Below are 72,089 nucleotides of genomic sequence, written 5' to 3' on the forward strand. Positions count from 1 at the left end.
CGACTCGAGTCCACTTAGTAAATGAGTCGCGCCCCTGCGTTTTCCTCTTTTTTATGGGGAAGGCGCGAGCCGCCTCTTTACTATGATGTGACGCATGAGGGCAGCAACCGCCCCACGCATGACCCCCACGTCACCCACGACCCCCACGTCGTGCATTCAACGCGGGTCGTGCGGAAGCGCAGCGAGCGAGGGAGTTACTACGATAAAAACCCACCGCACGCGCGCCCGCGCACCGTTCTGGGCCTGGCCCAATAACGCCCCGCGCTTATATGTGGCCCAGGCCCGGGGGCTCCTGCAGGTGTACAAAAGTAGGGGTCCCTTTTTGCACCCCTTTACTTGTGCGCGGGTAGTCGCAGCCCCACGCCCCTGGCCACGCTTGGCGGGGCAGAGGAAGGAAAGGCACAAGACGACCAGACCAATGCCAAGCCGGAAACACAAAGAGCAGAAGGGTGAGATGGACTCCCCCGGCAAGGCCAGCCCCGGCAAGAACCTTGCCGGGGCGGCCTCCACAGCCCCGGCAAGAACCTTGCCCGGGCAACTTGCCCAACGCTAGCAGGGCTGCCACCCTTGAGCCTGAGAGTTCCGACGCCCTCAACCACACTGGAACCAAAGCTCGGGAGGCGCCTCTGTGGTGGCATGCAGATCTTTCTGAAGACCAAGAGAATACATGACTAGATAAATAACCAGAAGACGAAGATCCTCGGCAAGATCCTTGCCAAGGATACCCACGAGACCCCCGGCAAGCCCCTTGCCGGGGACGACCACGACGCCACGGCAAGACCCTTGCCGGGGCCCCAGCAAGACTCTTGCCGAAGACATCCGCGGGGCCGCAGCTAGGCCCACATCTGCCAAAGCTCCGCCGCCGTTCCCATGCAGCTGCCAGCCCACCAACTAGGCGAACACCTGCGTGGCGACGTGCGACCTCTAGACCAACTCACCAAGCACATGCGTGGTGGCATGCAGATCTTCGTGAAGGCTCTGCCACCGCACCAACTCAGCAGCCAGCCAGCCAGCGTGGCACTACCTGCCTAGTCAGTTCGGACACCGTCGAAGCCAGGCGAGGCGGCGATAGCTGGGACGAGCTTCCTTGCCGTCCCCGATGAAGCAAGAAGGGCACGTCGGCAGCGCATTAAATGCATTTGTCCTACGGTGTGAGAGGATAGACTCGACCACTGTATAGCTTTCCACCTCCTGTGTGCCACTTGGCAGCCCCTTTGTCTATAAAAGGAGGCCCGCGGCGTACTGGGAGAGGATTCAGAATTTTTGGACCCTGCACGCCTTGTACCTAGTCCAAGAACACCAGATAAATAGAAACCAGCAGGAGTAGGGTATTACGCGTCCTCGCGGCCCGAACCTAGATAATCCCCCCCCCCCCGTGTTGATCTCTCAGTCCCGCTCTTTCCACAGCCCCGTGCCCACCAACCGTAGCAAAAGGGATTCCTCGTGATCCCGTAGGTGTCGTTTCCCCCGACACAAGGGGAGGGGAGTCCTTCCCCCCTTTGTGGCGCCCCATCCTCTCCCCTAAACCTATATATACTAGAGGATTTCCACCCTATGTAACACAAGTTTTTGAGCCTCCTCTAATTGATCTAGTTCTAGTTCTAGTTGGTCCTACTTGAGTAATTAGAGCTAGCCATAAACACCTGTAATCCTCATAATTAGAAGCCCTGTGTGGTTCTATAATCCTTCCTCTAATTCTCGGGTGGCGATTAGCTCTGGACGATGAAGTGCTGCCGGATCGTGAAGATCGTACGCTTGCAACCAAGTAGAGAGGCCGTGCTTTCGGTCTTCCGTTCGAGGGATCGTTCGAGGGTGGTTCGTGGGATCATCGTTGACATTTGAGGGACTCCAAGTATGATCTACACTGACTCGTCTACTTCCGCTGCGCTTCCGGAGTCGGTAACGATCGTTGATCCAAACCCTACACTACAAAAAAATGCACTTCCGTGATGATACGTGTTTGTCACAGTAGGTCACATTTTCTGTCATGCATGTACATCCATGACGATTTTATAACAGAATCAAGATAGTCATACCTGTGCTGTCGTAGAAGTGTTCCATGACATTACCGAAATTATCATCACGGAAGTGTCCACTGCCATGACAATAAATCGCGTGTCATAGAAGTGCTTTCGTCAAGGGTAACCCACATGTGGCATCCATCATAACGGGTCGCCGTTAAGCTATTGGGTTCTGGTTTGGATCCGATAACCCGTTAATAGCTGGGACCAATGAGGATTTTCCACATGTAAAATTATCATTGGCTATGGCAACCACGTGTCAGCACCGTGAAAAGGACAGATGTCAACCGCCCAATGGACAGGAGGCGCCTATGATACGTCGACACGTGGAGTGGCCCAACAGCAGCCCATTTAGGTTAAAAAGGTTGGCCCAGTCAAAATTAGCAGGCTGGCCCAATAACGGCCTGCTTGCAGACGACCCGTTCGCAGTTAAGGCCCCGTACGGCTAGTGTCAAATCGGCCCGTCAATGGCCCGTTCTAAACTTGTCATCATCGCGGCCCATGGTCACTTCTGGCCCGGTAACAGTCCGCTAAGTATTTGGGCCGAATTATGACTCGATGTGTTTCTGGCCTGTTAAAGGTCCTGCTTCATTTGGGCCCATTTATTGGCCATTGAAACTTTCAGCCCATAAATGACCGTGAAGGATTTGGGTCATATTCGACCATGTCTGACATTCGGCCTATTACAGGCCCACTGTAGATTTGGGTCACTTCCAGACTGTTGTGATTTTCTGCCTGTTAACGCCAGGCGAAATCCATGGGCCATCTGTGGCCCAACGTCACATCATGCCTATTAACGACCCATATAAAACTGATACTAATCAAGCCCAACCGAACTTTCGGCCTAATAAAGGCCCGTGTAGTAGGTCGCTGTATTTACGGCCCGTCTGAATTTTGGCCTGTGAACGATCCGCATTGTAAATGGGCAACCACGAGTGATAACCCACAAGTATAGGGGATCGCAATAGTTTTCGAGGGTAGAGTATTCAACCCAAATTTATAGATTCGACACAAGGGGAGCCAAAGAATATTTGAAGGTATTAGCAGCTGAGTTGTCAATTCAACCACACCTAGAGATTAATTATCCGCAACAAAGTGATCAGTAGCAAAGTAGTATGATAGTTTCGATAATATTAGTACACTACAAAAAAAGACACATCCGTGACATTTTGGGCCGAACGAATTTTTTTTCTTTCATACTTATGACACTTCTATGACGATAATTGTGACAAAACCCGGTATCATCATAGATGTGGTGGGCTCCTACTTCTATGACAAAAACTCATGACAGAAAATGGGCTTTTCGTCCTGGGCGGGCCGGAGACGCGGCTGCATGACATTCTTTGGGCCGTCCATGACGGAAAAAACCGTGGTAGAAGCGAGGGCGAGGAAAATATCGGGGTGTTCCCAGTTACGGTGGGTGGTCAGGGCCGAGCGATGCACTGAGGTTTGCGCATTTCTCTCGTACACGCACGCGCGTGGGTGCGAGGCGTTGGGCTCTAACAGAACCCGAGCGAGGTGTTCGCCTACTGAACCCGAGCGATTGCACTGCAGGCTACGCGTTACTGAACCCGAGCGATCGATGGCTGTTAACTGAACCCGATCGAGCGATTCCTTCGCTACTGCTGCTAACTGAAGCCGATCGATGCTGCCTCTGGATGAACAGTGAGCGTTGCTGGGGGGTTTGGATGAACAGTTCCCGGTGGGGGTGGATGAACAGGACCCCGTGGTGTTGCCTCTGGATGAACAGGACCCCGATCGATCGAGCCGGTTGGGGCTGGATGAACAGGACCCCGTGGAGGGCTGGATGAACAGTAGATGGTGGAGGGCTGGATGAACAGTAGCCTGTGGAGGAGTGGTTGAACAGGAGCCCGTGGAGAGGGCTAGTTGAACAGTAGCCGGTGGAGTAGCGCGCAGTGGAGGCTCGATGAACAGGAGCCCGTGGATGAACAGTCGCAGGTGGAGGCTGGAGGAGGTCGACGGTGGATGAATAGTAGCCCGTGGAGGCTGGAGGGGGTCGACGGTGGAGATGAACAGTATCCCATGGAGTCCCATTTTGTGGTACGCCACACACCTCCCGATGAACAGGACCCCCGTTTCGACCGTAGCGCTCCAACACAAGTCCGTTTCCTCTGTTTTGCGGTACGCCACACCCCTCCCGATCAACAGGACCCCGTTTCGACCGTAGGAGGTCCAACACAAGTCCGTTTCCTCCATTTTGCGGTACGCCAGACCCCTCCTGATGAACAGGGTCCCGTTTCGACCATGGCCGGTCGAACACAAGGCCGTTTCCTCCGTTCTGCGGTACGCCATGCCTCGTTGCCATCGGCTGTTCCTTCCAAGTCGGTTGGCTCCCACGCGTTCCGTTGCCTCCCAATGAACACGACGCATTCCGTTGCCTCCCCATGAACACAATGACGACGCAGTTTCTCTGTTCCGACCCCAGCCATGTACACGAGCCCTGGCCGTACGTATGCGCGAGTAGGCGTTCGAGACCCCTCCCGTATGTATGTACATGGCCGTATTTACTTTCTTGCACCCTGGCCGTTGTACGTACGTGTACATGCTACGTGCGTGCCTCTACTATGACACGCGCGCGCCTCAACATCGACCAGTATGTACGTACACGTTCACGACTAGAATGACAACGCTACGTACGCTTTGACCAGGTGGGTCCCGACTGTCAGGCACTTCCTTGCGTGCGAAGATGTAGCTGGTGGGTCCCAACAGTTAGGGGGGCGAATCGTTTTATTTTTGCCCGGACGCACTTCCTTGCGTGCGAAGATGTAGCTGGTGGGTCCCAGCAGTCAGGGGGAACGTTTTTTACGTGAAATACGGTTGTCCGTCCGGTGGGTCCCTGCTGTCAGGTGGAGGAATAATTATTTTGCGCGTAATAAGGAGTCAATTCCTTGCGGCTGCCGTGGACCCAGCTGTCAGCCTATCAACGTACAGTACCCTTCCGATGGAAGTCGTTCCTTGACCACGTTGACCATGCCACGCCGAGAGCACCAGGGCGGTGGAAGACGGTGAGGCCTAGGAAGGGGACGACGCGGAGCCGGGGAAGACGCGGCAGTGGATACCCATGCATAGAGGAGTATGAGGGTTCACTGTTTTGGCTGTGGTGCGAGGCTGCCGTCGCCGCAGAATAACAGGTGGTGTGGGTGACTAGAGGGATGGCCTGGCCAGCAGTGGGAGTAGTAGGGGCGGTGAGGCCTCCGCGGCATCACAGCTGGCCACGAGAGGCAGGAGCACGCGGCACGACCGGCGCTGGTTTGGGCGGCTGGAGCAAGAAGACCAGAGGTTGAAGAAGCACTACGGCCGTTGGATGGACATCGTACGGTCACTTGAGCTAGAATCGTTCATATTGACTAAGTTGACGAAGCCCTCCGTCCCCGTCAACTTAGTAGTTCCACAAGTCAGCCTCCCGCCAAGGTGGGTCCCAGCTAGCAGGGGGAGTATTCATTTTTTTTCTACGTAATAAGGAGGCACTTCCGGTGGGTCCGAGCTGACAGCGGGGGGAACGTTTTTTCACAAAATACGATGGCCCGTCCGGTGGGTCCCAGCAGTCAAGGGGGAAATGTTTTTTTGCAAAATACGGTGGCCCGTCCGGTGGGTCCCTGCTGTCACATGGAGGAATCATTATTTTCCGCGTAATAAGGAGGCACTTCCTTGCTGCGGCCGTGGACCCAACTGTCAGCCTCTCCACGTACAGTACACTTCTGATGGAAGTCGTTCCTTAACCACGTTGACCACGTCGTGTTCCGTTGCATGCATGCGTCCATGGGCGTGGTGCGTCCCCACTGTCAGCCTCTCACGTACAGTCATCTTCTGATGACTCTCGGTTGTTGACAACGTTAACCACACCGTGCCGAGCGCACCAAGGCCGGTGGACGACGGCAAGGCCCCAGACTGGAACGACCCGGAGATGGGTAAGACGGGGCAGTGGAGTCACAAATGGAGAGGAGTGGGAAACTCGACTGGTTCGGGTGCGCGGCAGCACAGCCGCAATGCCGCCCACGGGAGACAGGAGCAAGAACAGAGGTTGAAGAAGGAGCACGGCTGTTGGATTAACATCCAACGGTCTAGCTGCTAGAATCATTTGTTGATTAAGTTGACAAAGCCCTGCGTACACGTCCGCTTAGTAGGCCCACAAGTCAGCCACCAAATCTGACGGGTCCCAACTGTCAACGGGAGGAATAATTTTTTTCGCATAACAAGGAGGCACTTCCTTCCGTGCGGAGATACAGCCGGTGGGTCCCAGCTGTCAGGTGGAGGAAACATTTTTTCAGCTTAATAAGGAGGAACTTTCCATGCGTGCGACCATGGACCTCGTGGGTCCCAGCCGTCAGGCTCTCCACGTACAGTCCTCTTCCGATGAATCTTGTTTGTTGACCACGCCGCACCGAGCGCAGCGAGGCGGTGGACGACGGCGAGGCCCCGGACGGGAACGACTCGGAGATGGGAAGACATGGCAGTGGAGTCACAGATTGAGAGGAGGAGAAGGGTTATAACTGGTTCTGGTGCGGCGTGGGGCTGCAGTCGGTGGAGATAACAGGAGGTGTGGAGGGGTGGAGGGATAGCCTGGCCGGCGGTGGGGTAGCGCTTCGCAGCGATGTGTGCTAAGCAGAGCTGCTAGCCGCCGGAGGCCGGACCAGGCGGACCCGGCGACGCTGGAGGTAGAAGACGAGAGATTGAAGGTGCATGCCGGCCGTTGGATATAAATCCAATGGCTGTGGATGTCATAATCATTTGTTGACCAAGTTGACAGCGCCCTGCGTAGGCTTCGACCTATTGGCCCACATGTCAGCCTGCAAAAATGTGGCATATATTTAACCCATGTTTTCTAGAATGTACAGTCCATTTGCTAGGCTGGGTGAACAAATAATTTCGCGTCAATGCGGCCCATTTATATTTTCTAAGAAATCCCAACCCATTTGCACTTCCTTCAAATACACGAATTAGCTGGGCTCGTTATATATATAATGTTATGTTAGAAGGAGCAATTAATATCAAAAAATAAACTGGAGAGGCACATTTTTTATATACATAATTAACAAATTAGCGAGTTATTGCTCAAAATAAAAATGAGCGCGTTATTATTACATTGGTCCTTAAAATCTTCGCAAGCTTTTGTACGCAATCACCAGGATTTTCCTTGCCTGTGAGTCAAAAACAACTAGGATTTTCCTTGCCAACTTCTGTTAAACATTTACTTTTATAAGTTAATAACACGTGGTATGTTTTTATAATGTATATATAACTCTCTATAAAATATACAATAATAGTAATAATATAAATATATATAATGTGGTTAAAAAAATACATTGGGCTGCCGATCTTTAAGAAAAAGCCCATAGGCTGGTATGGACCTCAAAAAATAAGTTGAAACCACTGTCACCGTATGTCATGGGCTACGCATGTTAAAATACAAAACCTAGGCCTAGCTGATACTTGTTTGCCCTCTGGAAAAAAATGATACCAGATACCCGAGCGAACTAGATTAAAGAGGGGGCCGGCGGCACGACTGAAGAAGCACATCAGGAGCGATTTTTTTCTTCAGTGGATGGCTCTCGATGGCGTTTTTTTTACTTGTCTCTGCACCATACAACTTGTATTTTTAGCCTCCCAGTCCGTGGTGGACCAGTAGCCCATTTGCTGGGCGGGCCAACCTACAGAAACCAGCACTCGATTTTTCATCAAGCCCCAAAAACAACGCAGTACTATGTTTGTTTTGAGGCCGAAAACATTACGGCAGGGGTTGAGCGGGGGAGGGGGCAAGACAGAGCAAAAATATTAAAAAGAGCTAATGCGCCGTTGCTACCCTAACAAAGCAGGTGCAATTCTTCTCGGGAAGAAGGTGTGCCGTTGACACCCACACGTCACATACCCCACAGTAGGCATACTAACAAGTTCACACACAAGTACAACAGAAAAGGTAAACATTCGTATCAAACTCAGGTTCACAGGACACGTTCATATTCATAGCCAACATTCACAATCAACAACTCAAAAGATTCATATATACAGAAGTTCAGCATGTCTATGCATCCAAATGATTGATAGATCACACAACAATATTCATAGATAATTCACAAAAAGATTTAGATATACACATGTTCAGTATGTTTATGCATCCAAATGATTGAGATCATAGCCAATATGATCCATGGACGAACTGGTAAATGGTGTTCAGTCGGAGGTACTTCTTGCTAAAATTAATGCTTGTACGAGTAAACTTTCGAGTACATAAGAGGCAGCACAGACAATCTGAACTTTGCTTGTAGGTTTATCCTCAAATAGTGGCCTCGTGCCGAGGGAGGTTTGAGCAACTTGGCCACTACTTTCATCCAACTAGTTTACTGGCTCATCTTGGTCCTGTAGCTCGCCAAAATTCTACATTGCAGACGAGAAAGGAGGCGGTTGAGAAAATGAACCACCCAAATTTTTTGTGCAGTTCAACTGAAATGGAGCATCCCTGGCGTGCAGACTGATTAAGTGCCAGATGAATATACGTGTCAACCAACTTGTCTGGAATCTTTAGACTCCATGCCATACAGTTCGCTACCATATCTATCGATAACCAAAAGGCACAAGTTGGGACCAAAGACTGGACTACGTTTTTCTAGGCTATGCGCCAAGCAATATTTTTAGTGTTCACTCTCCTAATACTTGGAGTTTGACAACTGGTTGACGCCGGTTGATACTCGAATGAATATAGGCACTTCTTGTCAACATTGATGCTTGTCTGAGTGAATTTTGGAGTACATAGCAGCAGCATAACTATCTGTCCATCTGATCTTTTTGTGCAGTTCTACTGAAATCACCCAATGCAATGATTTGCCTGCGAGTTCAGGCTCCAAGTTACTCCTTTATAAAATCGGCAAACAGTAGCACAATACCAAATTACCAATACATGACAAGCACAATAATCAGGATAAAGACCAGTACCAACCTGTGTGAGGTAGCATATCAATTACTATTTCCTTTGACTGGAAGCCGAGATAAGCGAAGCGACTGACAGCAAAGGAAGAAAGCAGGCCCAGATTAGCGACTGACAGGAAAGGACGGAAGCTGTCGAGGCAATGAAGCACCCAAAGTTTTTGTGCAGTTCCACCAAAATCGAGCATCCCTGTTGGCACATATATTGAGAGAGTGAGATTACTGTAATAGTGGGACTAGTTGATGAAACATACACTAACAAATAGAAGCACCCTCATTATCTTAATGGGTAAAGTTAGCAACATAGTAGTCTTGCTTAAAGAGAGGTATTAGTTTATTTAATCAGTGCCAATTAGCTCAACACTCAAAGCATTGCCATGTATCATAGGTTGCAAAACTTTAACGTGCAAAGATAAAGGAGTTTCTCATGACAGTAGCACGATACAAATAGAGATGACAGCAAACTAATATGGATGAAGGCCTTAGGCCCGTACCAACCTGAGGAAAAAAGCTTATTCATGTAGTCCCATAAGAGATGATAAAGCACTCACTGGAATCACTCAATAGTATATATTTTTGTGCACTTCAAATGTATGGTTGAAATCACTCTTGTTTACCAGTGCTGAGATTATATCGAAAGATTATCAAGAACTTCCAGCAGAGTTAAAGCACTGGCTGGGATACAGTTCATTGTATTGTCTTGTGTAGTTCCACTAAAATGTATGATTGGCACAACATGATCCCTGTTTGCACAAGTAGGAACAAGGTGAAACCTTCATTAGCTTAGTGAGAAAGGATAGAAAGACATTAGCATATTACTCTAACAGTAGCATCAAATTCATGATGGACAATACGCAAAACATTGCCTCATTGAACCAATGGCAATAAATTGACATGCAAAACAATAGCACTATTATGTCATGACACTAATAATATTCCCTCCCTGCTCCACCACATGATTCACCTCCATAGACAAACATACACACGTACATGATTCAGCATAGGGTGCTACTAAAGATTTGTTTAACTCCGACAGGAAAATTAGGCAGCAATAAATTAGTGGTACTTAAGTACTCCTAATTAATTAAGTGAGATAGCAGAAGTGGAAGGGCTCCCTGGAGGATCGTCTCACATGTAAGGTAGTCGTTGCCGGAGCCCTTGAATGGCCTCGACTGAGGCCTCTGGCTTCAGCAAGATCGCCTTGGCACTGTTTATTCTTCTTCTTCTTCCTCTTCATGCTCTGTTTCTCATTCTCCTCACCAGTTGGTGAAACCAAGTACATGATTGGCCTTCTATTTCAGAATTGGTTTTGTCAGTGAGGGAGTACAAGTGTACTAGTAAAAAATAGCATTATTTTCTCATGGCAGTCGCAAAATAGAGATGAACACATGCATTAAATATCATTCTTACCTAAAGGAAGGTTATGGTGCCAATATGGATGATGAGGATTGGAACACAGATCTCCCTTTGTGCAGTTCCACCGAAATGAACCAACTGTTCCATTCTGACATTCCAGTTAAACAACACAAAAGTCACTTCTTTTAAGAAGAGTTTTGTCCAGTGAACCAAAAGGTCACAACAAGAACCAGGTGAAATGGATATCTCCGTTTGCACAAAAAGCTACAGAGGAAACAGTCAGAGTCTCAAACAATTACAGGCAAAAACATTTGGCTAAACTTGTCATGGCTTATAACAGTGGCATGGCTTCATTTTTACCAGGGGCATTAGATTAAGAACAGCTAAATATTTGGTATAAGGGCATGGGACAGTGGGTGCACCAGCAGTCCAGCACCATGTACCTAAACAGGGGCATAAAGTGGTGATTCATAGTTTGTTGCCCCAAGAAACATATCTGGGTTGGTCCCATTTTTTTCACTCTAGTCACCTACTCCTATGTGTGGATAGCAAATCTAGTCCTGGTCATACCACTGTGTACAGCGTTACCCCTATATTTCCCTTTTTGACCAAGAGACCGGTTGGATGACCAGTCTGTACTACTTTCACCCCCTTTCATTCATGTTTGTACCGAGTCCGATGTACATACTAAATTCCCCAACCCCCACTTTATTTCTTGTTTGAACCAAGTACAAGATTCGACTCCATGAAGTAGCTTTACCTCTAACAATAGAAAAAAAGGTGACATTGGACCATCCGATCGAAAGGGGCTGAGAGGTAGAAAATGATGCACATGCAACGACGTAGCGAGCTGGGGAAGTAGAGCTAAGGCGGTTTCGAAGGAAGATACCTGAAGGTCGTCGGGATGTGGATAGGTGGGCGGCGGGAGGCCGGATCCGCCCACACTAGGGCAATGACGAAGGGATCGGAGGACCTCCCGCACCGGCGCTCGGCCAGAGATAACGGTGCGGCCGGCAGTGGGTCTCCTCCCTTGCTATCGACGACGGCCTAAGCGCTACCCCTCCTCCCCTTCACCGGCGGAGGGGGATACGTTCGGATCTGTAACCAGCGGTGAGGATAGAAAGACAGTGTTTTTTGAAGGGAGAAAGACAGTGTTACCACCCCTATCTTGTTTAGATCTGGAGAGGATGAGAGTGTGTGAATAGAGCAACCCTAGCAAGCAAGCGCGGAGGCTCCGGCCTATATATACGTAGTGGGGTAGTTTTCCTTTTTCACTCCATCAAAACAATCGTTTAAAATTGTGTACTACGTGCCAGGTCGCCGTTTTTTTAGTTGTTGATTGTTTTTTGAGATAGCTACCCGCTTGTTCCAAGTGGTGTTACGGTGTGCCAGCTCGCACATTGTATCGTTCAAGTCTGGTACAAGTCCCTCCATTAAATGAACAACCACCCCCTCGTAAAAATTGTGAACAAGCCCACGGCTAAAATTATCAGAAACGTGGGTTGCCCCAACATGCATTATTATTTATATTTTCTACTCCCTCCGTTCCTAAATATAAGTCTTTTTTATTAGCCACACCTAAGACAAGAATTTTTTATTAGCAGTGAACCACATATGTCATAGACACAAAAAGTGTGGCAAGATTCCCTTAGGCAAGCCAAAGTGTGTCTAAAAATTTGGGCAACTCAAGTTAGGCAAGTGTGGCAAGTGTGGGAAAAATAATGTGGCAACATAAGACAAACATAGTCACAATCCAAACAGCCCCGTATTTTTTTGTGACATGCATGAAAATTTGGTTAGTTAAATTTATAGTCAAAATTTGGCAAGGTGCATCAAATCAACACATGCAAGTATCAAAAGGGAAGTCACGGCATGCATGCATGCATGCGTTGTACTCCCTCTGTTTCCAAGTATACGTCTTTTTAGAGCTTGCAACAAGTGACTACATACGAAGCAAAATATGTCTACATACATCCGTATGTTGTAGTCCATTTGAAATGTGTAAAAAGACTTATATCGAGTGCAGTGCTTTGATGTGTCGCGTCCACTCGTACAAGACCGAGAAGTTTGATTACTACAATGCCCTCTCCCTCGTGGACTGAGCTCCGGTGCCTTAACTGCACCTGCCTTTGGCTGCATGACAGGTGGGCCAACCACCTGTTGGGCCCACCTGTCATAGACGCAAAGGCAGGAGCAATAAGTCAATGAAGCTGCGTCCTCGCGCATGAGCGTGGTGGCTGGCAGGACTAGTAGGAGCTTTCGCTACACGCTATCCCTCCCGCACGAGGTGGACGGATATGCAGCAGTGGATTCGATACTGTAGAAGTAGGAGTAACATCATTGTTCGTCTTCTTGAAGAGGCGAAGAGCCAAGCGCAACCCGAACGTGGCAGTTGCGAACGCTCACGTGGTGCGGTGCCTTGGAGCAAGCATATAGCCAGGCTCTTGCATGAGACAAAATTGCTATTTGAGCCCACTATTGTAGTACTAGTACTTGCTAGTATAGCCCTGTAAACCGGAAAGGAGTATTTGCCTTTCTAGAGGTTTCAACAAGTGACTAGACTACACCGCGTCCAGTACTCCCTCCCTTCCGGTTTATAGGGCTCAAATATCAAATCTCATCAACCAAGGCATTTTTCGTACTTTACAAAACTACCCTAATTAAACTCATGCATTAATTACGTAGTTCTCTCGTTTTCCTCTCCGCCTTGGTCGCGGTGCACAATATTGAGCACTCCTATATGACTAGCCGCTCTACATGCGGGACATCAAAGCATGCGGGCCCGCGTGCCATCCACCAAATCACAGCGAGGTGCTATAGTCGAAACTCACCGGTCACCCCGGTGTGTCCGTCATGACCCGTCATATCAGAAAACCCACACCTTTACCAGCAGTGGTAAAGTGGCCTCGAAGTTGGACTGGATGAAGCAACCATCATTTCACTGGAACGCTCGTTGAAGCCCTTTCTCCCCTTTCTTGAAGAAAACCTCACTCCAGGCTACTCACTTCTGCCATTTTTCTTCTGTACCGACGAAGGAAAGGTGGGCGAATCAGTGATGCTGCTATATTTTCATTCCAAGAATCTTCTTTTTGCGAAGCACCGACCGATTCTCACAACCTATTCTTTTCCCGTTTTCATTGCGATTGTGGTTTCCTTTCGATTGCTTTTTATTTGTCAGTTCATTGATGGATCCTGGAGCACTAGGCAAAGAGTTACCGGCGGACAACCCACTGGAGACAGCGATCTCCAGGAAGCGAGCACCGACCAACGAGTTGACCATGTTGGCGGGCCAACCCATGGAGACGAAGAACTCCAAGAAACAAGCACTGGCCAAAGAGTTGACGACGTTGGCGGACGAACTCCTCAAAGAAAGTTGGAAGAACAGCAAGGGCCCCACCATGCCTACCCCAGAAACTCTGATGGCCACCTATGCGAGGCTCAAGGCCGAGTTTGAGGAGATAGTCGCTGTTGAGAAGCAGTATTCCCCTAGCAAGGTGATGGCCCCCATCGAGGACGAGGAGATGGCCCCCGGAGGGATGGGATCCCCCAGTGAGCCGCACAGGTAAAAAATAATGGCTTATTACCATAGTTGTGGTTTTTGATTATTTGCAATGTGCTTGCTAATATGTTAGGGTTGTGCAGGTGCCGGTGGACGTCCTTGATGATTCCGATGTCGCGGCCCGTCCTGTGGACAACGCCCCAGAGATCGTTTTCGATGTCGCGGTCCGTCCTGTTGGCATCGCCCCGGAGATCGATTCCGATGCCGCTATCCATCCTGTTGACATCGCCTCAGGGATCGATTCCGGCGTCGCAGTCAGTCATGTGGACATCGCCCCAGAGATTGATTCCCATGCCGCTGTCCGTGCTGTGGTCATTGCCCGAGAGATCGATGACAAGAAATAGTTGGTCGCGCTAATCCTTCAGGGTAGTTTGCATTGCCATGTGTTTAATTACCAGAACGATGCGTGTTATCAAACCATCTTAGGGCTAGTGCACTGTCTTGTGTGGGCGGTACTTGCTACTTTTGTTATGGAAACAGATGTATCCTCACCAGCTTTTGATGTAATATATGGCATGCTTAGATGTAAGTTTGAACTATTTATCATATCAGCAGGGCTTGTTTGATGATTCTTGGTGTTACTAGGCTAGCTACTGTGCGAGCTATAGTACTTGCAAAACACTCACCGAAGAGAAACATTGGGGCTGATGAGCTCGTGGTACGCTTATACTTATCCTTCGTCGACCGGCCAATAGCCCAAGCTCCTAAAATTGTAGGCTTAGTCGACATGGATACATTCAGGCCTCATTTGGTTCATAGGGTAGGAAAACCATAGCAAAAGTACAGAGACGTACAACAGAAAATCATAGCAGTACAGAGACGTACTCCCTCCGTTCCAAAATAGATGACCTATAGGCGGGCTAGTTTGACCTAGTGGTTTTTTTTAGGATGGCCTAGTGGGTTTCAGTGATATGACGTGGTACAGTGCCGTCCAGTCTTCGCGTGTGGTAGCAGTATTGCGGGTACAGTAAGTTTTCTTGAAGAAGCGGAATTCAACGAAGTCATGATGTGTAACGCCCCGAGACCGACGCTTCAGAAGACTTCCATATTTTTGTGATCGCTGTGTGTTTCTTTTGCTTGCTCTATTTATTTTTGCTTTGCATCATGTCATCATGCCATCATGTCATTAATTTTCAAAAAAACTCAACCAAGTAAATTGCATGGATCTTCGATCCATTTAAATCGAGGGAAATGCACATGGTGATTTCTCTTTATAACATATATCCTCCCAATATTATTAGGGAGATATATTAAAATATTCCATTAATTGGAGTTCACCATAACACACTTGCAAATATCCCAATGCCTTTGTTATCTTAATTCTTGGTCTCCAACCTCACCATATATTTTTTTTCATCATATTCCGGAGCTCCACCAAAAATCCGAACATTTTTGGATTTTCCCAACCCTCACTTCCTATTCAAATCATTTGAATTTATATTTTTCAATCTGGCCTTTTCTATTTTCTCGGAACAAGCACATTTTTATGAGCCCGGGAAAATTGTCCGCATGCGCAAATTCTTTCTCTAACCCTCTCTTTCTTTTCCTTTTCTCTAATTCTTTTCTGCCACAGAAATAAGAGAGTATGAGAAATAAGTGAGAGAGAAGAGAGAGACCCCCAGCCCCCCAGCCGGCCATCTAGGCCCATCCGCAGCCAGCTCCTCCATGGCCCAAGGCCCAGCTCGCCCCAACTCTTAACCCTAGCGAGCATCTCCCCTCTCCCTCTCGTTCCCTCTGCCCGCCGCCACACACACACGCACGCATCAAGCCAGAGCCTCCTGCTCGATCCCCATCTCTCCCTCCTCTCGCTCTCTTCCTCGTGCCGATCCCATGGCCCCGACGACCGCTCCTTCCTCTCCTCGGCGTCCGCCCCCGCTCAAACATCTCCGCCGGAGCACGCCCGCAGAGCTCCGTCGCGCCCTCTCGTCGGCCCTCCTCCGCGCCGTTGCCTCGCCAGGACGCCGCGCCTGGCCTCCCGCGCCGCCACTGGAGGCCAACTCCGGCGCCTCCTGCCTCGCGTCTCCTTCTGCTCCCTTCTCCGTCGCGACGCCTCCCCTTCTCCTGCTCCTACACCGCCCTGCTGCCGGCCAAGTCCCGGCCTCCGACGACAGCATCAGCCCCGAGCTGCCGCGCCTCCATGCCGTCATCCGCATCCCCAGTCTCCTCGCCGGTGGCATGCAGTTCCAGCAGACCCCGCGCGCCCTCTCCTTCCCTTCCTGCCTCGCCCTCGGTGCTTCGTCCCCGCGCCCGACGCTGTCCCGTCTCCTCGCGCCGGCCCCGCCACCGAGTCTCGCCGCTGGAGCTCGCCTTCGTTCCAACTCCGGCCGGATCAGGTCCCGTCGGATCCGCCGCTGTCGCTCATCCATGGCGCCATGGCCTCTGCCCTTTTGGCCGAACGACGTTACCGCCGGCGTGCTCTGCCAGGATCGGGTGGATCTCGTCTTCTCCTGCGGTGCTGCCGCCCCGCCATGTTCCCGGAGCCGCGGTGCCCTGCATTGCGCCAAGTCCCGCGGCCGTCGCCCTGCATCGCGCCCCGTTACTGTTGACTTCCTCAAGTTCAGGACCAAGACCCGAGACCCATGTATGATTATGCAAGGAACGGTGGAGTTACACGAGCTACAAGTACCGCGACGACCCCGGGGACTGGACTCTGTCAAGTTCCTCTATGAAATGCGTACCACTACTTCCACAACATGTCGTGTACGACTACCGTCGCTTGGATTCGACAATACAACGTGTACCACTACCGTCGCCAAGTTCGACTACCGCACGGTTAGGCCAAGTTCATCTACGGCCCGTGTACCTCTACTTCCTTCGACGAACTGGATTCGTTTTGAAATTGCACATTTCAAAGGTATAACCCTGAGGCGACGCTCGTGAACGAATGCATGTGTTGTATGAGTTGCTCGTGTGTGCACCGTGTCCGAGAGAGGTCTTTTGCACGTTCCTCGATTGCCATGCCGCCGTACCATGGGAACCCGGAATCAGGGAGCACCCCACCGTCCTTGCATGACACGCTCACGCCCACTTCTTTTGCACCGGTATCTCCATGAGCTTCCGGAACCGATATGTTGTCGTGGCATCATTTTCGGATTCGTTGCCGTGGCACCCCTTTCTTCCACCATGGTGACAAATGCTTCTTAACATGCTCATGTCAACATTTTCATAAAAATTGCATATGTCATTCGCATCATGATAACAACATTTAAAATGTCTAAAATTGATGTTTGCATTAAAATTGTTAAATGACATGAGGATTTTTCGGAATTATTGTTTGTTGTTCCGGCCTCATTTAATCTTGCCTAAATAGTTAGTTTACTTATGCTTCACCCCTTGCCATGTTTAATAACATTTAATATTGTTGGGTACATAAATGAGGGAGAAATAAATAATTAATGTGGTTTTTCGTCAATATGCAACTCGTTGCATATTGAGCTCCACTTAATTTGTAGTGTTGTTTGTTGCACTTTGCCATGCCATGCTCATTAAATCGGACATGCATCATACTTGTTTGCGCATCATGCCATGTGTATGTGGTGGTTGTTTACTATGTTGTTTGTTTCTTTCCGGGTTGCTTCTCTCGTTAGCTTCGGTTTCTTTCCGGAGTTGTGAGGATTCGTTCGACTCCGTCTGTTTGTCTTCTTCATGGACTTGTTCTTCTTCCTAGCGGGATCTCAGGCAAGATGACCATACCCTCGAAATCACTTCTATCTTTGCTTGCTAGTTGTTCGCTCTATCGCTATGTTGCGCTACCTACCACTTGTTATCATGCCTCCCTTATTGCCATGTCAGCCTCTAACCTTTTTCACCCTTCCTAGCAAACCGTTGCTTGGCTATGTTACCGCTTTGCTCAGCCCCCTCTTATAGCGTTGCTAGTTGCAGGTGAAGATTAAGTTTGTTCCTTGTTGGAACATGGATTTTATGAACTTTGTTGGGATATCACAATATCTCTTATTTAATTAATGCATCTATATACTTGGTAAAGGGTGGAAGGCTCGACCTTATGCCTAGTGTTTTGTTCCGCTCTTGCTGCCCTAGTTTCTGTCATACCGGTGTTATGTTCCTTGATTTTTGCGTTCCTAACGCGGTTGGGTGATTTATGGGACCCCCTTGACAGTTCGCTTTGAATAAAACTCTTCCAGCAAGGCCCAACCTTGGTTTTACATTTGCCTCACCTAGCCTTTTTCCCTTGGGAGTCGCGCATCCCGAGGGTCACCTTTATTTTAACCCCCCCCCCCCCCGGGTCAGTGCTTCTCCAAGTGCTGGTCCAAACCGAGCGATGTCCGGCGCCCCCTGGGCAACCAGGGTCTATGCCAACCCGACGCCTGGCTCATCCGGTGTGCCCTGAGAACGAGATATGTGCAGCTCCTATCAGGATTTGTCGGCACATCCAGGCGGCTTTCCTGGTTTTGTTTTACCATCGTCGAAATGTCTTGTAACCGGGATTCCGAGACTGATCGGGTTTTCCCGGGAGAAGGAATATCCTTCGTTGACCGTGAGAGCTTATAATGGGCTAAGTTGGGACACCCCTGCAGGGTATTATCTTTCGAAAGCCGTGCCCGCGGTTATGTGGCAGATGAGAATTTGTTAATATCCGGTTGTAGAGAACTTGACACTCGACCTTATTTAAAACGCATCAACCGCGTGTGTAGCCGTGATGGTCTCTTCTCGGCGGAGTCCGGGAAGTGAACACGGTTTCTGGGTTATGTTTGACGTAAGTAGGAGTTCAGGATCACTTCTTGATCATTACTAGTTGACGACCGTTCCGTTGCTTCTCTTCTCGCTCTCATTTGCGTATGTTAGCCACCATATAAGCTTAGTGCTTGCTGCAGCTCCACCTCATTACCCCATCCTTTCCTATAAGCTTACATAGTCTTGATCTCGCGGGTGTGAGATTGCTGAGTCCTCGTGACTCACAGATACTTCCAAAACAGTTGCAGGTGCCGACGATGCCAGTTCAGGTGACGCAACTGAGCTCAAGTGGAATCTCGATGAAGATCTTGCTCGTTGTGTTGTTTCTTTTCATGTTGATCAGTAGTGGTGCCCAGTTGGGACGATCGGGGATCTAGCAGTTGGGTTGTCTTCTTTTCTTTTGGTTCCGTAGTCGGACCTATGTGTGTACTCTGATTGATGTATGATTTATTTATGTATTGTGTGAAGTGGCGATTGTAAGCCAACTCCTTATCCCATTCTTGTTCATTACATGGGATTGTGTGAAGATGACCCTTCTTGCGAAAAAACCACAATGCGGTTATGCCTCTAAGTCGTGCCTCGACACGTGGGAGATATAGCCGCATCGTGGGCGTTACAAGTTGGTATCAGAGCCATCCCCGACTTAGGAGCCCCTGCTTGATCGAATCGCTGGCGTTGTTGAGTCTAGAAAAAAATGTTTTGAGTCTTAGGATTATATATATCGGAGAGTAGGATTCTTTTTACTCCTCAGTCCCTTCGTCGCTCTGGTGAGGCCTCCTGACGTAGAAGTTTTGACTTTTCTCTCCTCAAATTTCACTAAATTTTTTTTAGGATCACGCGGGTATCTTGGAATCGTTCCGATGGTTTTGTGACGAGAACATTGTTCTTGGTGCCTCCTGACATTTAGGGGTTGTGGCAGTGTCCCAGGGAGTTGAGCTCCGAGGTGTTGTCGTCACAATTTTATCGTTGCAGTTCTGGAATACCTGAGTTTCGCCGACATCGAAAATCTCTTTTATGCAGTTGTTGGTGAGATCACCTCGACGCCACCCAGTACTGGGGCGGGAGTTCGGGAGTATTGCCATAACTCGTATAACGGACGCTTTTCGAAGGTTGAGGTAAACGATTTCCGAAGGTTTCTTGGTTATGTGTTGACGGATGGATACAGCTGGATCTAGGTATTGTTAATTTGGGTGATATATTTTGTGTCCCCTGTATCCCCAACACCTGATTGCATAACCAGAAAGTTTCGGGAGTTTATAAGTGGGAATTCAAGTAGCTCTTAGGGTATCTTTCCGACAGATGCATGATATGAGATTGGGGTTCGACGTCTAGTGGTCCGCCTTTCCACGGTTGGTTTTACAGTGGTCTCGTAGTGTCTTAAAGAGTCCTTGGCTATGCCGACTCGGGGACGCTTCGTATGTCATGTGCACTGCCTTGTACATGATGGTGCTGTACGATCGAGCCCGTGTGGGCCCCACCACGAAAACTTCAGACGAAATCTCTATCATATGTTTGTTCCGGCTTATTCTGCGAGCCAATCCTTTTTTGTTTTATTTGTGGTATTCGAGTTGCTTCGAAGTCAAATGTTGAATCCATACCTTCCCTAAACGGTGTTCTCATATTGCTATGTGAATACTAATCCTTCTTGATCATCGAGTTTGCCATCTTAATTCTATCTCCAACCGGTGCGTTTCTCTTCGAGATGATCCCATCATTCTCCCCATTTGGAATATCAATAATAAGTTTTCTCAACGTTGTTTGTTTCATCCGACCCAAGTTGCCTTTGTTTTCCCACCCTCCCACCCTTTTCTTCAAGGACTCAGATTTCTTAATCAAGTATCCTTTTTATTGATGCGAAGTCTCTTCATTCTTTTCAATCAATGTTCTTATCCGGTGATTCTCAGGAAGATACTAACGGAGCCTTAACTTCATCATTATTCGTTCTCTTTCTTCTCCAGTGGACTAAATTCAAGCTTTCGGTGTTGATCATATTCCCTTCCTCGTTTCAAGTGTTTTCCTATGTCGGTGCATCTCTCAATCATTCCCCGCGTGCTATTCAATTGTTCCGGAGTGCCGAAGATATCTCTGAAGATTCGTGTTTCCACTCCACATCAATTCTAACTATTTCGAGGTTGTTACCTCATTCAAGCCATTTAATTCAACCGGTGCAATCTCCATTTCAAGTAATCATTTCAATGGTGTATCTTCTGAGTGGGCCCTAACCCACAGGTCTTTTCCAGGATCTTACCTGACTCTTCTAATTCTTTTCGGAGTTATTCTCAAATTCATTGCAAAGTTTGACGTAAGAATGAATTATCATCAGTCATATGTCTTTCTCCAAGATCTTTCAAATTCTTTTCATTGTTGATTCAACCTTTCTATTCTTCATGGTTCCGAGTGCCTCAATAATTCATGGTGGTGTTTCTCATCATCATTCTCAACATTTGAAGACCGAAGAAGAGTTTCCCTTAAACCTTCTCTATTCTCTTCAAGATTCATGGTTCTAGCTTGATGCCATCCTCTCATAATTGTTTTCGATTGTGAGAATTCTTTTCACCCATCCGGAGCATTTCAGGAGTCTTTTCAGTTTGATTCTTCGGAGCCCATCATCTCAGAATTATTCATTCAAGCTTTCAGCTCTCGTTCTCCAAATCATACCGGTGCATCATTCAAGTATTACCTAAACAGCTCGGGATCTCTGTGTTCACTTGTTTCTAAATTCTCTCAAGTATCTTCGTTCACTTTCCAATTCTTACCGGTGTTACTTTATCTTTTCTTCGTTCATTTTCAATTCTTACGGTGGTTCGTTCAAGACTTCTCTTCCATGGTTATCATATCAATTCATTCGTTCTTTCCAATCCTACCGGCGGATAGTTGAAGAATTTTCTCAAGTTTGCGCTATATCTCTCTTAATCCTTTCTTCGGAAATAAGTAGTATGCCAAATCCGTTGCTTGTCATCAATTTAAATTGATGAAGGATACGCATAACGTAATTCTTATTCTTGTTTCATCCAAGTGTTTAATTCCTTCTTCCGGAGTTCGTTCATTATATCAAATTCTCGGTTCCAAGTTGTTCATCTTTTCTTTCCGGAGCTCCAAGTTATTTCAATTATATCATTTCAAAGCTTCATCTAATCATTGCAAGGCTTCTCCCGGAGTTCTTTTCAACTTTCCCTTTTGTTTGATCATTCTTTTATTATCGTAGTTCTTCATGGAGGGTCAACATGGTGCTTCGTCAAGGATTCTTTTCATTCTTCAATTGTTCTTCAAGATTTCTCTCGGAGTCAAGATCCGTCAAGCTATACTCTAAGATAAACATGGTGCTCAACACATGTTTGTTTTGAGGAGTTCAAGCATTCTTCATCTTGCATTCCGAAGTGCAATTCTTTCTCTCTTATCTTTTGAGGTGGTGTTATGTCATTCTTGATTATTTCCTTCATGTTTCATGATTCACAAGTTGTCAGGAATGAGATAATTAAATCCATCATTTTCTCTTCGTTCAAGAGATCTTTTCAACCAATCAATCTTTTTGTTGGAGTTATCTTGGGTTATATTTCACCTACAACCTTCCCTAAGGATTGTTGCTACTTGTGGTGTCTATCAATGATCCAAATTTTCTCCTAGCCTCTCGGCGAGAGAAGTTTTCATCTCTTCGTTGATCTCAAGCAATCATTTGTTTCCGTTGGTGGCAGAAGCTCACCTCATAATTTTGAGATGTTTGCCATAAGCCCACAACAAGCATGTTCTTTTCGTTGTTGGTTTTCCAACAACTCCGTTCAATCCTACTTCGTAAGGATGCTCCTTAAAATTCATTTATGGTAGGAGATGTTGGTTTCATTCTTCGTTCTATTCACTCCAACTATCTAACTTTCATGCATTGTTTCCGGAGGCTTTGTGATGTTGCTCTCTTCGACCAATCATCTTGTTTTGTCAAGATCATGTAATTTTTCCTTTCTTATCCGATTAGCCGGAGTGTCGTGTTTTCATTCGAGTTCTCTCATCTTATCAAGTTTTGTCTCCTTCCTCAATAGGAGGGCTGTCTGAAATCTTTCTTACCCCTTCTGCCATTCTTTCATTAGTTACGGAGGCAATGTGTTGTTAAATTCATCGAGTATCCTCTCATCTTGTCAAGATCATGTTCAATTCCTTCCATTTACAGTCAGAGTGCTGCCCAAATTATATCATTCTTATTCCTTCTTTATCTTGTTTTAATCGGAGTGTTGTGTCGATCATTCCTCTTTTAACCGGAGTCTCATCCAAGTGCTTTCATTTTGCCAAGTTCATATTCTATCTCTTCCATTTTTCCAACCGGAGTGTTTGTAATCTCGTTCATCTTCGTTGTATTCTTTTCTCAAAATTGTTTAACCTCTCAAGGTTCTTTGGTTTCACTCGTTTGTCAAAGAAGCAACTTTGTTTTACCTCTTCTCTTCCTCTCCCGTTTTTCTCCGGGGCCATCCTAGATCTCGGGACGAGATCCTCTTGTAGTGGTGGAGTGTTGTAACGCCCCGAGATCGACGCTTCAGAAGACTTCCATATTTTTGTGATCGATGTGTGTTTCTTTTGCTTGCTCTATTTATTTTTGCTTTGCATCATGTCATCATGCCATCATGTCATTAATTTTCAAAAAAACTCAACCAAGTAAATTGCATGGATCTTCGATCCATTTAAATCGAGGGAAATGCACATGGTGATTTCTCTTTATAACATATATCCTCCCAATATTATTAGGGAGATATATTAAAATATTCCATTAATTGGAGTTCACCATAACACACTTGCAAATATCCCAATGCCTTTGTTATCTTAATTCTTGGTCTCCAACCTCGCCATATATTTTTTTTCATCATATTCCGGAGCTCCACCAAAAATCCGAACATTTTTGGATTTTCCCAACCCTCACTTCCTATTCAAATCATTTGAATTTATATTTTTCAATCTGGCCTTTTCTATTTTCTCGGAACAAGCACATTTTTATGAGCCCGGGAAAATTGTCCGCATGCGCAAATTCTTTCTCTAACCCTCTCTTTCTTTTCCTTTTCTCTAATTCTTTTCTGCCACAGAAATAAGAGAGTATGAGAAATAAGTGAGAGAGAAGAGAGAGACCCCCAGCCCCCCAGCCGGCCATCTAGGCCCATCCGCAGCCAGCTCCTCCATGGCCCAAGGCCCAGCTCGCCCCAACTCTTAACCCTAGCGAGCATCTCCCCTCTCCCTCTCGTTCCCTCTGCCCGCCGCCACACACACACGCACGCATCGAGCCAGAGCCTCCTGCTCGATCCCCCATCTCTCCCTCCTCTCGCTCTCTTCCTCGTGCCGATCCCATGGCCCCGACGACCGCTCCTTCCTCTCCTCGGCGTCCGCCCCCGCTCAAACATCTCCGCCGGAGCACGCCCGCTGAGCTCCGTCGCGCCCCCTCGTCGGCCCTCCTCCGCGCCGTTGCCTCGCCAGGATGCCGCGCCTGGCCTCCCGCGCCGCCACTAGAGGCCAACTCCGGCGCCCCCTGCCTCGCTTCGCCCTCTGCTTCCTTCTCCGTCGCGACGCCTCCCCTTCTCCTGCTCCTACACCGCCCTGCTGCCGGCCAAGTCCCGGCCTCCGACGACAGCATCAGCCCCGAGCTGCCGCGCCTCCACGCCGTCATCCGCATCCCCAGTCTCCTCGCCGGTGGCATGCAGTTCCAGCAGACCCCGCGCGCCCTCTCCTTCCCTTCCTGCCTCGCCCTCGGTGCTTCGTCCCCGCGCCCGACGCTGTCCCGTCTCCTCGCGCCGGCCCCGCCACCGAGTCCCGCCGCTGGAGCTCGCCTTCGTCCCGACTCCGGCCGGATCAGGTCCCGTCGGATCCGCCGCTGTCGCTCATCCATGGCGCCATGGCCTCTGCCCTTTTGGCCGAACGACGTTGCCGCCGGCATGCTCCGCCAGGATCGGGTGGATCTCGTCTTCTCCTGCGGTTCTGCCGCCCCGCCATGTTCCCGGAGCCGCGGTGCCCTGCATCGCGCCAAGTCCCGCGGCCGTCGCCCCTGCATCGCGCCAAGTCCCTGCATCGCGCCCCGTTACTATTGACTTCCTCAAGTTCAGGACCAAGACCCGAGACCCATGTACGATTATGCAACGAATGGTGGAGTTACACGAGCTACAAGTACCGCGACGACCCCGGGGACTGGACTCTGTCAAGTTCCTCTATGAAATGTGTACCACTACTTCCACAACATGTCATGTACGACTACCGTCGCTCGGATTCGACAATACAACGTGTACCACTACCGTCGCCAAGTTCGACTACCGCACGGTTACGCCAAGTTCATCTACGGCCCGTGTACCTCTACTTCCTTCGACGAACTGGATTCGTTTTGAAATTGCATGTTTCAAAGGTATAACCCCGAGGCGACGCTCGTGAACGAATGCATGTGTTGTATGAGTTGCTCGTGTGTGCACCGTGTCCGAGAGAGGTCTTTTGCACGTTCCTCGATTGCCATGCCGCCGTACCGTGGGAACCCGGAATCCGGGAGCACCCCACCATCCTTGCATGACACGCTCACGCCCACTTCTTTTGCACCGGTATCTCCATGAGCTACCAGAACCGATATGTTGTCGTGGCATCATTTTCGGATTCGTTGCCGTGGCACCCCTTTCTTTCACCACGGTGACAAATGCTTCTTAACATGCTCATGTCAACATTTCATAAAAATTGCATAAAACTTGCATATGTCATTCGCATCATGATAACAACATTTAAAATGTCTAAAATTGATGTTTGCATTAAAATTGTTAAATGACATGAGGATTTTCCGGAATTATTGTTTGTTGTTCCGGCCTCATATAATCTTGCCTAAATAGTTAGTTTACTTATGCTTCACCCCTTGCCATGTTTAATAACATTTAATATTGTTGGGTACATAAATGAGGGAGAACTAAATAATTGATGTGGTGTTTCGTCAATATGCAGCTCGTTGCATATTGAGCTCCACTTAATTTGTAGTGTTGTTTGTTGCACTTTGCCATGCCATGCTCATTAAATCGGACATGCATCATACTTTGCGCATCATGCCATGTGTATGTGGTGGTTGTTTACTATGTTGTTTGTTTCTTTCCGGGTTGCTTCTCTCGTTAGCTTCGGTTTCTTTCCGGAGTTGTGAGGATTCGTTCGACTCCGTCTGTTTGTCTTCTTCATGGACTCGTTCTTCTTCCTAGCGGGATCTCAGGCAAGATGACCATACCCTCGAAATCACTTCTATCTTTGCTTGCTAGTTGTTCGCTCTATCGCTATGTTGTGCTACCTACCACTTGTTATCATGCCTCCCTTATTGCCATGTCAGCCTCTAACCTTTTTCACCCTTCCTAGCAAACCGTTGCTTGGCTATGTTACCGCTTTGCTCAGCCCCCTCTTATAGCGTTGCTAGTTGCAGGTGAAGATTAAGTTTGTTCCTTGTTGGAACATGGATTTTATGAACTTTGTTGGGATATCACAATATCTCTTATTTAATTAATGCATCTATATACTTGGTAAAGGGTGGAAGGCTCGACCTTATGCCTAGTGTTTTGTTCCGCTCTTGCCGCCCTAGTTTCCGTCATACCGGTGTTATGTTCCTTGATTTTTGCGTTCCTAACGCGGTTGGGTGATTTATGGGACCCCCTTGACAGTTCGCTTTGAATAAAACTCTTCCAGCAAGGCCCAACCTTGGTTTTACATTTGCCTCACCTAGCCTTTTTCCCTTGGGAGTCGCGCATCCCGAGGGTCACCTTTATTTTAACCCCCCCCCCCCCCTGGGCCAGTGCTTCTCCAAGTGCTGGTCCAAACCGAGCGATGTCCGGCGCCCTCTGGGCAACCAGGGTCTATGCCAACCCGACGTCTGGCTCATCCGGTGTGCCCTGAGAACGAGATATGTGCAGCTCCTATCGAGATTTGTCGGCACATCCGGGCAGATTTGCTGGTTTTGTTTTACCATCGTCGAAATGTCTTGTAACCGGGATTCCGAGACTGATCGGGTTTTCCCGGGAGAAGGAATATCCTTCGTTGACCGTGAGAGCTTATAATAGGCTAAGTTGGGACACCCCTACAGGGTATTATCTTTCGAAAGCCGTGCCCGCGGTTATGTGGCAGATGGGAATTTGTTAATATCCGGTTGTAGAGAACTTGACACTCGACCTTATTTAAAACGCATCAACCGCGTGTGTAGCCGTGATGGTCTCTTCTCGGCGGAGTCCGGGAAGTGAACACGGTTTCTGGGTTATGTTTGACGTAAGTAGGAGTTCAGGATCACTTATTGATCATTACTAGTTGACGACCGTTCCGTTGCTTCTCTTCTCGCTCTCATTTGCGTATGTTAGCCACCATATAAGCTTAGTGCTTGTTGCAGCTCCACCTCATTACCCCATCCTTTCCTATAAGCTTACATAGTCTTGATCTCGCGGGTGTGAGATTGCTGAGTCCTCGTGACTCACAGATACTTCCAAAACAGTTGCAGGTGCCGACGATGCCAGTGCAGGTGACGCAGCTGAGCTCAAGTGGGAGCTCGATGAAGATCTTGCTCGTTGTGTTGTTTCTTTTCATGTTGATCAGTAGTGGTGCCCAGTTGGGACGATCGGGGATCTAGCAGTTGGGTTGTCTTCTTTTCTTTTGGTTCCGTAGTCGGACCTATGTGTGTACTCTGATTGATGTATGATTTATTTATGTATTGTGTGAAGTGGCGATTGTAAGCCAACTCCTTATCCCATTCTTGTTCATTACATGGGATTGTGTGAAGATGACCCTTCTTGCGACAAAACCACAATGCGGTTATGCCTCTAAGTCGTGCCTCGACACGTGGGTGATATAGCCGCATCGTGGGCGTGACATGATGGTTCCTTCGTCCGACCAACTTACAGTGGGAAAGGTTGGGCCTGCGATACGACCGGGGTAGACCAGGATAATTTTTCAAAAAAAAATAGTATCACTGCTGATTTATATATATTTTTTATTTTTGATGAATGCTAGCGTTTCAACTCTTACGATGAAGAGTGCCAAACACGGCACGTGCTGGATGTCCCACACGTCAGCGAAAGGAGTGGGACATGAACAGCGTGGTAGAGCCCAGCGCAAAAAAACAGCGTGGTAGAGCGTCTCCACTTCTTCCACTTTTGGGTCGGAGACCACACGTAGTTGTACTAGTGGTATGAGCGATACAAAGTGCGGCCTGGAGAGAAAGACACGTCTAGTTGGAAGGTCTCGGGGCATACACGTAAACAAATATAAAAGCTAATATGTGCCTCCAACTAATATAATAGTAGTAGAGTACTTAGGCACGTACTCCATAACATCACCATACATTGCACGTACAACATTTAGTGGTACTCCCTCCGTTCCAAATTACTCGTCGTGGTTTTAGTTCCACGACGAGTAATTTGGAACGGAGGGAGTACGTAGTAAGAGACAAATGCCGCCCAAGAGTTCCCTTCTCGACCCACTTTTGGGTGTTTGGTAGAGTGTATAGAGGGTGCATGATTCCACACTAGTTAGCACAAATACACTAGAAGCATGCATGAAGAGGGGTGTTGAGTTGAGCATGCATGAAAAGGGAACAACTATGCTGAGACAAGAACGCAACCAAACACACCCTATATGCCACGCATGTTCATACCATTTGTGCCTTTCTACTTCACTTACTCCGGACTCCCCCATGGCCCACCTCACCTTATCACCATATATATTTCTTGGAGTCCATGCGCAGCGGGCGGGCGATCTCTTCTCCCTCCCCCGTCTCTCTCTTCTCAACCGACGCCCGCGGAGCGATTAGATTTCGGTTATCGACGGTTTTTTCAATTGCAGTCCCACATGTTAGTGAAAATGCGAGACAACGCGTGTCCCCTCTGGTGAGCGGCGTGCGAGCCGGACTGTCGGGGGTGCGACGCGTACGAGTCGTAAGTGTGCCGCCTTTTCCTTTTGAACTTGCAAAGCGTAACATTCTCGTGCGATCGATCATAGAAATCCAGAACAAAATGACGAGGGCGGTACTTTCCCGCGTGTTAGGCGGGCTAGTTTGAGTGATATGACGTGCTACAGTGCCGTCCACTTGCTCCATTTTTATGTAAGCAAGAGTCTACACTCTTACGTGGGAGGAGTGCGAAACACGGCGGATCTGATTTTGATCGAGGGAAAACTGTTCCCTGTGAAATAATAGAGCACTGTTAGCGATTATAGCATGATACTTAGGGCATCTCCAGCGCTGGCCCTCAAATTTACACCGGCATCTGTCTGAGGACACTGATGGATGCCATCCAATGCTGCCTGCATACCTTTCGACAACTATATGAACTAACTGGACAAAATTCGTGCAAACAAAACAAATTTCAAATTAACCAGATGAAATCTTCTATCTATTATATAATTAAGACAGAAGACAAATAAGCCATCATATGCGTCCACATATGCTAATATTATTTGCACCGTTTGATCAAGAAAATAATGGCTGAGATTTAAAAGATTTTACATAACATATTAACGTGTGCGTACCAATATTTTGAACTACCACGTTGTCACGTGTATACATGCTTATGCACGGAAAGACTTGCATCTGATCTAATTACGTTAGGCTAGAAAGGCTCATCATTTACTAAAAAAAGGCAAGCGAGTCATGACCATGTACGAGAAAAGGAGTCGGACTCGAGGTTACAGACATGTACGAGTCAGCAAAGGAGTCCAAGATTTATCAATTCCCACGTGAACTAAGCAAACCTTTATTTTCCTTTATCTAATTATTAAGCATCAAGGTATTATATATATATATATATATATATATATATATATATATATATATCCTCTTTTTAATCTGCAAATTATTTTTAACTTCCTTAACATCCAACATATTTCCAGAATTTTTTTGCCTCAGATAATCTACACAATACAGTCCATTCTTCAAGATACATTAGTAAAATTGTTAGATTATAGTCTCAGAAAACAAAAAGAGGTATGGTCACACGCTCATCCCTTCTGCTTATATCACATAGTCATCATTCAACAATAATTTTACAAGACGACATTCAACTCTTCGGTCTGACCCATGACGTACTTTCTCAATAGCTCTTTTATCAAGATGTTAGGATGATCGAACACACAAGACGACCGAAAAATCGAAGGCATAGAAGCAACTCTACCAAATTGTATCCAATATACGCCCGCGACGCCCAAACGCCATAAAGAAACGTCCAACAAACTGAAGACACGGCATCAACACCATCAACCTCAGGTAATATCCACATGCAATGCTTCACGTGTGTCAGCATTTGATCTCAGCTCAACCTTGCTTCTAATCTTCTATGTCAAAACTCTTCTAACCATGTTTTTCCATGCATACACACACTGCCATGACAGTAGTGTGAAAGCTACAAAAAGAGCAACACTATTGAACACATATTAATTTATAGTGCCATACCAGATAAACAATATTGATCTCCAGATGTTCTGTATGTGACACCCCCATTATAGTCTCTATATCTCCAAATGCACTTACATGTCTGCAGTGGCAAAACATTATTAAGAAAACTCTATATGTCACTAACAAAATAATTTTGTAGAGATGACAGTCCAACATACGTCAGCGCTAACAGCTCACCACACAAAAAGAAAGAAAGATCAAGCTTTAAACTCAAGGAGCACAAAGAGGACAAGGACTGCAGAGGGAAGAAGAAATACAAACATAGAGGCTCCTAAACAATTGAGAAAGGATAATGCTAAAGAAGATAAGAAATTGAAGCGTACAAGAAGCGAAAGCAACAAAATTAACATTAGAATCAATGTTGGAGACAGCAACAGAACCACAACCTCAACAAGTGCTAATAGAAAGACATGGAAATTCGGAAGGCCAACATACAAATGCTAATATTGCAAATCATTGCTATGGTGTGAAGAACGATTAAATTCAACAAAGGAACTAAGACACCCTCTTTTGGAATATGCTGCAAACAGGGAAAAATCAATCTGCCACCACTAAGAGACCCTCCACCATACCTCAGAAACCTCTTAAGAAGTGAAGGGCTGGATTATAAGGTCATACAACTCAATGTTTTCATTCACATCGATGGGAGGAGTTGTGGACAAGGAAATAAACACTCGCAAAGAACTTTCTCTTTTTCGTTTGCGTGGACAGAACTACCACCACATCGGAACTCTTTTACCTAAAGGTACAGACAAACCTTGGTTCACACAGCTGTACATCTATAATAATGTAAATAAGGTGGCAAACAGGATAAGTGCGTCAAGATGCAATGATAATAAATCAACAGTGGACCCCAACATCGTCAAAGAACTGCAAATAATGCTCGACGACAACAACATCCTTGCAAAAACAAAGTAGGAATATATTTGCCTAAGCAAGCATTCTGCCATGGACAACTGTATGTGGCATTATCGAGAGTGACAAACAAGGAAGGATTGAACACGCTGATCAATAACAAAGAGTGTCCAACTGAAGATGCCACAAAGAATATTGTTTATAAAGATATTCTAATTTACAATATAGTTCATCAAGTCAACAAAACTAGAATTTTGCATAGACAATGCATGTGCAATTACATAGAGTCGAAGACAACCTAACCATATATATAAATATGTCTGATCTTTCCACAAAATATTACTTTTTTGTTAATTAGTTATTTATTACCCCTGAATATTTTTATCTCTCTTCTAACATCATTTAAAAAAGTTGAAGCATGGATATTTTTACATAGCTACATACCTCCGTTTCAAAATATAAGCCTTTTTAGATATTTCAATACAGACTACATACGGATGTATATAGATGTATTTTAGAGTGTAGATTCACTCATTTTGCACCTTATGTATTCCGTACTGGAATCTCTAAAAAAACTTATATTTAGGAACAGAGGGAGTTTTAGAGTGTAGATTCACTCATTTTGCTTCTTATGTAGTCCTTATTGGAATCTCTAAAAAAACTTATATTTAGGAACGGAGGGAGTACTATATTTGATCATTCTAGAGAAAGTTCACAAAGAAATTCCACCTAAATAGCGATTACTAATATCTCTGCACTAACACTCTCATCACTCTCACGAATAGTCTCTAAAAAAAATAGACATCAACATAGCCTCCTCAACCAAATAAATGTATGTGTATTCACGTATATAAATGTTAACAAATACAGACAAGACAATGAACTATTGAAAGATTGTGTTATAGGTAGTAGACGAAACAATGAAGTATTGAACACCTTTTGCTATGCGGAACTTCACATAATTAATACGGATGTGTTGAAGAGACAAGCTAAATTGAAGAGACGATCTAAGTTGGGCAGAATGTCAACTATAAAAAAAAGAGTTAATTACCCAAAATAACGCAAGGTAAGCAAAAGGGCAGGGGGATATGAGCAACTCTGACATAAATTGAGGCAAATCTTCGCTCACTTGATCCTAAAAAAACTCCATGCGCATATTGGTCACCTCTCTGCATTTGCCCTTCCGGCTTCTGAGTAGTACCTCACCGGAGAACACTCTCTTCGTCTTGCGAGCATGAAAATTATGAGTAAGAAGAAACCATGCGAAGATAAAAAAATATATAGAGAAAGGTCAGTAGACCATAAGCACCTCCTTATCTCCACCAGAAAAAATCTCCACGAGCTGCAGGCAGGGGATAACAGGAGACCACAAGCCGATTTCTCATGAAGAATCCAAAATCCACACAATTGCTGGATCCTAGCAGACTAAGCATCTGGGAAGGAAGGGGAAGGAGGGGAAGAGGAGAGATTACCTGGAGGAGAGCTGCCGCTTAGGTTCAAGGGGCGCGAACTCCATGGCCATCCAATCGACGGCGGCGCGCGAGCAGCAGGCACGTGTAGTCGAGCTGGAGGACCGGCCGCCGCCGAGAGCCTGCAACGACGACACTCTGCCGCAAATCCTACTCACCACGTCCTTCTCACTTACTGGATCTAGCAACGATCTGTGGAAGAAAAAGAGAAAAACGAACGAGAATGGGAAATGGGTTCACGTCAAGAGAAAAGAATGAAAAAAAGGCATGAATGGTAGTAGTACAACCGTACAGATGCAAAATACTACAGTACTGTACTAGATTAAAACTGTGTATCTCAAAAAAGGTGATTAAAACTGTGTCACTTCACACCGCTTCCTCCGATCCCATCTGTCACGTGCTGCCCTATCGCGATTGCATCGAACGGACTGCGAGCCGCCGCACGGGACACACGGAAAACACGTAAGCACTTTCTAGCATTTTTTTCGGGTGGGGATGTTTAGCCGGCCGTAACTTATATGAAGTGAAAAAAAATCTATTCCATTTATTCACTCCTATAACGTATTAGATTTTCATTCCATTTTTACACGAGGGTATATTAGCTACAGAATATAGTATGGACGATTGTTATAAAATCGAACTTTCTCAATAGCACAGAAGCTACGGAATTCAGTATTCCATGATGGATTTGGAACATGTAGTAAAAACAAACAAATCAAGAAATCGTTGGCCATTCCACAAAAAAATGTTGGCCAAACTAAAATAATACTCACTCCATTTGAAAAATGTGTGGTGGTTTTAGTTTAAATTTGAACTAAAATCACGACACTTATTTTAAAATGAGGAAGTACGTGGACATAACCAAAACACAAACAATGATATGAAGAGGAAAATGCATAAGAGATGTTCCGTACAATATAATGTAAAAAAGAAAGAAAATGCAAGTCCATGTGACATATAATTTATGTAAAAATATAAAATATATCAATTCTAGCCGCCCAATTGCGCGGGTGGACCCGCTAGTTCATTACATTTTGAAAACTTTTCCTATAAACTCAACGAAATTCATTACATATTTCGCATAAACCATACTAAAACCTACTGTAAACCTAATCTAAACGATCACCGGCGCCCGACCACCATGTACGGCCATGAACCTGAGAAAGCCGGCTATTGCCTTTGCCTCCTCCTCATCCGCCTCGATAACCTCCTCCTCCGGAGCACAAGGTTCTGAAGATTTCCGCCTCCACGTCGCCGTCAAGCGGCTAATCGGTCGCCGATGTTTATCCTACCAAGCTTGGCGTCGACTAAGTGGAGGACTGGTGGCCTTCCTGGGAACAGAGCGGCGGCGACCTACCGTGTACTACTCTTCCTCGCTGCCGGCTGTGCCCGCACACGCGCGCCGGCTTCGTGGTCGTGGCGGCGGAGGGCGGCGGGGGGGGGGGCGGCGATCTCCTTCGTCTGCTCCTACGACAGTACGTCCAAGAGAGCTTTGGAGCGCGCCCGGAGCGGGGCCGCCGATGTCCTTCGTCTGCTCCTGTGACAGTACATTCAAGAGAGCTTTGGAGCGCCAGGAGGCCATGGTTGGAGTGGTGCCGACAGAAGGAAGGGACCGGAGGAGAATGAGCGTGGGTCTTTGGCTATGGCTGGGAGCTGGGGCTCAAGTTAATATAGCGGGCGAATGGCAATGAGCCGCGGCAGATGGATGGACGGCTGGCGCCGGAGTAGGTTCGTCGGCAGCCGCGTGTCATTAATGTGGGCGGCGGACGGAAGGATAGTCATGGTGTCGTTAACGCGGAACAGTCGCTTGCACCGGGATGCCGCGCGGGTGGCGCTCTCTTGGCCGTCGCGCTGCTGCAATGCCGGCGCCAGTGAGAGGTCGCGTCGGGCGTGAATGCGGACGCTGCTTCAGTGACTTAACCGCAGGTGCGTTGTATCACTGACATGTGGGCCCAACGGGCATCTGGCCCGCATGTCAGTGACACACCAAGTACACCTGCAGTTAAGGCCGGTGAATGCGGCATTGACGTTCTAGAGAGACGGTGATCGTTTCAGGCGGGAAGCGTGCGCTAGCGATGGAAGGGGTTTCGGTAGGCCAGGGCGGTCAGACGCTGGCGTGGTGGTAAAATGTGAACTCATGGATGACGAGCCTTTGAAGCGTATGCGGCACGTATTGACAACCAGGCATCCATGCAACCGCTCTTGTCGCCAGCTAGCCTTCGAGGACCACCATTAGACACCACACAACCATGCATAACCTACGAATAATGGACGAATCGATCAGACACACACTCGTGTGCAGTGGCACTATGATCGGTTGCTCATGATAGTACATGCTCCGCACCATAGTACCCTCTCTAGCTAGGCTGTTTTATAGATTGTCATTGTGATGGACGATATACATGAGCAAGGCACCGAGTCACGAGTATGACCGTTGGTGTTGAGCCAGGTGAATACATGTTCGGTGTTCGCGGAGGCCTCCAGCAAACGTCTAAACAGTAATGTCACATACGCATAATTTTGGTTTTTATTTCTTTCTCCACTGACAGGTAGGCCCGCATAGATAGATAGATAAAGAACACGAGCTGATGAGGCGCATGCGGACTGTTTGACTGGTCAAACAGACAAATACGGAGCTATACGCTGAGCCAGTGACCGTATAATTTGTTGGGGATCGTTGCAGAAATTAAAAAATTTCTACGCTTCACCAAGATCAATCTATGGAGAGACTAGCAACGAGAGAGAGAGAGAGGAGTGTATCTTCATACCCTTGAAGATCGCGATGAGGAAGCGTTACAAGAACGCGGTTGGAGGAGTCGTACACGCAGCGATTTAGATCGCGGTCGATTCCGATCTAAGTGCCGAACAACGGCGCCTCCGTGTTCAACACACGTGCAGCCCGGTGACGTCTCCCGTGCCTTGATCCAACAAGGAGGAGGGAGAGGTTGGGGAAGACAACTCCAGCAGCAGCACGAGCGTGGTGGTGGTGGAGCAGCGTGGTTTCCAACAGGGCTTCGCCAAGCACTACGAAGGACGAGGATGCGGAGAGGTAGGGCTGCGCAGAGAGAGAGAGAGAGACTCGTGTCTTTGGCAGCCCCAAAACCCCCACTATATATAGGAGGAGGGGAGGTGGCTGCGCCCCCTCTAGGGTTCCCACCCTAGGGGGTGCGGCAGCCCTACATGGGATTGGAGGGGGCGGCCAAGAGGGGGGAGAGGGGGGGGCGCCCTAGGGTGGGCCTTTAGGCCCATCTGCGCCTAGGGTTTCCCCCCTCTCCTCCTAGCCGTGCCTTGGGCCTTGGTGGGAGGCGCACCAGCCCACTCAGGGGCTGGTCCCTTCCCACTCTTGGCCCATGCAAGCCTCCGGGGCTGGTGGACCCCCCGGAACCCTTCCGGTGGTCCCGGTACATTACCAGTGATGCCCGAAATACTTCCGGTGGCCAAAACCTCACTTCCTATATATTATTCTTTACCTCCGGACCATTCCGGAACTCCTCGCGATGTCTGGGATCTCATCCGGGACTCCAAACAACATTCGGTAACCACATACAAACTTTCCCTATAACCCTAGCATCATCGAACCTTAAGTGTGTAGACCCCACGGGTTCGGGAGGCATGTAGACATGCTTAGGATTGGGTCTTGTCCATCACATCATTCTCCTAATGATGTGATCTCGTTATCAACGACATCCAATGTCCATGGTCAGGAAACCGTAACCATCTATTGATCAACGAGCTAGTCAACTAGAGGCTCACTAGGGACATGTTGTGGTCTATGTATTCACACATGTATTAAGATTTCCGGATAACACAATTATAGCATGAACAATAGACAATTATCATGAACAAGGAAATATAATAATAACCATTTTATTATTGCCTCTAGGGCATATTTCCAACAGTCTCCCACTTGCACTAGAGTCATTAATCTAGTTACATTGTGATGAATCGAACACCCATAGAGTTCTGGTGTTGATCATGTTTTGCTCGTGGAAGAGGTTTAGTCAACGGATCTGCGAAATTCAGGTCCGTATGCACTTTACAAATATCTATGTCTCCATCTTGAACATTTTCACGAATGGAGTTGAAACGACGCTTGATATGGCTGGTCTTCTTGTGAAACCTGGGCTCCTTGGCAAGGGCAATAGCTCCAGTGTTGTCACAGAAGAGAGTCATCGGGCCCGACGCATTGGGAATAACTCCTAGGTCGGTAATGAACTCCTTCATCCAGATTGCTTCATGTGCTGCCTCCGAGGCTGCCATGTACTCCGCTTCACATGTAGATCCCGGCACGACGCTTTGCTTGCAACTGCACCAGCTGACTGCCCCACCATTCAAAATATACACGTATCCAGTTTGTGACTTGGAGTCATCCAGATCTGTGTCGAAGCTAGCATCGACGTAACCCTTTACGACGAGCTCTTCGTCTCCTCCATAAACGAGAAACATATCCTTAGTCCTTTTCAGGTACTTCAGGATATTCTTGACCGCTGTCCAGTGTTCCATGCCGGGATTACTTTGGTACCTTCCTACCAAACTTACGGCAAGATGGCATACATAATAGACCCTATGGCCGAGGCATAGGGGATGACACTCATCTTTTCTCTATCTTCTGTCGTGGTCGGGCATTGAGCCATGCTCAATCTCACACCGTGCAATACAGGCAAGAACCCCTTCTTGGATTGATCCATATTGAACTTCTTCAATATCTTGTCGAGGTATGTGCTTTGTGAAAGACCAATGAGGCGTCTCGATCTATCTCTATAGATCTTGATGCCTAATATGTAAGAAGCTTCTCCAAGGTCCTTCATTGAAAAACACTGATTTAAGTAGGCCTTTATGCTTTCCAAAAATTCTATATCATTTCCCATCAATAGTATGTCATCCACATATAATATGAGAAATGCTACAAAGCTCCCACTCACTTTCTTGTAAACACAGGCTTCTCCATAAGTCTGCGTAAACCCAAATGCTTTGATCATCTCATCAAAGCGAGTGTTCCAACTCCGAGATTCTTGCACCAGCCCATAGATTGAGCGCTGGAGCTTGCATACCTTGTCAGCATTCTTAGGATCGACAAAACCTTCCGGATGCATCATATACAATTCTTCCTTAAGGAAACCATTAAGGAATGCCGTTTTGATGTCCATTTGCCATATCTCATAATCATAGAATACGGCAATCGCTAACATGATTCGGTTGGACTTCAGCTTCGCTACGGGTGAGAAGGTCTCATCGTAGTCAACCCCTTGAACTTGTCGATAACCCTTAGCGACAAGCCGAGCCTTATAGATGGTCACATTACCATCCGCGTCTGTCTTCATCTTAAAGATCCATTTATTTTCTATGGCTCGCCGATCATCGGGCAAGTCTGTCAAAGTCCATACTTTGTTTTCATACATGGATCCTATCTCGGATTTCATGGCTTCAAGCCATTTGTTGGAATCTGGGCCCGCCATCGCTTCTTCATAGTTCGAAGGTTCACCGTTGTCCAACAACATTATTTCTAGGACAGGGTTGCCATACCATTCTGGTGTGGAACATGTCCTTGTGGACCTACGAAGTTCAGTAGTAACTTGATCCAAAGTTCCTTGATCATCATCATTAACTTCCTCTCTAGTCGGTGCAGGCACCACAGAAACATTTTCTTGAGCTGCGCTAATTTCCGGTTCAAGAGGCAGTACTTCATCACGTTCTACTTTCCTCCCACTTATTTCTTTCGAGAGAAACTAGGATCCATTCTTGGCAACAAAGATCTTGCCTTCGGATCTGAGGTAGAAGGTATACCCAATAGTTTCCTTAGGGTATCCTATGAAGACGCATTTTTCCGACTTGGGTTCGAGCTTTCAGGTTGAAGTTTCTTGACATAAGCATTGCATCCCCAAACTTTCAGAAATGACAGCTTAGGTTTCTTCCCAAACCATAATTCATACGGTGTCGTCTCAACGGATTTCGACAGAGCCCTATTTAAAGTGAATGCGGCAGTCTCTAAAGCATAACCCCAAAATGATAGCGGTAGATTGGTAAGAGACATCATAGATAGCACCATGTCTAATAGAGTGCGATTACGATGTTCGGACACACCATTACGCTGAGGTGTTCCAGACGGCGTGAGTTGTGAAACAATTCCACATTTCCTTAAGTGCGTGCCAAATTCGTGACTCAAATATTCCCCTCCACGATCTGATCGTAAGAACTTTATTTTCCTGTCACGTTGATTCTCAACCTCACTCTGAAATTCCTTGAACTTTTCAAAGGTCTCAGACTTGTGTTTCATTAAGTAGACATACCCATATCTAGTTAAGTCATCAGTGAGGGTGAGAACATAACGATAACCACCGCGAGCCTCAACGCTCGTTGGACCGCACACATCAGTATGTATGATTTCCAATAAGTTGGTTGCTCGCTCCATTGTTCCGGAGAACGGAGTCTTGGTCATTTTGCCCATGAGGCATGGTTCGCACGTGTCAAATGATTCATAATCAAGAGACTCCAAAAGTTCATCTGCATGGAGTTCCTTCATGCGTTTGACACCAATGTGACCAAGGCGGCAGTGCCACAAGTATGTGGGACTATCATTATCAACCTTACATCTTTTGGCATTCACACTATGAATATGTGTAACATCACGTTCGAGATTCAATAAGAATAAACCATTGACCAGCGAGGCATGACCATAAAACATATCTCTCATATAAATAGAAAAACCATTATTCTTAGATTTAAATGAGTAGCCATCTCGCATTAAACGAGATCCAGATACAATGTTCATGCTCAAAGCTGGCACTAAATAACAATTATTGAGGTTCAAAACTAATCCCGTAGGTAAATGTAGAGGTAGCGTGCCGACGGCGATCACATCGACCTTGGAACCATTCCTGACGCGCATCGTCACCTCGTCCTTCGCCAGTCTCCGCTTATTCTGCAGCTCCTGTTTTGAGTTACAAATATGAGCAACCGCACCGGTATCAAATACCCAGGAGCTACTACGAGTGCTGGTAAGGTACACATCAATAACATGTATATCATATATACCTTTGGTATTGCCGGCCTTCTTATCCGCTAAGTACTTGGGGCAGTTTCGCTTCCAGTGACCGTTTCCCTTGCAATAAAAGCACTTAGTCTCAGGTTTGGGTCCATGCTTTGGCTTCTTCCCGGCAACTGGCTTACCGGGCGCGGCAACTCCCTTGCCGTCCTTCATGAAGTTCTTCTTACCCTTGCCTTTCTTGAAACTAGTGGTTTTATTGACCATCAACACTTGATGTTCCTTTTTGATCTCCACCTCCGCTGATTTCAACATTGAATATACCTCAGGAATGGTTTTCTCCATCCCCTGCATATTGAAATTCATCGCAAAGCTCTTGTAGCTAGGTGGAAGCGAATTAAGGATTCTGTCAATGACCGCGTCATCCGGGAGATTAACTCCCAGCTGAGACAAGCGGTTGTGCAACCCAGACATTTTGAGTATGTGCTTGCTGACAGAACTATTCTCCTCCATCTTACAACTGTAGAACTTGTCGGAGACTTCATATCTCTCGACTCGGGCATGAGCTTGGAAAACCATTTTCAGCTCTTGGAACATCTCATATGCTCCGTGTTGCTCAAAACGCTTTTGGAGCCCCGATTCTAAGCTGTAAAGCATGCCGCACTGAACCAGGGAGTAATCATCACTACGCGACTGCCAGGTGTTCATAACGTCTTGAGTTGCTGGGAAAACAGGTGCTTCACCTAGCGGTGCACCAAGGACATATGCTTTCTTGGCAGCTATGAGGATGATCCTCAAGTTATGGACCCAGTCCGTATAGTTGCTACCATCGTCTTTCAGCTTGGTTTTCTCTAGGAACGCGTTGAAGTTGAGGGCAACATTAGCGTGGGCCATTTGATCTACAAGACATATTGCAAAGATTTTTAGACTATGTTCATGATAATTAAGTTCATCTAATCAAATTATTTAATGAACTCCCACTCAGATAGACATCCCTCTAGTCATCTAAGTGATACATGATCCGAGTCAACTAGGCCGTGTCCGATCATCATGTGAGATGGACTAGTCATCATCGGTGAACATCTTCATGTTGATCGTATCTACTATACGACTCATGTTCGACCTTTCGGTCTCTCGTGTTCCGAGGCCATGTCTGTACATGCCAGGCTCATCAAGTCAACCTAAGTGTTTTGCATGTGTAAATCTGGCTTACACCCGTTGTATTCGAACGTTAGAATCTATCACACCCGATCATCACGTGGTGCTTCGAAACAACGAACCTTCGCAACGGTGCACAGTTAGTGGGAACACTTTCTTGAAATTATTGTGAGGGATCATCTTATTTAAGCTATCGTCGTTCTAAGCAAATAAGATGTAAAAACATGAAAAACATCACATGCAATCAAATAGTGACATGATATGGCCAATATCATTTTGCTCCTTTTGATCTCCATCTTCGGTGCGCCATGATCATCATTGTCACTGGCATGACACCATGATCTCCATCATCGTGTCTTCATGAAGTTGTCTCGCCAACTATTACTTCTACTACTATGGCTAACGGTTAGCAATAAAGTAAAGTAATTACATGGCGTTTTCAGTGACACGCAGGTCATTCAATAAATTAAGACAACTCCTATGGCTCCTGCCGGTTTTCATACTCATCGACATGCAAGTCGTGATTCCTATTACAAGAACATGATCAATCTCATACATCACATATATCATTCATCACATCCTTTTGGTCATATCACATCACACGACATATGCTGCAAGAACAAGTTAGACGTCCTCTAATTGTTGTTGCAAGTTTTTACATGGCTGCTATATGTTTCTAGCAAGAACGTTTCTTACCTACGCCAAAACCACAACGTGATATGCCAGTTCTATTTACCCTTCATAAGGACCCTTTTCATCGAATCCGATCCGCCTAAAGTGGGAGAGACAGACACCCGCTAGCCACCTTATGCAACTAGTGCATGTCAGTCGGTGGAACCTGTCTCACGTAAGCGTACGTGTAAGGTCGGTCCGGGCCGCTTCATCCCACGATGCCGCTGAATCAAGATAGGACTAGTAACGGCAAGTAAATTGACAAAATCGACGCCCACAACAACTTGTGTTCTATTCGTGCATAGAAACTACGCATAGACCTAGCTCATGATGCCACTGTTGGGGATCGTTGCAGAAATTAAAAAAATTCTACACTTCACCAAGATCAATCTATGGAGAGACTAGCAACAAGAGAGAGGGGAGTGTATCTTCATACCCTTGAAGATCACGATGCGGAAGCGTTACAAGAACGCGGTTGGAGGAGTCGTACACGCAGCGATTCAGATCACGGTCGATTCCGATCTAAGCGCCAAACAACGGCGCCTCCGCGTTCAACACACGTGCAGCCCAGTGACGTCTCCCGCGCCTTGATCCAGCAAGGAGGAGGGAGAGGTTGGGGAAGACAACTCCAGCAGCAGCACGACGACATGGTGGTGGTGGAGCAGCGTGGTTTCTAGCAGGGCTTCGCCAAGCACTACGAAGGACGAGGATGTGGAGAGGTAGGGCTGCGCCGAGAGAAAGAGACTCGTGTCTTTAGCAGCCCCAAAAACCCCACTATATATAGGAGGAGGGGAGGTGGCTCCGCGCCCTCTAGGGTTCCCACCCTAAGGGGTGCGGCAGCCCTAGATGGGATTGGAGGGGGCGGCCAAGAGGGGGGGAGAGGGGGGCCGCGCCCTAGGGTGGGCCTTTAGGCCCATCTGCGCCTATGGTTTTCCCCCTCTCCTCCTACCTGCGCCTTGGGCCTTGGTGGGAGGCACACCAGCCCACTCAGGGGCTGGTCCCTTCCCACTCTTGGCCCATGCAAGCCTCCGGGGCTGGTGGCCCCTCCCGGTGGACCCCCGGAACCCTTCCGGTGGTCCCGGTACATTACCGGTGACGCCCAAAATACTTCCGGTGGCCAAAACCTCACTTCCTATATATTATTCTTTACCTCCGGACCATTCCAGAACTCCTCGCGACATTCGGGATCTCGTCCGGGACTCCGAACAACATTCGGTAACCACATACAAACTTTCCCTATAACCCTGGCGTCATCGAACCTTAAGTGTGTAGGCCCCACGGGTTTGGGAGGCGTGTAGACATGACCGAGACATCTCTCCGGTCAATAACCAACAGCGGGATCTGGATACCCATGTTGGCTCCCACATGTTCCACGATGATCTTATCGGATGAACCACGATGTCGAGGATTCAATCAATCCCGTATACAATTCCCTTTGTCTACCGGTATGATACTTTCCCGAGATTCGATCGTCGGTGTCCCTATACCTTGTTCAATCTCATTACCGGCAAGTCTCTTTACTCGTTCCATAACACATCATCCCGTGATCAACTCCTTGGTCACATTGAGCTCATTATGATGATGTCTTACCGAGTGGGCCCAGAGATACCTCTCCATCACACGGAGTGACAAATCCCAGTCTCGATTCGTGCCAAGCCAACAGACACTTTCGGAGATACCCGTATTGTGCCGTTATAGCCACCCAGTTACGTTGTGACATTTGGCACACCCAAAGCATTCCTACGGTATCCGGGAGTTGCACAATCTCATGGTTTAAGGAAATGATACTTGACATTAGAAAAGCTTTAGCAGACGAACTACATGATCTTGTGCTATGCTTAGGATTGGGTCTTGTCCATCACATCATTCTCCTAATGATGTGATCCCGTTATAAACGACATCCAATGTCCATGGTCAGGAAACCGTAACCATCTATTGATCAACGAGCTAGTCAACTAGAGGCTCACTAGGGGACATGTTGTGGTCTATGTATTCACACATGTATTACGATTTCCGGATAACACAATTATAGCATGAACAATAGACAATTATCATGAACAAGGAAATATAATAATAACCATTTTATTATTGCCTCTAGGGCATATTTCCAACATAATCACCATATCTCGTATACAATGATCAAAGTGAGCTATCAAGACAAGTTCAATGACCGCCAATGCATTTTACTCGGTAATAAATGACCAGGATTGAAGGGGAATCCAAATTTCCTTCGTCTTCTGTCCTTGAGCTCTTGACAAACCAATGCACTTTACGGTTGTCCGGCTACTCCACCCCAGAGCTATCACCAAGCGTCGTTCATGCCACCGCGCCGCACACTAACCAGTAAGGAAGCGATGGCATCCCGCCGCGCCGAGTTCCTCGCCGCCCACGACCGCACACAGAATGGTAGGGAAGCGGTGGCATCCTGCCGTGCCGAGTTCATCGCCGCTCGCGACCTCACACCTATGTGGGCGGAATTTGAAGCTGCCAAGGCCGAATGGGCGGTAGAGCAAGAGGCGGCCAAAGCCGCACAGAGGGAGCGGAAAAGTCAAAAAGCACTCAAGAAAAGAGAGGCCCGCCGCCGCAAGAAAGAAGAGGACGCACGCGCTGCTGCGGAGAGGTCGGCAGAGATCCAAGCACGGTGGGGTGTCGCTGACAAAGCCGGGAAGGAGAACGACGGCGTTTGGCCAGCATGTGAGAAGTAGTAGTACTAGTAGTTAGTGTGTGTGTGTCTGTGTCGCCCGTATGTTTGTTTAATTAATTACAAGCATGTACCAGTACTACTAGTTACTACTGTAGTTTTTCGAGCAAATTACCAGTAAATTAGCCTAGACTCAATGGAAAAATTCCTATCCTATGCATCAAATGGCATCTCTTTCTCTATAGGAATTGAGATGCATGTCATCTCACTTCCTATGATTTTCATATTCCTATAAAATTCCTATCCTATGAACCAAAGGAGGCCTCTGCTGGAGTAACTACTGTAGCTAGCAGTACTGCCGGTACAGTAGTTTTCTTCAAGAAGCGGAATTCAACGAAGTCATGATGGTTCCTTCGTCCGAGCAACTTCACAGTGGGTAAGGTTGGGCATGTGATTTGACGGCTCATTAATAATTACCGCAGCGCGACGACCGGGATGACTCTCCCTTGGAGTTCTGCGGGCATGGCAAGTGGACCAAGATGGTCGACGTCCCACATGTCGGCGAGCGGAAGTATTGTTTCCAATATCGAGGAGCAAGGAAACCGCGTGGTATAGTATCACTGGTGATTTATATTTATTTTTTATTTCTGATGAATGCTAGCGTCTCAACACTTACGACGAAGGAGTGCCAAACACACGACACGTGCTGGATGTCCCACACGTCAGCGAAAGTAGTGGGACATGAACAGCGTGGTAGAGCGTCTCCACTTCTGGGTCGGAGACCACACGTAGTAGTACTACTGTACTAGTGGTATGAACGATACAAAGTGCGACCCGGAGAGAAAGACATGTCTAGTTGGAAGGTCTCGGGGCATACACGTAAACAAATATAAAACCTAATATGTGCCTCCAATTAATATAGTATTAGTAGAGTACTTAGTCACGTACTCCATAACATCACCGGGCATTGCACGTACAACATTTAGTGGTAGTAAGAGACAAATGCCTATATGCCACACATGTTCATACTATTTGTGCCTTTCTACTTCACTTACTACACTACATTACACAGGTTTGCACGTCCACTCCTGGGTACATGTCCGTCTCATAGTTCCAGTCCCACGTGTTCTTCATATAGATGGAACGATCCTTGCATGACACGTGCACCTTGATGCTAGATGTCTCGCGTGTTGGCAAAAGGATGAACAAAGCTCACGTAAAAAAATAGAGTGGAAGAACATAGATTCCCGACGACCGAGAAGGAGCAAGGAACCTCGTGGTGGAGCGTCTGCACTCATAATATTTTATATTATTCAGCGATATAAAATCGACCAATCATCTCCACAGTGGACTGGAAGAGTACGAAACACGGCAGCCCAGTGTAGTTACATCATACTAGTACATGGCTAACCCACGCTATCACCATATTTCTTGGCTTCCGTGCGACACCTATCTCTAGTAATCCAGCAGCCCGTATCGCCTCTCCCTCCTCGTCTCTCTCAAAGTGCGTCGGGCTAGCGTTTTTGCCGTCTATTTAGGTCGGTTAACTCATCACATGTTAGCGACGTGCCAAGAGCATTCTAAAAAAAATCCCTTTCACGTTCCGTTTTCAAAAATAAAAAAATCCTTTCACGTACGAATTTGACTGTATGCTTTGAGCAACTTGCATGTCCTATACTGCTCCTGTTTGGATACTCTAACTTAGCTAGAGGTTAGACTAACTCATGACTAACCCTGAACTAACTGTAGCCAAAGAGGTGTTTGGGTGGCAGGGTTAGATTGACAATAAATGCACTTGATGGAGAGAGAAAAGTGATTTTTCACTGATCCCAATGAGAACTATCTCCAGTTAGCACCTCTTGGGTGGGATAGTTTTTTTTGGTGGGTTCGGTGCAACTTGCTCCAATTTAAACCCTCATGCTTGGATACTTTAGGGATATTTGAGCCCCAACTAGCTCAAACTAACTCTAACCCATGGATCCAAACAGGGCCTATGGCCAGCCTCGACGCGGAGCACTCGCGTGCACCGGGAAGCGGCGCTCTCTCGGCCGTCGCGCCGCTTCAAAGCCGGCGCCAGTGAGAGGTTGCCTCCGCTTTGGCCGGGCATTAATGCGGCATTGACGCTCTAGGGCGACGCTGACCGTTTCATGCGGGAAGCGCGCGCTGGCAAGGGAGTATAGGTTTTGAACCGTTTCAGGTGTAGTACTGGTAGTTTGCAAAACTACTCAATTATTGCACTCAGTTTCCTAAGAAATTGTGGTAAAAACATTACTCCACAGCCCGCTTCCCTTCTCCTTCTCTTCCACCGCCCGCGCACGTCCGTGGGAAGCGACTGGTCAACCCTTATATAGGAGTGCTAGCACAAAAAGATGCATGCATGACCACTAAAATTTCCAGATTAAAGCGCCGCTCCGGCGGGAGTATGGTGTATGTTGTTACCTTCGGCCGGGCCATGACTACCGGGTGACGGCGACCAGAGAAGAGGCGGCGGGAGGGGAATGAATGCATCTACTATTTGGGCTCGCCATCCGGCTTAAATAAATGTGCAGCATCACGTGTACCCGCGGGTGCACAAATTGTAACATACGTGTCTGCTTAAGTGGGTGCCACGTAACTGGTGTGTGTGAGAGAGAGAGAGATTCTGAGAGATAGAGTGCGTGTGTGCGACTCTACTCTTCGGACATGTACTCAACCTTTTGCGTCGGGATATAAGTATAATGGTATTTACTTTAGCTAGTGATTTACGTGGCCATGTTAACGTGGTTGTGTAAAAAAAATGTCACTTCCTGCTCGTGATTTGCGTTATATAATTACAAGCAAGATGCTCGTGCATTGCACGGAACATCAATATGCAATTTTTTACAAAACACTTGTTGTGATTTACCCATGCAGGAGTAATCCCATGTGTAAAAACTAATGATATTTCGAGAATTTTATCGGAAAACTGGTATCTCGAGAATGTCATCGAAAAAATGAAAGATGAGAGATAAGGTGAGGAGGAGAGCGTGGTGGTGACTGGTGGTCGGAATGGGCGGAGGCATGGGGATGGACGGCGCCGGCAGGCGGCAGCGGCCACCATGCTAGATTGTTCCAGAGACTTTCCTTTTTAATTTCTCAGCAATGAGGTTGTGGGAGATAAGGATGTGGAGAGAGGTGCGGGTATCTTTTGTAAAATTATCATAGTTTGCTTTCTATCCGTTAGATATAGATCAGACGGTCTATATTACAAGATGGCAGGCACACCATCATCGCCAACTCGGTTTTTTATGAGGGTACAGATGATAAGTTTGCTAACTACTAAAGTAAAGTGGAATTTGTCCATGTTATACAAGTAAATTAAGGTGATTGTTTATCATACGGGTAAGGTTGGATGAAGGGTGGTAGGAACAAATGCTCCGCCTAGAGCATGTGTGTGTGAGATGGAGTCTTAGTGTGTGTGTGTGTGTGTTTGTGTGTGTGTGTGGGTGTGTGTGTGTGTGAGAGAGAGAGAGATGGAGTCTTAGTGTGTGTCCGTGCGTGCGTATGTGATGGAGTCTTAGTGTGTGTGTGTGTTTGTGTGTGTGTGTGGGTGGGTGGGTGGGTGCGTGCGTGCGTGTGTGTTTGTTTGTGTGTGTGTGTGTCGCGGGGTCCTCGGTGGCGGATGTAATTTAAGTGTGCATGGCTTCATCATAGAGAGGTGATGTGTATGGCAGAGGCCACCAACGATGGGGTGCGAGAGAGAAAATGCCCGTAGAGAGGGAAGAGAAGGTGTGTGCGCGTGAGAGGAGTTGACAACGAGAGAACGTGTTTGTTCGAGAGACACCGAGGAAGATTACTATATATCGATGGTGCATGTAGGCGGGAATTAAACGAAGGGATGGTCCTATTGGTTTCGGGGATATTGTCGGCGTTCTGGGAACGGGGGTCCCCAGACTTGCCTGCCTGCGGCCCACGGCGTGGCTCTGCGAGCGGGTCCGTACGACCCATCTTTACCAACAAGCACTCAAGACCCTCGCGACGGGCCAAGCCTCACGAGGCGGACGGCGCAAGACCCCTTCGGGAGCGGCCTCACCAGGTTGGCTCGCGAGGGGCGGAGAGATCAAGGCGAGGTAAACCTCGTGAGGTCCTCATGACGTGAGCCATGACGATCGAGACCAGGCGGGCGCCAGCGCGCACAGTGTCCTTGTTTCCTCTTTGGTGCTAAGGAGGCAAGCGCAGGCGCGGAGTACCGGGGCGTCAAGCAAAGGTTTCCATATCAGTGCAACGATGCCAAGACCAGCAGGACGACAAGACGGAGGTCACCATGGAGCCCAAGGCGGCGTCACCACCAGAGCCTTTTGCAGGCGAAGACTGCTTTTGTCAGGATAAGCTGTACTACCTGTCCCCTTTCAAATTGGCCGTTGTTGGCTCCCTTCCCACTCATTATTTGGGGAGACGACCAGGGCCTATATAAATAGGACTAGCCACCACCATAGGAGATAACTCATTCGGAGGCATCTCATCTTATCTTGAGTAATCCTCACCCACACAAGTTCACCAAGCACAAGAACACCTCGCCTCAGGAGGCTGTTCTTCCCCTTGTACTGTTCATCCCCAGCCCAAGAGGCAATCCACCACCACCACACTGGAGTAGGGTATTACACCACAATGGTGGCCCGGACCAGTATAAATCTTGTGTCCTTTGTGTTGCGAGTTCGTCGAGTTAGCCCGTGAGATCTTAACGAAGCTAGGACGTGGATCGGTAGGGGGAGATGTTCGTGCGCATCCCAGTGTTCGAACCCGTCAGGCGCAGTGGCCGCCCAAGTTCAAGCCGGAGATGCCGCCGCGCTACGACGGCACGACGGACCCGTCAGCTTTCCTACTGGCGTACGAGGAGGCCGTCCTCGAGGCCGGAGGCGACGACAAGGTCATGGCCAACTGGCTTCCCATGGCCCTCACTGGCGCGCCGCGCGCCTGGTCGCTCAACCTCCCCGGATCCACGGTGGCATCTTGGGAGGAGCTGTGCGGCCTCTTTACTGCACGCTATGCGGCACCGGCACATCACGCGGTCGCGGCCCTACTAGGCGGCTCACAAGCGCCGCCTTCAGATCGCCATATCAAGCTGTTCCTTCGCCAGATCGGCGCCACTTCCAAGCGCTCGGGGGCTCCGCCGGGCTGGGCCGCGCCTGAGGCCGACCTCACCTTCGACTCAGGAGACCACCCCGTCACCACCGCCGGCTCGGGTATGCTCCCGATGCTTTGCATGCCCACCATCTGCAACGTGGCCATCACGAAGACCCTCATCGACGGCGGCGCCGGCGTCAACGTGCTCTCCATGGAGGCCTTCAGCCTTTTGCACGTACCGCTCGAGCGGCTCCGCCTCAGCAAGTCTTTCTCAGGAGTTGGCGGCGGCACCGCCCACTCCCTGGGACAGATCCACCTCCCTGTCACCTTCAGCACGCGTGACAACTACCGCACCGAGCTGGTCGACTTCGACATCGCCCGCATCAGCCTCCCTTACAACCCCATCCTCGGGTACCCAGCTCTGGCCCAGTTCATGGCAGCAACCCATCCGGCTTACAACCTCATGAAGATGCCGGGGAGCAAGGGTGTCCTCACCATCAAGGGAGGCGCCAAGGAGGCCCTGGCAGCGCTCAATCTTGCCCTCAAGACCACCGCGACGGCACAGCCCGCCGGCGCGGGCGCCTCCGAGGCCAAGGGAGCCGCACTAACCAAGAAGAAACAACTGTTCACCCAAGACAAGGTAGAAACCAAGCAGGTGTCGGTCGATGAGGACGGGTCCTCAGGAGCCACCTTCACCATAGGTGCCGACCTCAACCCAAGCCAAGAGGAAGCATTGATGAAGTTCTTGCGTGCAAACAAGGAGATATTCGCATGGGAACCCAAGCAGCTGGTGTGGGTCCCAAGAGAGGTGATTCAGCATCACTTAAGGGTGTGCCCCAATGTACGCCCTGTGAAGCAGCGGGCGAGACGACAGTCCATGGAGAAGCAGGCCTTCATCATCCAAGAAACCCGCAAGTTAGAGGCGGCGGGTGCCATTCGCGAGGTTCGGTACCCCGAATGGCTGGCAAACCCCGTCGTTGTGCCGAAGAAAGGCGTGAAGGAGCGAATGTGCGTCGACTTCACCAACCTCAATAAGGCCTGCCCCCAAGATCCGTTCCCGCTTCTACGCATCGATGAGATTGTCGACTCCACCACCGAGTGCGACCTGTTGTGCTTCCTGGATGCGTTCTCAGGGTATCACCAGATCAAGATGGCGGTAGAAGATGTAGAGAAGACAGCCTTCCTGACCCCGTGTGGGGTGTACTGCTACACTTGCATGCCTTTCGGACTGCGTAACGCGGGCGCGACCTTTCAACCGTTGATGCACATCACCTTAGGGCGGCAGCTTGGGAGAAAAGCGGAGGCCTACGTCGACGACATTGTGGTGAAGTCTCGGGAGGCGAGAACCTTGATCCAAGATCTGGAGGAGACTTTCGCGAGCCTACGCCAGGTGAACTTGCGACTTAACTCGGAGAAGTGCGTGTTTGATGTCCCTTCCGGCAAGCTGCTGGGTTTCCTCGTATCCCACAGAGGGATCGAGGCAAACCCAGAAAAGATCAAGGCCATTGAAGACATGAGCCCACCGCAGACCCTCAAGGAAATGTAGAAGCTGGCTGGTCGGGTGACTGCGTTGGGGCGCTTCATCTCCAAGCTGGGAGAGCGCGCCCTACCCTTCTTCAAGTTGATGAAGAAGAAGGGCCCGTTCGAGTGGACCCCGGAGGCCGACCAAGCTTTTCAAGACCTCAAGAGATACCTGACCAGCCCTCCAGTGATGGTGGTGCCACGCCCTCTCGAGCCCCTAGTGCTTTATCTTGCCTCCACCCCGTACTCCACCAGCGCGGCTCTGGTGGCGGTTCGGGAAGAGCACCAAGCCAAAGGCGCGTTGCGCCGAGCTACGCCACCAGCCGAGATGACGCAAGATCAGGAAGGTGCCGCAAGAGCCGTAGCAGCATCAACAGAGGACCAAGCTCGGCAGGACGACGCCGCCGAGATCCCGACAAGCGATCAAGCATCGGGGGTTCCACTACCTCAGGAGACGCCCGGACTTCCACAAGACACGAGCCTCACCAACGTGCCAGCTCTCGTCGAGCACCCGGTGTATTTCGTCAGCACGGTGTTGCGGGACGCAAGGGCACGATATCCCATGCCTCAGAATCTCTTACTCGCGCTCTTGGTGGCCTCGCGTAGGTTGCGGCACTACTTCCAGGGCCACCCCATCAAGGTCGTCTCAGCCTACCCATTGGAGAGAGTGCTCAGGGGCCCCAACTCTGCTAGAAGGGTCGCTGAGTGGAACATCGAGTTGCAAGCATTCCAGTTGGAGTTCAGCACCACCAGGGTCATCAAGGGAGCCGCACTCGCTAATTTCGTGGCAGAATGGACGGACGCCCCGGCGCTTGAAATAGGCGAGGACCAGTCCCTCTCGCCAGGAAGTGAAGCGCCTGACGGCTGGGTCATATATTTTGATGGTGCCTTCGCACACCAGGGCGCGGGGGCTGGAGCAGTGCTCATCTCACCCACTCAGGACAAGCTCTACTATGCTGTGCAGCTCTGCTTTCATCAGGGCGAGAAGGTCTCCAACAACATCGCAGAATACGAAGGCCTCATAGCTGGCCTGAAAGCTGCGGCAACTCTCGGGGTGAAGCGCCTCACCGTTAGGTGCGACTCACAGCTCCTCGTCAACTTCTCCAACAAGGTATAGGAGCCGAAGGACGAGCACATGGAAGCATACCTCGCAGAGGTGCGCAAGATGGAGAAGCAGTTCCTGGGCCTGGAGTTGCAGCACGTGCCCCGCGGCACCAACAAGGAAGCTGACAACATCGCCAGAAGGGCATCCAAGCGGCAGCCCCAAGAGCCTGGCGTCTTCGAGGAGCGGCTCTTCAAGCCATCAGCAACACCACCGCTTTCAAGAACAGCTCAGCCTCGGGAGGAACTCCCGCAACCGCCTGCCACAGGAGCCCCAGCCTGTGGCCCGACCTCGGGAGCGCGCCTACTCTTGGTGCTCGAGCCCTAGGAGGGATGCTGGACCAAGGAATTCAAGGAATACCTGATGCAAGGGACGTTGCCAGAGAAGGAGGAGGAAGCGGAGCGTGTGGCCCGGCAGGCCACGACATACTGCATTCGGGACGGTGAGTTATACAGGAAGCGATGAAATGACGTTTCACTGTGTTGTATCTCCTGGGAACAGGGGAAAGAGCTGATAGCCGACATACACGGTGGGGACTACGGGCACCAATCGTCGTCGCGAACCCTCGTCGGCAAGGCATTCCGCAGCGGATTCTACTGGCCTACGGCGCTCAACGACGCAGCTGAGCTGGTGAGGTCCTGCGAGGCCTGTCAATTCCACGCCAAGCAAATCCATCAGCCGGCTCAGGGCCTCCAGACCATCCCACTCTCGTGGCCGTTCGCAGTCTGGGGACTGGACATCCTTGGCCCATTCCCTCGAGTGCCAGGGGGCTACCGGTACCTCTACGTTGCCATCGACAAGTTCACCAAGTGGGCGGAGGTGAAAGCCGTCCGCACCATCCCGGCCGGCTCTAATCGGTCAAGTTCATCAAGGGCCTCGTGAGCCATTTCAGGGTCCCCAACCGCATCATCACCGACAATGGCTCGCAGTTCACCAGTAATCTCTTCAAAACATATTGTCCTGACCTTGGAATGCAGATCTGCTACGCTTCGGTGGCGTACCCCCGGAGCAATGGACAAGCCGAACGCGCCAACGCGGAGGTCCTGAGGGGCCTCAAGACCAGGACCTTCAAGAAGAAGCTCGAAGCCTGTGGCAGGGGCTGGCACGACGAGCTCCAGTCCGTGTTGTGGTCAATCCGCACCACCGCCACCAAGCCAACAGGCGAGACCCCGTTCTTCCTCATCTACGGAGCAGAAGCGGTCCTCCCTCACGAGGTCAAGCATCGCTCCGCACGGGTCCTGGCGTTTGATGATACGCAGTAGGACGCCACGCAGGGGATGGACCTCGTGGTGGGGGAGGAACGCCGCCGCGAAGCTGCACTATGGGCGGCAAGATACCAGTAGGCGCTGCGGCGATACCACTGTCGCAGCGTCCGCTCCAGGACTCTCGAGGTGGGTGACCTCGTCCTGAGGTGGGTGCTCTCCAGGGAAGGGCTGCATAAGCTCTCACCCATGTGGGAGGGCCCGTTCAAGGTTGCCCACGTCTCCAGGCCTAGTGCCGCACACCTGGAGACGCAGGACGGGGTACCCATCCAGAACGCCTGGAACATCCAGCACCTCCGGAAGTTCTACCCATGAAGAAAGGCCCAGCGCCTGTGAAGATCTCCGCCCGTGACACTCTCACGTAATAATGAGTGGGGCTGTACATGCCCCGGAGTCTCAGGAGTGCCGCCCTCGGGCCTCGGGGGCTCCCTCCCACGTCCAAGTGGCAGCACTTAGCTCCGCGCTGGTGAGAAGACTTGAAGACTAGACTAGGTGCCGGATGCGGCTTTTCATTTGCTTTCCGTAGTTGGCTCGCCCTCTTTCTATCGAAATTTGCTTCTGGAGTTCTTTGCTGATTTGGTGTTGTCGCCTTATATCGCTGTTTCCGGCTCCAGTTTAGCATGTACTCTCTCTCTCTCTCTCTCTCTCTCGCACACCTCGCGGGGGGGGGGGGATAGGTAGGCGCCCTCGTGAGCATTTTTCCTTTCTCTGCCTTTCGACTATTTTTTCACGAGGCATCCTCGTTCGAGCCCACAAGCTGGCGCACCTCTCCTAATCCGTGCCCCTCGGGTATCGCGATACGAAGCGTTGGGTCAAGGCTCGAGTGAATGATAAGCCTCCTAGCGAGCCTCCTAACAAGTTTTTTGCAGTTCCCTAGCACCCGCCAAGTCAAGGAAGGCCTTCACAGGAACTAGGAAGCAAGTCCCTCGTGAAGAGGAGGCTACCCCAAACGTGCCAAGCTAAGTTACCTCTACACAAAATAATGACACAGCACAGAAACAGCAAACATAGCATAATGATTGAGAAATCATAGTTCGATACACGCCCCTCCGGGGCCCATACTGGTTTCTTTTTGATGTAGGAAGAACAAAATAAAAGCGGCGCCTGCCCCTACAGCGGTCCATGGGGGCAGGCTCCTGGAGCCGTCCTGAGCTCAGCCAGACCCCTCCTCGCACTTCACGGAGGCGTGGCGACGAGACGATCCGCTACCGCCTTCGAAGCGGGCGCGGTGGCATGGCGGCTGGTCGTAGCCACCACTGCTGGAGTTGTCGCCGGGGGAAGAGCCACCGTAGCTGGACGAGACGCGGTCGGCACCAAGGGCGGGTTCGCCCTCATCCTCACCACGACCGTCGCCAAGGCCAAGCACCTCCTCACCGTCGTTCACCTCGGGGCAGCACCCGGCGTGGCGACCATCTTCCCCAAACACCCTCACATACAGGGTCGCATCACCGTCGTACTTGAAATGGAGGGTGCACCGCCTGCCCAGGCCGCGCGCGCGGGCGAACGTCTGCCAACCGCGGGCCAGAGCTATGTTGCCCGCGGTGGAGACCTCGACCGCGACCCAAGAAGCCCTGCTGCAACAACCGTCCGCATGCAGCCAGAACCCGCCTGGACCAGAGGCTGGAAGCTCGTCGATGAAGAAGTGCGGGAGCTGAAGCCAGTTGCCGGTCGGGTTCTCCGACCAGACGACGAACTCCGGCAGCACCTCCGCCGAGTGGAAGCGCAGCCGGGGAGGCCGCGCAACCATAGCACGTCTCCCTTCATCGACAGGGCTGCCGCGACCGGAGCGACCCCTGCCACGCGCAGCGGCGCCACCCTAGGAACGGGGGGCCGCGGCGGGTGTCGCAGTGTGCTTGCGGGGATGGCCGCATCCATGCTTGGGCGCCGAAGAGCCGGGCCCCTCGCGAGGGGCCTTCCCCTTCTCCGCGGCAGAGAACCTCCTCGACGACGCCATTGGTGGCGGTGATGGAGCAAAGGGGGAGAAGCAAGCGGAATGGGAAGATATGGGCGACGGGGGCTCCGCCCCCTCCCCATTTATAGCAGGAGAAGGCCAACCAGCGCCCCCACGATCACAGGTAATGATGGTTTTTCCTTGCATGTCGCAAGGACTTGTCAAGTCGGGCAGTTGCCGAGGCAGTGTGGGGAAGCGGAGACGCCCACGTCCAATCAACCGCCACACGTCGACCAAGGCCGCAGGCTATTGGGGCCCGTGGCGCTCCACACTTGACCTTTGGATTCGCCTCAAAGCCAAGCCCGAGCTCGCCTTGGGCCCGGGGGCTACTGTCGGCGTTCTGGGAACGGGGGTCCCCAGACTTGCCTGCCTGCGGCCCACGGCGTGGCTCTGCGAGCGGGCCCGTACGGCCCATCTTTACCAACAAGCACTCAAGACCCTCGCGAGGGGCCAAGCCTCGTGAGGCGAACGGCGCAAGACCCCTTCGGGAGCGACCTCACCAGGTTGGCTCGCGAGGGGAGGAGAGATCAAGGCGAGGCAAACCTCGCGAGGTCCTCGTGACATGAGCCATGACGATTGAGACCAGGCAGGCGCTAGCGCGCACAGTGTCCTTGTTTCCTCTTTGGTGCTAAGGAGGCAAGCGCAGGCGCGGAGTACCGAGGCGTCAAGCAAAGGTTTCCATATCAGTGCAACGAGACCAAGACCAGCAGGATGGCAAGACGGAGGTCACCATGGAGCCCAAGGCGGCGTCACCACCAGAGCCTTTTGCAGGCGAAGACTGCTTTTGTTAGGATAAGTTGTACTAGATGTCCCCTTTCAAATTGGCCGTTGTTGGCTCCCTTACCGCTCAATATTTGGGGAGAGGACCAGGGCCTATATAAATAGGACTAGCCACCACCGTAGGAGATAACTCATTCAGAGGCATCTCATCTCATCTTGAGTAATCCTCACCCACACAAGTTCACCAAGCACAAGAACACCTCGCCTCAGGAGGCTGTTCTTCCCCTTGTACTGTTCATCCTCAGCCCAAGAGGCAATCCACCACCACTACACTGGAGTAGGGTATTACACCACAATGGTGGCCCGGACCAGTATAAATCTTGTGTCCTTTGTGTTGCGAGTTCGTCGAGTTAGCCCTTGAGATCTTAACGAAGCTAGGACGTGGATCGGTAGGGGGAGATGTTCGTGCGCATCCCAGTGTTCGAACCTTGAGGGTTTTGCCGGAACCCGTAATCCGACAGATATAGGGGAAGAGTGAGAGGGGGGTAGCTAGACGGAGATTGTCAAGTGTGAGTGTGTGTTTTACCCATCCAAGCGGAAGTTATGTGCACACAAGAAGAGAATGATTCGATGTGGCATTAGGGTTTAGGGTAATTAACTACGTATGGAGACATAGAGACCTTGAACGTGCATGTGTGAGAGGTATACATGTATACGTGGGATGTCTGTGTGTGTGCGTGAGCATGATCTAGATAAAAGAAAGAAGACATAATTCATAAGATCAACGACATGTGAGAGACGGATCGGTATGACAATATGCATGCATGTGAGAATGCAGGGAAGAAGGCACGACAATTGAGCATGTGTTTTTGTCTTTAAGATATAGTGGCGTGGGCTGGAGCATGCATCTATGGCGAGCAGAGGGAGTGAGGCACAACGATTGTGCAAAAGAGATCAACCTATAAATGAAAGAAGGTTGATGGAGAAACAGATAAATAGAAAGATAAAGATGCTAGCTAGTGTGCGTTAGAGATAGGAGTCGAGTGGATCAGAAGGCTGAGTTATGTGTGTGGGTATGAGAGAGATGAAGAAAGGGTGCGTGTGACTCACATACAAACAAATATCGGAGAGAAATGAGATCCCGAGAGACGGAGTTTTGTGTCTGCGAGAGAGAAAGATATTTCACAACGAGAGTGATAGCTAGAGAGACATATGAGGGAACGCAAGATATCTCTAGGGAGAGAGAGTGTGTGTGAGCAACATACAAGAGAACAGTGGAGAAATATGAGACCCTGGGAGACAGAGTTTGTGTTTGTGTGTGAGAAAGAGATATTTAAGAGGAAGAGTCGTAGGTTCTCATATGCAAGGAGCGAAAGACATCTCTGTATGACGGGTGTGCGAGTGGCACACAGGGGAATAGTAGAGAGAAATGAGACCCCGGGAGACAAAGTTTTGTGTTTGTGTGAGAGAAAGGGATTCCACAAGGAGAATCATAGTTAGAGACACATAGCAGGGAGCGAGATATACTTAGATAGAGATAGAGTGATGAAGGTCGAGGGAGAGAGTACTGTCAGTGTGTTACAAAGATAAAAGATCATTGTCGACATATAGGTAGCACGAGAGATACCCGAGAGACGATGAACACGTATAGGTCTAGAGAGAGAGTCCTATATAAGCATGAGTGATAGTTATATGAGACAAATATCTGGATTAAATGGGATTCAAATATTTAAACTGGAGATCACGACATCGATAATATCATAACGCAAATTGGTGTATCAAACATGTATATTCATTTGAATCTGGGGACACGTATAATGTTATATAGTTTATCAATATTGGTGATCCATAGATTCTTTAATTAGAAACAATGCATGGTTTATATGCAATTAATGTCTAAACGGGATTACACTATATGTTGCGTGTGTGAAACACATTATACATGTTTGAGAAGTAAAAAAAAACGCATGAAACACACATTAATTGGAGACAGTTAGCGAGGAATGCATACATTGGATTTCAACATAAAGTGGTTTCAAATATTTGAAAATCCAAATTGACGGATACAACCTTATGAATCTGAGATCATGCCATTGTAAACCATATTTATGTATAAAGGGTGTTGTACTTTTGAAAGTGTATATAAAAAAAGATGTATATAGAATTTTATTCCAATCGAAAATGGATCCCGTCCGCAAAAAAATAGAATACAAACGGGATTCGAATTGAGCTGGCACGGTAAACGTGCACTCTGCAAAATTTGAACGAAGCAGGGAAAGTCGCAGTAACCGCCCGAAACCAAAATCTGCGAGATGGAAATTACTACTGCCTATCCCTGCCACGCAAAGCCTATCTGCTTGATTTCTATAGGTTTCGATAGGGGTAGGTTTGTAATTTCACTCAAACGTGACATAACCGCCTCTCACCCGGATTCATACATGGTGGGCGCCAAAACACAGTGTGTCCTCGGCCGAAATCGACTCCCTCCCTGATTCATACACGGTGGGCGCCAACAACAAACTCTCGTCGGCAAACATTTGGTGTATGCGAGATTACCGTCCTATCCCCAACCGACTAATATTGCTGTGATGTAGGAAATTTGAAACGGGGGCTAATTTTGTAAATTTCCTCGCATTTGAGACAAGCGCACCCTGAAGACATTGTTCCCCCTTCCTCTCTACCTCCATTTCACCATTCGTACTCCGTGGGTGCCAAAACACCCTCTCCACCCCAGCCTCCTCCACCCGCCACCCCATCCACAGCCGTCCTCCTCCACCATGCCGGAGTTGATATCCCGACGCCATCGTCCATTACAAGAGATCAACCTCTCTCATCCATGGCTTCGGACCGGGATCCTTGCATCCCGTCCTCTCGCTTCATCCCCGCCGTCGTCCACCTTGTCGGTGCCGCTCCTACGACCGTCTCATCCACCGCGCCCCGCCGCCACCGTCTACCCTCCTAGATCTGCTTCCACGCCGCCGACAGCCATCGCTACCGCAGCACCGTCAAATTCTCAGCAGATGCATACACGGCGCCGCACCAGAGGTGGTACTCTTTCGTATCTGCTCAACTTATTTATCACAACAAGAAAATAGATCGCCACTGCTTTACTCTGATTTCTTGTCCATCACTTACTTGCTAGTTGAAAGCAAACATTGGTTGCGAAGTTGCCTTTGTCCGGTTTGCACCTTCAGATCCGCCATGGCACGCTCAACACTATACTCCCAATGCTTATGGTTTTCCCCTTTTATATTCCACACTAGTTAAATCACAGTAGACTAAATTTCAAAATTGGGTCAGTCGATTTTCAAAGCTCGCTGGAGTTCGCCGGTGCGAACGAAGGGGCTCGGGTGGGGACGGTGGTTGTGGGGGGCGGTGGTGGAGCCTCGCCGAACGAAGAAAACTAGACGCGGGTGGGGGCGGGGTGGGGGTGGGGTGGGGGTGGCGGAGGAACACAGGCGGTGGGGGCCGGTGGTCCGGCCGGCGGCCCATGTGGTGTTCCGTATGGGAAGAATCAGAGACGAGGAAGAAGAAGGGTTAGGAGACGTAGGATCTTCATCCAACCGCCTGAAATGGTCGACTGACCCAAATGACCAAAGTCACGCAACTTGCATGCAGACATGCCTTTATATTCAGTACCATCATCGTACGTGCTTAGCACTGCTCCTGAATCCATCAAGCTAAACAACGTGCCAATCATAATTCCAAACTTGTTGCTCAAGTACGAATCTGATATGATGCTGATATTACTAAAACAGATAACATTTAATTGGTCAGCTAATGTTCCTACTTTACTTTCGAAAAGCACGTGCACCACATATAGAGAGACAACAGGGAGTTGCTTTCTTAATGCGCTCTGGTTCATCATGTGTGGGCACTACGCAACGAACATTTTATTATCCAAAATCTGCTTGCTCTTATTTAGCATGTTCCTCTTCTGTTCTTCTTTAATAAGTACTCTCTCTGTTCCTAAATACAAGTCTTTGTATAGATTCCACCATGGACTACATATGGAGCAAAATGAGTGAATCTACACCCTAAAATGTATCTGGATACATCTGTATGTGATCCATAGTGGAAATCTCTACCAAGACTTATATTTTGGAATGGAGGGAGTATGATAGTAGTACAGTATGTTCCTTGTAGTGATGATGAGCAGGGACATTTGCAGTGTAGAAGTCTATACGGTCGGTTGTGATGGACACTTTGAACTCTTCGGGCCTCTTTGATTCGTAGGATTTTGTAAACATGGGAATAGGATTTGTAGTGGCCTGCCCACTTGAATCCTATAAGAATAGCAAGGAAATGCGGGGAGCTGTGTCGCCTTTGAGAGTTACACTGATATTAACAGTACCGCACCTTCCGTTGAAGAGAGCTAGTATCCGAATCCTTTCTAGCCGTACCGGCAATACTAGCACATATATTCCAGCAAGTTCCACTTGCTGATTTTACACTGATGCTTAAGGTTTTCCTGTTATATCTACACTATGATCTCTGTAGCTGCTTTGTGTCGCACTAGCAGCAGTCCACTCTTGAAGCTAAACACTACAATGACTTACAAAATTGGCACCAAGGCATTGAGTGCCATCCTGGATGCAATGAAACTCATACGCTCCCCACCTGTTGACTCTTGTTCAGAATATGATCCTAATGACTCTTGTTCAAAATTGCCACATATAGAGAGACAACATGGAATTGCATTTCTTTGGGCGCTGTGATTCATCATGAGTGGGCAACCAACATTGTATGCAATGAAGCGGAACCTCAAGAATATGCTTCCTCTTCGGTTCTTTAACATGTTCCTCTTTTGTTATTCTGTATTTAGTACGTACAGTATGTTCCTTGTCAGGAAGGGGAGCAGGGACATCTGCACTCAACAGCTGATAGAGCTGGCCTGTACGTGATCGATAGGCTTTCAATTACTAGCGGCAATACAACACCGTATTTTCAAGCCAGTTCCACTTTCCCGATTTATATATCATGGTTATGGTGTACCCCTTTTATGTACACTATGATCTGCCTAGTTGTTGTGTGCTCTTGTTATCATGGTTTGGCAATAAACTCTCTATAAAATATATTTTGAACCTATCATCTGCCAACTATCCTTACTTCTGGAGCCTATTTTTTTGTGTACTTGTGCCAGATTATATAAATGCACGCACCATATTACAGCACACATGAGCTCTCTCATCAGAATCCAGTGATAGCACACAAGTGTTTACAGGGGCGCCCCTACATTAGAATATCCTCTGCATTACAAAGATAATCTCACAACTATTTATGTTTTCATGGTTCTCAGATATTATACGTAATTACAGTGAATATCAGAATCCGCGCATCAGAAGAATATTGTGGAACACTGCAATGACTTACAAAATTGGCACCAAGGCATTGAGTGCCATTCTGGATGCAATGAAACTCATACGCTCCCCACCTGTAGATTCTTGTTCAGAATATGATCCTAATGACTATTCTAACCTCGAGGAGTCAAAGGCAGATGGCCTGTCATGTTCACCCATCAAGGTGCCTATTCTAATTTGGCAAGGTTTTATTGATTGCGCGTATCTTGCATATGTTGTCTTGCATTTCTTCTACTTTGTTGCACCGCCATCTGCTTAGTTTACTCATCATATATGTCAAGATGCCATGCCCATCCATTATCAATACATATTCTATCTGTCATCATACCATGTTTTTTCACTCAAATGTTGTTCTTGTGCATCAGACATCAAAAAGGAAGAGGGTGATTGCCGAGCCTGAAGGAGCACCAGCAAAGTCCTTGAAAAACGTGGTTGTGCCGGAGAAAAATCAGACAACACTACACTTATATTGGCTGTACAACCAGTGACACAAAACGTAGGACCAACTCCAGCAGACTGTACCCATATTTCACTGGCCACACCATTAGCCCCACCACACAGGACCTGCACTCCAGCAAAAGGTAAGCCGGTTTCAGTTGCCATAGCACCAGCCGTACCACAGAAAAATCCCACTCCAGCAAAAAGTACACCAAGTCCACCGGCCGAAGACCTATCCCAACTGCAGAGACGACCAATTCCTGCAGATTGGAACCCCATTCCAGTTATTCCCAGCTTAAAAGACAATGTTTTCAATGTTGTTAGGGACTACGCGCATATATTCCCATCATGGGAAGATTATAGTGAAGACAAACACCATTTTCACATCTTCCTGTCCCACTTATGTGTAAGTGCTATTATTCATGGTGATTATTTTCCTGTTTTCTGCTGACTGAACCCATCAATGATTTACATTACATTGTTGTAAGTAGGCGAGGGTCAATCTGGATAGTCATGACGAGCAAAGCTTGCTTGCGCTTTTCAAGGAAGCATTGCAGCAGTATTGGTGTTACCTGAGGAAACCACACTTTGATGGCAAGTCTATAAACGAATTTCTGGTGAAGTCTCCTGTGCTAAATTTAGAAGACATTGAATGGAAAAACCTTGTTATGCACTGATCTCGTTTCGAGGATGAGGTATTGTCTATGATATCGCATGAAAATTTGAACTTCTACTTTTCCGCATGTGCCTTATGGATCTTTTTTGCAGGAAATATGCTCAAAAAAGAATTCCGGTTTGAAAAGAACGACATGATATCACAAATATGCTGCCCGCTGCTTTGCTCTTGTTATTACCTGTTGTCCTGTATCACTGTACTTGCATACATACCTGGTTCATTATGTGACAGCAGTATGCATGATAGCTTGCTTATCAATTGTTCGCTCCAAATTATCTGATCTATATGAATGGTTACATTAGTGTAGAATATATCCAATGCCAATGAAATTTTTTAGCTCTGCATTGTTCTTGTAAGTACCTGCTGTCCTTTATCAGTGTACTTATATTGACAGGTTGTTGTTCATGTACCATCACTCTGCAGCTTATTTTCCTTTGCCCTCCATTTTCTACACATAAGATCTATATTTACTCTTACCATAAGGTTGGATAACACCGATGGTACTGAAGAAGTTTAGCTCTGCATTGCTCTTGGCTGTACCTTTTGCCTGTATCGTTGTACTTACATTTATAGCTACTTGGTTATGTAGCATCACTCTTCATCTTATCTTAAATATTCTCCATTTTTTCTTATATTGTCACATCTATATTTACTCTTAACAAAATGTAGAATAAAGGCAATGCTTATGAAGAAGATTCTGTGGTAAACTTCTTGAATTGCCCCCCCATCAGCATCGACAAGGGCTTTATAGAGCCTGCCTTCACCAATAATGTAAGTTTGTCCTTCTCAAGCCTTCAAAATTTCTTGTGTATATTTGGTTAGGCATGACTGCAACAGCTGTTTATTTTTGGTGTTTCCATCAAATTGCATGTTTAAAGTTTATTATGTACTCCCTCCGTCCCATAATATAAGAACGTTTTTGACATTAGTGTAGTGTAAAGAACGTTCTTATATTATGGGACGGAGGGAGTAGTTCATAAACAAAAGTTTGTCCTTCTCAATTTAAGTTTTCAGTTGTACAACCAAGTTCCTTCTTCATACCATGTAAATTAAACTATACAGAGCAAGTGATCTTATTTTGCCAATCTGAAATGGGATAAATTGACAACACACTAACCATTGATACTTATGAGTTCTTGATCTGTAATCCAGTGGTGTCGTGAAGCTGCCAACTCCTTCACAATGTCATTTCCTGCCATGTCTTGACCTGAACAATACCATATTGTGTTAATGCTATTTTAAACTGTGTCACTTTATTCGTCAGTAAGAAATGTGATGAATTGTCAGCACTGATACTTATATGTGCAAAACCTGTCATCTGTCTGCTTGTTTATCTTTCAGAGTGAGGAGGATATAAGTGTCAAACAAGTGCAGTCTCATCAGCTTGCTCAGCTGCTTGTGCTGCAGCTCCCGAGCTGGGCTAACCTTTCTAGAACTCTATTGAAGTGTTGTCGGTTTTGTATATTATTTTGTCGGCGTGTTTAATTGCACTGGTGGCGATCTTTGATGCCCATTGTTCGCTTTATTATCACAGTGGCGAACTTTGATGCCCAGTGGATGTAATATGCCGTAATTTATTTATTGTATAGTCTAGGTTTTTTCTTATTCATGATGTTGCAGTTATTTTACTGTATATATATCCTGTCTTCGCAGTAATCCGGCCAAACCGTAAAATTACGGTACATAATCGGGCCATCATGCAAATCACTATGTATGACCCGCATCATGGGCCCCGTCATCTTGGCCCGTTAACAGGCCTAAATGTAAACTAGCCCACTAGTAGATTCGGGCCTTTAATAGGCCGAGTAAACCGCCGGCCCTATTTTCCCAAGAAAACCCAATGGGCTTTTAGGAGGCTGAAAAGTAGGTTGGGCCTGAAACGTGCCGAACAGCTCACGGGCCGGCAGCAGGCCGAAGTAGACCCCGACCCATTATTGTGCCAATCAAATCATGGGCTTATAACAGGCCAAAATTGTCTCGGTCCTTGTTTGGACCAATCAGATTATCGTCTATGAGTAGGCCGGATGCAAACGGGGCCGTAGTTAGACCCAACTATATGACGGGCTTTTAACAGGCCGAAATATATATAGGGCCGAAATGTTAAACGGGCCTTTACCAGGCCGAAACTAATATCAGGCCGAATTACTAAATGGGCCTTTATCAAGTGGGCCCAAAAGCATAACGTCCAGTTGACGGGCCGAATCTGATATGGGCCATAATTTAGCACAAAGCCTCTCAAAGGGCCGGACCTGATCTGGGCCGTAATTTGGCCCAGAACGTGGTAGGCTTTTAACGGGCCGGATCTCATATGGGCCTTTATTAGTCCCAGAACATGGCAGACTGTTAATGGACCGGATCAAATATGGGCCGGCATTTGGCCCAAAACATGGCAGCCTATTAATGGGCCGGCCTACTAGTGTCATCAAAATCTTTTGGGCCTTCAGCTGGGCCGGCCCATTATGGTCGGCAAAATCTCGTGGGCCTTTAGCTGGGCCGGCCCATTATGGTCCGCAAAATCTTGTGGGCCTTTAGCTGGGCCGGCCCTTATGGTCCGCAAAATCTCGCGGGCCTTTAGCTGGGCTGACCCATTATGGCCCGCAAAATCTTGTGGGCCTTTAGCTGGGCCGGCCCATTATGGTCCGCAAAATCTCGTGGGCCTTTTGCTAGGCCGGCCCATTATGGACCACAAAATCTAGTGGGCCTTTAGTTGGGCCGGCCCATTTAAAATTTATGGGCCACTTTTGGGCCGGTCCACGTGTCAACATTTCATAAGCGCATCTCGCACATTGGATGAGTGACACCTGTGCCAATGGGGAGCTGACACGTGTTTCCTCCAGCCAATGATGATTTTACACGTGGAAAATTGCCATTGGTCCGGGCTATTAACGGGTTATCAGATCCAAAACCGGACCCGATAGCTTAACGGCGACCCGTTACGGTGGATGCCACGTGTAGGTCACCCTACGAGAGCACTTCTGTGACGCGCGATTTTTCGTCATGGAAGTGGACACTTCCGTGATGATAATTTTGGTAATGTCATGGAACACTTCTACGACAGCACATGTATGACTATCTTGATTCTGTCATAAAATCGTCACGGATGTACATGCATGACGGAAAACGTGACCTACTGTGACAAACACGTATCATCACGGAAGTGTATTTTTTTGTAGTGGTAGTAGTAACGGTAACGGTAACAATGATAGCAGTAACTTTGTAGCAAGTGTAACAGTGATGATAGCAGTAGTAACTTAGCAAGAACAATATAAGATAAATTCGTAGGCATTGGCTCGGTGACTTTGGATGATATTCATCATGAGACAGTTATAACCTAGGGCGATACGGCACTAGCTCCAGTTCATCAATATAATGTAGGCATGTATTCCGTAAATAGTCATACGTGCTTATGGAAAGAACTTGCATGACATCTTTTCTCCTACCCTCTCGTGGCAGCGGTGTCCTATTGGAAACTAAGGTATATTAAGGCCTCCTTTTAATAGAGAACCAGAACAAAGCATTAACACATAGCGAATACATGAACTCCTCAAACTACGGTCATCACCGGGAGTGGTCCCGACTATTGTCACTCCGGGGTTGCCGGATCATAACACGTAGTAGGTGACTATAACTTGCAAGATCGGATCTAGAACATGGCTATAATTGTGATAACATAAACGGTTCAGATCTGAGTTCATGGCACCCGGGCCCAAAGTGACAAGCATTAAGCATGGCAAAGTCATAGCAACATCAATCTTAGAACATAGTGGATATTAGGGATCAAGCCCTAACAAAACTAACTCGATTACATGATGAATCTCATCCAACTCCTCACCGACCAGCGAGCCTACGAAGGAATTACTCACTCCCGGGGGGGGGGCATCATGGAATTGGCGATGGAGAAGGGTTGGTGATGACGAAGAACGAAGATCCCCCTCTCTGGAGCCCCAAACGGACTCCACATCTGGCCTCCCTATGAAGAATAGGAGGTGACGGCGGCTCCGTCTCGTGGATCGCAATAATTCTTTCTCCGTGATTTTTTCTAGAAAAATAGGATTTTATAGCGTCGGTTTCAGGGTCTACGGGGCCACCAGGTGGGGACAACCCACATGTGCGCGCCAGGAGGGAGGGCGCCTAGGTGGGTTGTGCCCACCCAGGTGCCCCCCTCCGGTGGGTCTTGGCTCCAGAAATTCTTATTTATTGTACAAAAAATCATCGCAAAGCAGATAGTTCTACTGAAAACAGCGTCAGTCCGGGAAAAGCGTTAGGAAAAGTAGATACGTTGGACACGTCTCAACTCCCCCAAGATTAAACCTTTGCTTGTGCTCAAGCAATTCAGTTGATAAACTGAAAGTGAAAAAGAAAAACTTTTACGAACTCTTTTGCTCTTGTTTGCATAAATAAGCTTAAACGGCACCCAGGTTTTCAGCCAACATTATAACTAACCATGCCAACAATAACTCTTAAGGATTATATTAACTTATATCAATGACATAATCAGCTAGCGAGCAATAATAACATATCTCAAACAGCAACATGTTGTCAAAACAACCATGATATAATATGACAATAGTGGTATCTCGCTAGCCCTTTCTAAGACCGCAAAACATAAATTCAGAGCACCTCCAAAGTTCAAGCAGCGAATAAAAATTGTAATTCATGGTAGAAAAGATCCAGTCATGATGCCCCCAACATTAGCTACACACAATGCATAAGCATGACAGCAGTGCTCTCAGGTTCTGGCGCTTATTTTAGAAGGTGATGACACAACATAAAAGTGAATAGATAGTCCCTTCGCAGAGGGAAGCAGTGATTTGCAGAGGTGCGAGAGCTCAAGTTTTTAAACAGAGGTAAATGATATTTTAAGACATGCACCCTTCTCATTTACTTCACGACTATCAGTTATCAATATCTTCCATGCTAAGCACGCTAGTGGCGGTTCCCAAGCGATAAAAGTAAAGGTTTACTCCCCCTCCACCAACAATCACATTCCACGACTTGTCCGAAACAATGGGTGCCGTCCAAACCAACAACAGTCCCGGGGGAGTTTTGTTTAATTATTTGCATTTTTGAGTTCCGGACTGGGAATCCCTATTACCGCCCTTTTCTCGTGCGATGGCGAGTGAATAAACACTCGATCTGAGAATAACCCGCTTAGCATGGAAGATACCGATCACCTCCTGTCGTTCCATGAACGATCGAGGCACACAAAAAAGGATATTTATTAGAAGTTTTTAGAGGTGGTACATGCAAATTTACTTAGGACGGCAATGTAATACTGCATATAGGTAGGTATGGTGGACTCATCTGGAATAACTTTTGGGTTCAAGGTTTTTGATGTACATGCAGAATTCCCACTTAGTACAGGCGAAGGCTAGCAATTAGATTGAGAAGCGGCCATATAGAGAGCAACAACGGTCATGAACATGCATTATGCATAAGTAACATTGGACACTAGCATGAGTAGGATATGAACACATGAACATAAATATCATAGAGGCTATGTTCGTTTTGATTCAACTACATGCATGAACATGTGCCAAGTCAAGCCAACATTTAGAGGAGGATATATACAATATCGTCATACTACATCACAATCATTTTAACGCAATGTTCATATCCAAGATAAATCATTATCCACTCCCAGCTACTTATGCATGACATGAGACACTATAATCTCTAATTGTCATTACAAACATGTTTAATCATAATGGGCTAAATCATGGATACAAGGTTAAACACATTTACACAAACAGAACAAGTCGAGTTCATACCCGTTTCTCTCTACCACGGCCAGTTCATCGAATATCGTCATTATTGCCTTTCACTTGCACGACCGAACGATGTGAAAATAATAATAGTGCAAGAGTGTCGTGGACTAAGCTGGAATCTGCAAACATTTTATTCAACAGGAGAAGACAAGGTAAAATGTGCTCTTTATTAGATCAATAATTATTCATATGAGAGCCACTCAACATTTTCATCGTGGTCTTCTCCTCGGTACAACTCGAATAAAAAGAAAAGAAATTCAGTGAAACACACTGAAATATTTTTGGAGTTTTTGGTTTTCTTGAACAAGCAAATAAAAGGGAAAAGCAAAAACGAGAAAAACTATTTACACACGAAAGATCCCAACAAGCAAAAGAAGAACAAGGAAATCTTTTTGGGTTTTATTTTTGGTACTACGGCTAAGCATGCATAGAAAGTAAACTAACTACAACTAATTTTTTGGGTTTTTCTAAAGTTTTTCAAACACACAAGAAGAAATCAAGAAAAATAAATCTAAACATGGATGATACAATGAAAAAGTGTGAACACCGACAAATGGAATAAGTGGTCATGAACGTAACATCGGTGAGAAATACGTACTCCCCCAAGCTTAGGCTTTTGGCCTAACTTGGTAAACTGTCAGCAATCTGGATAGTAGTTGGCATGGTAGCTCACGGAGGCTCTCGGTGTGGATGCCTCGGCCTGCCGTGCTGCCTCCACTACTGCGTTGTGAGCTCGGGCCTCGCTCTCAAGAACAAAGTATCTTCCTTTGTTGTGATAGTCAAAAAGAGCAGGCGCATGCAAATATGTGTGCACAATAGATTCTTGGTTAAACAACAGATTGTAAGTGAAATTATGGACTTTCCCTGTGAGGATCTTATGACTTTTCAAAACATCAAAGTCTAAATACTGCGTGGGTAGGATAGAGTCAAAGGGCAAAGGTGAAACACCCAACCCTCGTGCTAAACGCGTGGCATATATTCCACCATAGAAATAGCCACTGTTAGCGTTATGCTGAAGTCTGCGTGCAACAATTGCTCCAAGGTTATAACTCTTTTCACCGGTGAGAGCGGTGTGTATGAGGCTCAAGTCTGGAGCACAAAGTGTACTACAGTCTTGCTTGCCTACTATACATTTCCCGTTAAATAATGCAAAGTACTGAATTGTGGGAAAATGAATGCTCTTTATTCTACCTTGTGTCACTCCCCTCGTCTCACCGCAGCAAAGCGTAGTTAAAAATGATTGTTACTCAGCCCTTGGCGGTTCGTCAATCGAACCCTAGAACGGGAGTTTGCAGTGGTGAGCAAAACTCTCTAGTGAAATGGTAAATGAATCTTCATAAAGTTTAAATGACACCCTAGCCTCTCGGGGATGGAATTTAAATCGTTTGACAAATGATTCAGTGATAGTGTGGTGTTGTTCGCACTTATCTGCAATGTAGGGACCGAGACCCGCACTGTGAACATTGCTCAAATTCCTCCTTAATGCCAACACGCATCATATAGTCATCGCAAGGCCATAAGCATGTTTTGGGGCGGCATCTCGTGTGGAACTTTCACTTGGTTCAACATAAGACCGGCGAGCGGAGCTGTCACTAGAAGATGCCCCCGAGGATCGCCTCCTCGATGAACTCCTTCGAAAAAGTTTCATCGTGTTCACGTACAATTTTCTGAAAATTTTTGAGTGACAAAATTTATCAACAAAACTTTACAAAATTGATAGCAACTACTCATAGGGATACATAGAGGCCAAAGCAAGCATTCAAACTACTTAGAAATCTAAGAATTCAACATGCAAGCTCATCTACAACAGCACCAAGAGTATCTAATTATTCAACATATAAACCACCAAAACAAAAACTAATTGGACAAACGGTGGAGTCACATACCAAGCAACAATCCCCCAAAACAGTTTCAAAAATGGATCTTCGAGCAAAGAGATAGAAAACCGCGGGTTTGAGGGCAAGAACACGGGAGAGAGAGCAATGGAGAATTTTTTTCTGGAGGTAAGTGATGATGTGGTGTGAAGGGATAAGTGAGGGGCCCACGTGGGGACCACAACCTACCAGGGTGCGCCTGGGGGTCCTGGTGCGCCCAGGTGGGTTGTGCCCACCTGGTGCACCTCCCTCTGATGTTATTTCCACCAGAAATTCTTAAATATTCGGAAAAAAATCGTATTAAATTTTCAGGGCATTCTGAGAACTTTTATTTTTGGGTCATTTTTTATTGCACGGGAAATTCAGAAACCAGACAAAACATGGCATTTTATTTTATTTAACTAATAAAAATAGAAAACTAAAAGTAGGTACAAAAGGTAGTGCTTACTAAATTCATCAGCTCCATACCGCTCGAAAATGATCCATTAATAAGGTTGATCAAGTCTTATTAACAACCACTTTCGATTAGCATGAAACCGAAGAACTTTCATAAATCACTAATTTACCTCAATGGGGATATGAATGTCCCCAACAATAAGCATTTCATATTTCTTTTTGACAGTAGGTAGAGGTATTTGAAAACTTCCAATAGTGATTGTGGGAGATTTTTCAATAACATTAATACCATTCACTTGGAATTGTTTCTTCGAAAAGTGCACCATATGCTCAATACCATTGATATGAAAAGTGACCTTGCTTTTATTGCAATCAATAACAGCCCCTGCAGTATTCAAGAAGGGTCTACCAAGGATAATCGACATGTTGTCGTCCTCGGACATCTCAAGTATAACAAAGTCGGTCAAAATAGTAACATTAGCAACAACAACGGGCACATCCTCACAGATACCGATAGGTATGGCAGTTGATTTATCAGCCATTTGCAAAGATATTTCAGTAGGTGTGAATTTATTCAAATCAAGTCTTTTATATCAAGAGAAAGGCATAACACTAACACCAGCACCTAAATCACATAAAGCAGTTTTCACATAATTCTTTTTGATAGAGCAAGGTATAGTTGGTATTCTCGGATCTCCAAGTTTTTTAGGTACTCCATCTTTAAAAGTGTAATTAGCAAGCATAGTGGAGATTTCAGCTTCCGGTATTTTTCTCTTATTAGTGATGATGTCTTTCATGTACTTTGCATAAGGAGGCATTTTCAAGATATCAGTCAAGCGAGTACGCAAAAAGACTGGCCTCAACATTTTAGCAAAGCATTCAAATTCTTCTTCATCTTTCTTTTTAGTTGACTTAGGTGGAAAGGGCATAGGTTTTTGAACCCATGGTTCTCTTTCTTTACCGTGTTTTCTAGCAATGAAGTCTCTTTTGTCATATCTTGTATTTTTGGGTTGTGGGTTATCAAAATCAACTAGAGGTTCTATCTCAACATCATTGTCTGGTTCTTTATTATTTGTTTGAGTGTCTTCGCGAACCTCATCATTATCAGAAGGTGAGTGTTCATTACCAGACTGAGTTTCAACATCTGAGATAGAAGTTTCATTATCATTATCAGGAGGTTTTTCTATTTCAGGTTCATGAGAAGTATGCAAAGTCCTATCATTTTTCTTCTTCTTTTTCTTTTTAGAAGGACTAGGTGCATCAGTGTTAACTCTTTGTGAATCTTGTTCAATTGTTTTTGGGTGTCCCTCAGGATAAAGTGGTTCCTGAATCATTTTACCTCTAGTTGCAACTCTAATAGCAAAGTCATGTATATTATGATACATTTCATCAAGCAACTCTCTTTGCGATTTAGCAACTTGTTCTAACTGAGTTTGAACCATAGAAGCATGCTTTCCAACACCTTTAACATCATTTGACATTCCAAATAACAAGTCACTCAAGCGAGTAATCATATCAGAATTGTATTTCAATTGTTTCATAACATTTGCATTGAAGTGATCTTGTTTTCTAATATAGTTTTCAAACTCATAAAGGCATTGACTAGGGTGCATATTGTGAGGATTTTCATTATTATTGAACTTCATTAAAGCATTTACCTCTACCACCTTAGGCAGTGGTGGCCTATTAAGCCCATGTATTTCTTCAATAGGAGGTAAAATGCTAACATCCTCAGCTTAATACATTTTTTCTTCATAGATTTCTTTGCCTCTTGCATATCTTCAGGACTGAGATATAATATACCCCTCTTCTTTAGAGTGGGTTTAGCCGGTGGTTCAGGAAGAGTCCAATCATCATAATTTTTCAATATATTATTCCATAATTCTTCAGCTTGCTCAACAGTTCATTCCCTGAAAACACAACCAGCACAACTATCTAGGAAATCCCTAGAAGCGTCGATTAGTCCATTATAGAAGATATCAAGTATTTCATTTTTCTTAAGAGGTCGATCAGGCAAAGCATTAAGTAATTGGCAAATCCTCCCCCAAGCTTGTGGGAGACTCTCTTCTTTAATTTGTACAAAGTTAAATATTTCCTGTAAAGCAGCTTGTTTCTTATGAGCAGGGAAATATTTTTCAGAGAAGTAATAAATCATATCCTGGGGACTACGCACACAACCAGGAGCAAGAGTATT

General features: G+C 47.5%; 1 long non-coding RNA gene across 2 annotated transcripts; it reads right to left on the bottom strand.

The window, feature by feature from the left end:
• Positions 1-29,503: 29,503 nt before the first annotated feature.
• On the bottom strand, positions 29,504-32,587 carry LOC123078775 (uncharacterized). Of its 2 annotated transcripts, none has more exons than XR_006437676.1 (2): positions 32,296-32,587; positions 29,504-32,048 (listed from the first exon to the last, which is right to left on the bottom strand). It is a non-coding gene; the product is annotated as an uncharacterized lncRNA (long non-coding RNA). The 2 variants fall into 2 exon arrangements; XR_006437675.1 differs by having other exon boundaries at positions 32,133-32,587.
• Between the last annotated feature and the right edge of the window lie 39,502 nt (positions 32,588-72,089).

Source organism: Triticum aestivum, chromosome 3D (genome assembly GCF_018294505.1).
Source record: "Triticum aestivum cultivar Chinese Spring chromosome 3D, IWGSC CS RefSeq v2.1, whole genome shotgun sequence".
Classification (NCBI taxonomy): domain Eukaryota; kingdom Viridiplantae; phylum Streptophyta; class Magnoliopsida; order Poales; family Poaceae; genus Triticum; species Triticum aestivum.